The 72,089-nt window shown below is 44.9% G+C and overlaps 1 protein-coding gene across 1 annotated transcript; it reads right to left on the reverse strand.

Moving 5' to 3' along the window:
• Positions 1-15,122: 15,122 nt before the first annotated feature.
• On the reverse strand, positions 15,123-47,136 carry LOC106592862 (hyaluronan synthase 2-like). The gene is made up of 4 exons (XM_045696717.1): positions 46,564-47,136; positions 31,526-32,152; positions 19,869-19,970; positions 15,123-17,724 (listed from the first exon to the last, which is right to left on the reverse strand). The coding sequence occupies exons 2-4, from the start codon at positions 32,150-32,152 to the stop codon at positions 16,789-16,791; spliced, it is 1,665 nt and encodes a 554-aa protein (XP_045552673.1). The 5' UTR covers positions 46,564-47,136; the 3' UTR covers positions 15,123-16,788.
• Positions 47,137-72,089: the final 24,953 nt, after the last annotated feature.

The following is a 72,089-nucleotide window of genomic DNA, read 5'->3' on the forward strand; positions in this document are numbered from 1 at the left end:
AAGAAAGAAGGGATACTGGTCTGTAGTTGTTGACATCGGAGGGATCGAGTGTAGGTTTTTTCAGAAGGGGTGCAACTCTCGCTCTCTTGAAGACGGAAGGGACGTAGCCAGCGGTCAAGGATGAGTTAATGAGCGAGGTGAGGAAGGGGAGAAGGTCTCCGGAAATGGTCTGGAGAAGAGAGGAGGGGATAGGGTCAAGTGGGCAGGTTGTTGGGCGGCCGGCCGTCACAAGACGCGAGATTTCATCTGGAGAGAGAGGGGAGAAAGAGGTCAAAGCACAGGGTAGGGCAGTGTGAGCAGGACCAGCGGTGTCGTTTGACTTAGCAAACGAGGATCGGATATCGTCAACCTTCTTTTCAAAATGGTTGACGAAGTCATCCGCAGAGAGGGAGGAGGGGGGGGAGGGGGAGGAGGATTCAGGAGGGAGGAGAAGGTAGCAAAGAGCTTCCTAGGGTTAGAGGCAGATGCTTGGAATTTAGAGTGGTAGAAAGTGGCTTTAGCAGCAGAGACAGAAGAGGAGAATGTAGAGAGGAGTGAGTGAAAGGATGCCAGGTCCGCAGGGGAGGCGAGTTTTCCTCCATTTCCGCTCGGCTGCCCGGAGCCCTGTTCTGTGAGCTCGTATTGAGTCGTCGAGCCACGGAGCAGGAGGGGAGGACCGAGCCGGCCTGGAGGATAGGGGACAGAGAAAATCAAAGGATGCAGAAAGGGAGGAGAGGAGGGTTGAGGAGGCAGAATCAGGAGATAGGTTGGAGAAGGTTTGAGCAGAGGGAAGAGATGATAGGATGGAAGAGGAGAGAGTAGCGGGAGAGAGAGAGCGAAGGTTGGGACGGCGCAATACCATCCGAGTAGGGGCAGAGTGAGAAGTGTTGGATGAGAGCAAGAGGGAAAAGGATACAAGGTAGTGGTCGGAGATTTGGAGGGGAGTTGCAATGAGATTAGTGGAAGAACAGCATCTAGTAAAGATGAGGTCAAGCGTATTGCCTGCCTTGTGAGTAGGGGGAGAAGGTGAGAGGGTGAGGTCAAAAGAGGAGAGGAGTGGAAAGAAGGAGGCAGAGAGGAATGAGTCAAATGTAGACGTGGGTAGGTTAAAGTCACCCAGAACTGTGAGAGGTGAGCCATCCTCAGGAAAGGAACTTATCAAGGCGTCAAGCTCATTGATGAACTCTCCAAGGGAACCTGGAGGGCGATAAATGATAAGGATGTTAAGCTTGAAAGGGCTGGTAACTGTGACAGCATGGAATTCAAATGAGGAGATAGACAGATGGGTCAGGGGAGAAAGAGAGAATGTCCACTTGGGAGAGATGAGGATTCCAGTGCCACCACCCCGCTGGCTCGATGCTCTAGGGGTATGCGAGAACACGTGGGCAGACGAAGAGAGAGCAGTAGGAGTAGCAGTGTTATCTGTGGTAATCCATGTTTCCGTCAGCGCCAGGAAGTCTAGGGACTGGAGGGTAGCATAGGCTGAGATGAACTCAGCCTTGTTGGCTGCAGACCGGCAGTTCCAGAGGCTGCCGGAGACCTGGAACTCCACGTGGGTCGTGCGCGCTGGGACCACCAGGTTGGAGTGGCAGCGGCCACGCGGTGTGAAGCGTTTGTATGGCCTGTGCAGAGAGGAGAGAACAGGGATAGACAGACACATAGTTGACAAGCTACAGAAGTGTTGTTTCTTGTATTATTGTCTCCTGTGTCTTTAGAGAACTGTTTCACTTTGATATCCTTTTTCTTCTGTCCTGATTTTCTCTTTCTTTTCTTCTGTTAACTAGATATTCTTTGTTGTTCTTCGTTAGCTAGCTAGCTTCTTCCAAAAGAGTCCCTAGCAACTGCTTAGCAACTGGTAAACAATTCAGCTAGCTAAGATAACTACAATTTTATGAAAAATAGTTATTTTTCAAAAGCCTATCTTCTTTGTTTGTTGCTTGTTTTTTCTCCTATTCAGTCTTGCAGTTTTCTTTTGCTTTTTTCCGATGTACTTCACTCTAAAAACCATGTAAATTTCAATATTTGTAGGAGCTCATTTTTCAGCTGCTGCTGCTCAAATTGGAGTTCCGGAACACCCAACACATGGTTTATAGTGAACCCTGATAACTCCACCCAACACATGGTTTATAGTGAACCCTGATAACTCCACCCAACACATGGTTTATAGTGAACCCTGATAACTCCACCCAACACATGGTTTATAGTGAACCCTGATAACTCCACCCAACACATGGTTTATAGTGAACCCTGATAACCCCACCCAACACATGGTTTATAGTGAACCCTGATAACTCCACCCAACACATGGTTTATAGTGAACCCTGATAACTCCACCCAACACATGGTTTATAGTGAACCCTGATAACCCCACCCAACACATGGTTTATAGTGAACCCTGATAACTCCACCCAACACATGGTTTATAGTGAACCCTGATAACTCCACCCAACACATGGTTTATAGTGAACCCTGATAACTCCACCCAACACATGGTTTATAGTGAACCCTGATAACTCCACCCAACACATGGTTTATAGTGAACCCTGAAAACTCCACCCAACACATGGTTTATAGTGAACCCTGATAACTCCACCCAACACATGGTTTATAGTGAACCCTGATAACTCCACCCAACACATGGTTTATAGTGAACCCTGATAACTCCACCCAACACATGGTTTATAGTGAACCCCTGATAACTCCACCCAACACATGGTTTATAGTAAACCCTGATAACTCCACCCAACACATGGTTTATAGTGAACCCTGATAACTCCACCCAGTGTATAGGGGAACTGTTCCAAACTGACTACATACAGAGAAAGACACTAGACAACGTCTGCAGTGTTTACAGAGTTTTAAATGAGTTCTCCTTGGTGAGGTCCACAACATTTAAAACTACATTTCCTCCAATACGCCACACACAGAGATTATAGTGCAATACGTAAAGGTCCAAGCAAGGTCAAATAATAAAGGTCAATAATTGGTTCAACTCTGGCGTGGTATCTTGTAATATATCTACTACTACTATCTAGAAATCATTGGACAATCATTTAGACCCTCGGACATCATTGTGAATACATTCAGTTAATCATCTTTGACAAACTCTTGTTCCATACCCATGTTCTTCCAGACATAATGTTGGCAGCAGCACATTAATTAAAAAGCTCACAAGATGGTGTGCAATGACTTCCTGTCCTACAGCCATTCATCAACAGTCAAACACGAAATGACTTACAATGTTCATTCATTTGATTTCTGGCACAATGATCTCCAATGCCCAGTATTGGCTGTAGTAAGTAAATGCAGGTGGTGGTAGACCGTCCAGTCGAGACCTGTAGGGTTCAAGTACTACTTGAAATCTTTCAAACACTTGTAACGTTTGCTTTAGTTTGCCTGGAGTGCCAGATGGGTGAGGTTTGCAGTTTTGTGACTATTCCATTAGTCCCATTGTGCCAGGCCAGCTCAATCAAGCCCAGATAAAGTATGTGAAATGATAACAAATAGTCTTTGAACCCAGGTCTGAGTCCGATCAGCCTCTCATGCTGTGTATTTTCCTCAGTGTTATGACATAATGTTTTCTTTATAAATGTGATATCCTTTTCAATCAACAGAGCAGCTGATTGCTGGCAAACCCCAATGATCTGGACTGGGGCAATCGGATATATTTGGAAAACTATCCCAAGTGGTTTACCCAATGGGAAAAGGGAAACTGCAAATCTCATTGCCAATACACTGTACATTTTATAAATGCTGTTTTTCAGGGTTGATCCATCATGTCAGTGTCTTTACTGTCATTTATCATCCTGTAGGGAGCAGCCCTGCTAGTAATGATATATAACCACGCTAAGTGACCTGCCATTGTGGAGTCACAAATTTACTTGCCGTTGTGGAGTCACTAATTGACCTACCATTGTGGAGTCACAAATTTACCTGCCATTGTGGAGTGACAAATGTACTTGCCATTGTGGAGTCACTAATTGACCTACCATTGTGGAGTCACTAATTGACCTACCATTGTGGAGCATAAGCAAAGCGTCTTGATTCTTTCCAGACACTACTGCCCTGGGGCAGCCATGGTAAATCCCATTGACTTCTCCCTCCCAATGTTACGGGTGGTCGGGCTGATCTGGCCTGGTGCTGCACAATCAAAGTATCCGCTCTAGTGTTCTTTCCTTCCCTTCTTCAGACCCTCTCTACTTAACCACTAATAACATCATTACATCTATTCACCAGAACTTAACTACATAATTAGATGTATTCACCAGAACTTAACTACATAATTAGATGTAATCACCAGAAGGTAATGAGTTGATAACTCCCTTTTGTTGCAGCCAGCCAGGGCTTCAGTTTGACGGGGGGGCGTTGGTAAACTCCGTCTGCTGCTCTACCAGAGGTTTGTGGTTGACCACCCAGGGTTCCCCCACCGAAACACCATGTCTGCGTCTCAAATGGCACCCTATTCCCTACTATGGGCCAAAGGCCCTGGTCAAAAGTAGTGCCCTATATAGGGAATAGGGTGCCATTTGGGATGTAACACCATCGAAGTGGGGCAACCGTGGGATATACAGTTTAATCCTGTAAAAACACAATGGGTTCTTCTATGGTTGTAAACCTGATTCAGGGCAGACAAGCAGGCAGGATGGCTGAGTCAGCCATATGGGATCCAGTCAGGATGGCTGAGTCAGCTATATGGGATCCAGTCAGGATGGCTGAGTCAGCCATATGGGATCCAGTCAGGATGGCTGAGTCAGCCATATGGGATCCAGTCAGGATGGCTGAGTCAGCTATATGGGATCCAGTCAGGATGGCTGAGTCAGTCATATGGGATCCAGTCAGGATGGCTGAGTCAGCCATATGGGATCCAGTCAGGATGTCTGAGTCAGCCATATAGGATCCAGTCAGGATGACTGAGTCAGCTATATGGGATCCAGTCAGGATGGCTGAGTCAGTCATTTGGGATCCAGTCAGGATGGCTAAGTCAGCCATATGGCAAACAGTCAGGATGGCTGAGTCAGCCATATGGGAAACAGTCAGGATGGCTGAGTCAGCCATATGGGAAACAGTCAGGATGGCAGAGTCAGCCATATGGGATCCAGTCAGGATGACTGAGTCATTCATTTGGGATTCAGTCAGGATGGCTGAGTCAGCCATATGGGATCCAGTCAGGATGGCTGAGTCAGCCATATTGGATCCAGTCAGGATGGCTGAGTCAGCCATATGGGAAACAGTCAGGATGGCTGAGTCATTCATTTGGGATCCAGTCCGGATGGCAGAGTCAGCCATATGGGATCCAGTCAGGATGGCTGAGTCAGTCATATGGGATCCAGTCAGGATGGCTGAGTCAGTCATTTGGGATCCAGACAATAGCAACTGTATGAAAGAGGACAGGCGGCGTTGCCTTCAGCTGTGTGTGTGTGTGTGTGTGTGTGTGTGTCCTGTGTGTGTTTATGTGTGTGCGTGTGTTGTTCCACATACCCCATGCCCATCAGGAGAGTCCTGACTTTTCACTGTTTTCAGATGGAGCTCACAGCTGTTTTAGCAGGGAGAGAACGACAGCAGGCTGTTTTAGCAGGGAGAGAACGACAGCAGGCTGTTTTAGCAGGGAGGAGAACGACAGCAGGCTGTTTTAGCAGGGAGGGGAACGACAGCAGGCTGTTTTAGCAGGGAGGGGAACGACAGCAGGCTGTTTTAGCAGGGAGGGGAACGACAGCAGGCTGTTTTAGCAGGGAGGGGAACGACAGCAGGCTGTTTTAGCAGGGAGGGGAACGACAGCAGGCTGTTTTAGCAGGGAGAGAACGACAGCAGGCTGTTTTAGCAGGGAGAGGAACGACAGCAGGCTGTTTTAGCAGGGAGGGGAACGACAGCAGGCTGTTTTAGCAGGGAGGGGAACGACAGCAGGCTGTTTTAGCAGGGAGGGGAACGACAGCAGGCTGTTTTAGCAGGGAGGGGAACGACAGCAGGCTGTTTTAGCAGGGAGGGGAACGACAGCAGGCTGTTTTAGCAGGGAGGGGAACGACAGCAGGCTGTTTTAGCAGGGAGGAGAACGACAGCAGGCTGTTTTAGCAGGGAGGGGAACGACAGCAGGCTGTTTTAGCAGGGAGGGGAACGACAGCAGGCTGTTTTAGCAGGGAGGGGAACGACAGCAGGCTGTTTTAGCAGGGAGGGGAACGACAGCAGGCTGTTTTAGCAGGGAGGGGAACGACAGCAGGCTGTTTTAGCAGGGAGAGAACGACAGCAGGCTGTTTTAGCAGGGAGGGGAACGACAGCAGGCTGTTTTAGCAGGGAGGGGAACGACAGCAGGCTGTTTTAGCAGGGAGGAGAATGACAGCAGGCTGTTTTAGCAGGGAGGGGAACGACAGCAGGCTGTTTTAGCAGGGAGGGGAACGACAGCAGACTGTTTTAGCAGGGAGGGGAACGACAGCAGGCTGTTTTAGCAGGGAGGAGAACGACAGCAGGCTGTTTTAGCAGGGAGGGGAACGACGGCAGGCGGTGCGTTTCGTTGATTCTAGGTTCCAGTTCCATCTGTGATTTTATTAACGGCAGCAGGGTAAATATGATTTCTCTGAATGGCCTGTTGGTCAGGAAAGACTAATGACGACAGTTAGTAAATAATTGCTGTTGAGGGGAGGGAGGGTCTCTTCATGTGTCTCTGTTTGGACCTTTCCCCGCTGAGCGAAACAATGAAACAAGTGAAATAAAACACATGTTTATTGTTGGGAGGCAAGAGACAAAACCCCCTGGAGATAAGTGAACAGGACATCTTGAGAACAGACACTTGAATGGTAGATGACATTGAATGGTAGATGACATTGAATGGTAGATGATGTTGAATGGTAGATGATGTTGAATGGTAGATGACGTTGAATGGTAGATGATGTTGAATGGTAGATGACATTGAATGGTAGATGACATTGAATGGTAGATGATGTTGAATGGTAGATGATGTTGAATGGTAGATGACATTGAATGGTAGATGACATTGAATGGTAGATGATGTTGAATGGTAGATGATGTTGAATGGTAGATGATGTTGAATGGTAGATGACATTGAATGGTAGATGATGTTGAATGGTAGATGACGTTGAATGGTAGATGACATTGAATGGTAGATGACGTTGAATGGTAGATGACGTTGAATGGTAGATGACGTTGAATGGTAGTTGACGTTGAATGGTAGATGACATTGAATGGTAGATGACATTGAATGGTAGATGATGTTGAATGGTAGATGATGTTGAATGGTAGATGATGTTGAATGGTAGATGACGTTGAATGGTAGATGATGTTGAATGGTAGATGATGTTGAATGGTAGATGACGTTGAATGGTAGATGACGTTGAATGGTAGATGACGTTGAATGGTAGATGACGTTGAATGGTAGATAATGTTGAATGGTAGATAACATTGAATGGTAGTTGACGTTGAATGGTAGATGATGTTGAATGGTAGATGACATTGAATGGTAGATGATGTTGAATGGTAGATGACATTGAATGGTAGATGACATTGAATGGTAGATGACGTTGAACGGTAGATGACATTGAATGGTAGATGATGTTGAATGGTAGATGATGTTGAATGGTAGATGACATTGAATGGTAGATGACGTTGAATGGTAGATGACGTTGAATGGTAGATGACGTTGAATGGTAGATGACGTTGAATGGTAGATGACATTGAATGATAGATGACATTGAATGGTAGATGACATTGAATGGTAGATGACATTGAATGATAGATGACGTTGAATGGTAGATGACGTTGAATGGTAGATGACGTTGAATGGTAGATGACGTTGAATGGTAGATGACGTTGAATGGTAGATGACATTGAATGATAGATGACATTGAATGGTAGATGACATTGAATGGTAGATGACATTGAATGGTAGATGACATTGAATGGTGATAAAGGTTAAATAAAACATAAAAAATAATAAATGACTAAAATGTAAATATATAAGCATGGGAAGCAATAGTTCATGCTGAATCAAACACAGCTATTAAGACTCAGATCTTATGGCCTTGGATAACCTTTTCTATGTGGATAGATGTTATGTATTTATTTACATATATACCCTCATTAAGTATGTATTTTGTCCTCTCAAAACCATGGGAAACTGATAATGGTATAGTGGCCAGCCACATTTGAGTGTCTTGAGGAAAGAGGCCAAATCTATAAAATGTACTGTAATGACCTCTAGATTCCTAACAATTATTCAGTGCCTTCTTCACCGAGCCTGAGTTTTTATAGCTTACAGTAACCATGCTCAAGTATGTCCCAAATCTAATTGTCTTATTAAGGCCAACAGTTGTAAGGAACATTGAAGTCACAAGTATAAACCTAAAACAGAAATGAATTCAGTGGAAATCAAACCTTTCTGCTCTTTCTTATAACATTGCGTGCCACAGTACTGTAGATGGATGTAAGGTTGGCCTAGTGTATACTGTAGATGGATGTAAGGTTGGCCTAGTGTATACTGTAGATGGATGTAAGGTTGGCCTAGTGTATACTGTAGATTCATGTAAGGTTGGCCTAGTGTATACTGTAGATTCATGTAAGGTTGGCCTAGTGTATACTGTAGATTCATGTAAGGTTGGCCTAGTGTATACTGTAGATTCATATAAGGTTGGCCTAGTGTATACTGTAGATTCATGTAAGGTTGGCCTAGTGTATACTGTAGATTCATGTAAGGTTGGCCTAGTATAATCAAATCAAAATCAAATCAAAGTTCATTTGTCACGTGCGCCGAATACAACAGGTGAAATGCTTACTTACAGGCTCTAACCAATAGTGCGGGGGAAAAAAAGGTGTGTGTGTGTGTGTGTGTAGATAAGTAAAGAAATAGAACAACAGTAAAAATGCATTTGAAAATAACAGTAGCAAGGCTATATACAGACACCGGTTAGTCAGGCTTATTGAGGTAGTATGTACATGTAGGTATGGTTAAAGTGACTATGCATATATGATGAACAGAGAGTAGCAGTAGCGTAAAAAGAGGGGTTGGCGTGTGGTGGGACACAATGCAGATTGCCCGGTTAGCCAATGTGCGGGAGCACTGGTTGGTCGGGCCAATTGAGGTAGTATGTACATGAATGTATAGTTAAAGTGACTATGCATATAAGATAAACAGAGAGTAGCAGCAGCGTAAAAGAGGGGTGGGGGGGGGCACACAATGCAAATAGTCCGGGTAACTATTTGATTACCTGTTCAGGAGTCTTATGGCTTGGTGGTAAAAACTGTTGAGAAGCCTTTTTGACCTAGACTTGACACTCCGGTACCGCTTGCCATGTGGTAGTAGAGAGAACAGTCTATGACTGGGGTGGCTGGGGTCTTTGACAATTTTCAGGGCCTTCCTCTGACACCGCCTGGTGTAGAGGTCTTGGATGGCAGGCAGCTTTGCCCCAGTGATGTACTGGGCCGTACACACTACCCTCTGAAGTGCCTTGCGGTCGGTGGCCGGTCAGGATGCTCTCGATGTTGCAGCTGTAGAACCTTTTGAGAATCTCAGGACCCATCCCAAATCTTTTAAGTTTACTGAGGGGGAATAGGCTTTGTTGTGCCCTCTTCACGACTTTATATACTGTATATTTATGTAAGGTTGACCTAGTATATACTGTATATTTATGTAAGGTTGGCCTAGTGCATACTGTACAACGCTCCCAAAGGACCGAATAACCTTTGACCTCGTTAACAGTTAACTTTTATAACATAGCTTCAACATATACAGTTGAAGTCGGAAGTTTCCATACACTTAGGTTGGAGTCATTAAAACTCGTTTTTCAACCACTCCACAAGTTTCTTGTTAACAAACTATAGTTTTGGCAAGTCATTTAGGACATCTACTTTGTGCATGACACAAGTAATTTTTCCAACAATTGTTTACAGACAGATTATTTCACTTATAACTCAATGTATCACAATTCCAGTGGGTCAGAAGTTTACATACACTAAGTTGACTGTGCCTTTAAACAGCTTGGAAAATTTCAGAAAATGATGTCATGGCTTTAGAAGCTTCTGATAGGCTAATTGGCATAATTTGAGTCAATTGGAGGTGTACCTGTGGATGTATTTCAAGGCCTACTTTCAAGCTCAGTGGGAAAATGGGAAAATCAAAAGAAATCAGCCAAGACCTCCACAAGTCAGGTTCATCCTTGGGAGCAATTTCCAAACGCCTGAAGGTACCACGTTCATCTGTACAAACAATAGTACGCATGTATAAACACCATGGGACCACGCAGCCGTCATACCGCTCAGGAAGGAGACGTGTTCTGTCTCCTAGAGATGAACGTACTTTGGTGCGAAAAATGCAAATCAATTCCAGAACAACAGCAAAGGACCTTGTGAAGATGCTGGAGGAAACAGTACAAAAGTATCTATATCCACAGTAAAACGAGTCCTATATAGGCATAACCTGAAAGGCCGCTCAGCAAGGAAAAAGCCACTGCTCCAAAACCGCCATAAAAAAGCCAGACTACGGTTTGCAACTACACACGGGGACAAAGATCGTACTTTTTGGAGAAATGTCCTCTGGTCTGATGAAACAAATATAGAACTGTTTGGCCATAAGGACCATCGTTATGTTTGGAGGAAAAAGGGGGAGGCTTGCAAGCCGAAGAACACCATCAGGGGTGGCAGCATCATGTTGTGGGGGTGCTTTGCTGCAGGAGGGACTGGTGCACTTCACAAAATAGATGGCATCATGAGGGAGGAAAATTATGTGGATATATTGAAGCAATTTCTCAAGACATCAGTCAGGAAGTTAAAGCTTGGTCGCAAATGGGTCTTCCAAATGGACAATGACCCCAAGCATACTTCCAAAGTTGTGGCAAAATGGCTTAAGGACAACAAAGTCAAGGTATTGGAGTGGCCATCACAAAGCCCTGACCTCAGTCCTATAGAATATTTGTGGGCAGAACTAAAAAAGCGTGTGCGAGCAAGGAGGCCTACAAACCTGACTCAGTTACACCAGATCTGTCAGGAGGAATGGGCCAATATTCACCCAACTTATTGTGGGAAGCTTGTGGAAGGCTACCCGAAACGTTTGACCCAAGTTAAACAATTTAAAGGCAATGCTACCAAATACTAATTGAATGTATGTAAACTTCTGACCCACTGGGAATGTGATGAAGAAATTAAAGCTGAAATAAATCATTCTCTCTACTATTATTCACAGATATCACATTCTTAAAATAAAGTGGTGATCCTAACCTACCTAAAACATGGACATTTTACTAGGATTAAACGTCAGGAATTGTGAAAACTGAGTTTAAATGTATTTGGCTAAGGTGTATGTAAACTTCCGACTTCAACTGTATCATATAAATGAGAGACCAAACGAATACACAGCCCTCCCCTCTTGACAGCAGAACCATTTCACATTTGTTTGTTTTCATCAGAAATTAATGCTTTTGGCTACCTTTAAGTGTATAAGTGTGTATAAATATTACTGTCCTCATATTTTGGATTAACTGATGTGTATTAGATGTGTATTACAATGGGTTTAGTTGCAAAATGTTGTATATCCATTGGTTATCTGGAATCGAATGTTCCTATCCTGTATATCCATTGGTTAGCTGGAATGGATTGTTCCTATCCTGTATATCCATTGGTTAGCTGGAATGGATTGTTCCTATCCTGTATATCCATTGGTTAGCTGGAATGGAATGTTCCTATCCTGTATATCCATTGATTAGCTGGAATGGAATGTTTCAATCCTGTATATTTAACACCAATTCTAGCCTCATGCTACAGTGTTTGGTTAGAGTTAGGTCTCGTCCCAAATGGCACCCTATATAGTGCACTACTCTTGACCAGAGCCGAGATAAAAACAAATTAAATTTAAATATTGATTTCACAAATGTATCATTTGTCACATTTGACTGTGTAAAACCTTCCAGTGCTACTTTTTTTACATTTTGTTACGTTATGGTCGTTTTATAGTTTTTTCCCACTCAAATCTACACCAAATACCCCATAATGACAAAGCAAAAACTGGTTTTTAGCATTTCTTGCAAATGTATTAAATATAAAAAACGGAAATGTCACATTTACATAAGTGTTCTGACCCTTTACTCAGTACTTTGTTGAAGCACCTTTGGCAGTGATTACAGCCTCAAGTCTTCTTGGGTATGACGCTACAAGCTTGGCACACCTGCAGATCCTTTCAAGCTCTGTCAGGTTGGATGGGGAACGTCACTGCACAGCTATTTTCAGGTCTCTCCGGAGATGTTCGATCGGGTTCAAGTCTGGGCTCTGGCTGGGCTACTCAAGGACATTCAGAGACTTGTCCCGAAGCCTCTCCTGCATTGTCTTGGCTGTGTGCTTAGGGTCATTGTCCTGTTGGAAGGTGAACCTTCGCCCCAGTCTGAGGTCCTGAGCACTCTGGAGCAGGCTTTCATCCAGGATCTTTCTAAACTTTTTTCCGTTCATCTTTCCCTCAATCCTGACTAGTCTCCCAGTCCCTGGCAGGTTTCCTCCAGACGTGACGCTTGGCATTCAGGCCAAAGAGATCTTGGTTTCATTAGACCAGAAAATCTTGTTTCTCATGAGCTGAGAGTCCTTTATGTGCCTTTTGACAAACTCCAAGCGGTCTGTCATGTGTCTTTTACTGAGGAGTGGCTTCCGTCTGGCCACTCTACCATAAAGGCTTGATTGGTGGAGTGCTGCAGAGATGGTTGTCCTTCTGGAAGGTTCTCCCAACTCCACAGAGGAACTCTGGAACTCTGTCAGAGTGACCATCACCTCCGTGACCAAGGCCCTTCTCCCCCAATTGCTCAGTTTGGCTGGGCGGCCAGCTCTAGGAAGAGTCTTGGTGGTTCCAAACTTCTTACATTTAAGAATGATGGAGGCCACTGTGTTCTTGGGGTCCTTCAGTGCTGCAGGAATGTTTTGGTACCCTTCCCCAGATCTGTGCCTCGACACAATCCTGTCTTGGAGCTCTATGGACAATTCCTTCGACCTCATGGCTTGGTTTTTGCTCTGACATGCACTGTCAACAGTGGGACCTTATATAGACAGTTGTGTGCCTTTCCAAATCATGTCCATTCAATTGAATTTGCCACAGGTGGACTCCAATCAAGTTGTAGAAACATCTCAAGGATGATCAATGGAAACAGGATGCACCTGAGCTCAATTTTGGGTCTCATAGCAAAGGGTCTGAATACTTATGTAAATAAGGTATTTCTGTTTTCTATTTTTAATACATTTGCTAAAATTCTAAAAACCTGTTTTCACTTTGTCATTATGTGTATTGTGTGTAGATTGAGGAAATCGTTTTTATTTAATCCATTTTAGAATAAGGCTGTAACGTAACAAAATGTGGAAAAAGGGAAGGGGTCTGCATACTTTCCGAATGCACTGTATCTTGTTTTGCAAAAACATGTGATGGTTTGTCTCTCTGACATGAAACCACGTAGTGATAGGTGTCAAACACACCCATCTGTCATTCAACAACCCCATTCCATGATTAGATGGTGAAAACACACCCATCTGTCATTCAACAACCCCGTTCCATGATTAGATGGTGAAAACACACCCATCTCTTTCAGAAATTCTTTGAACAAAAAAAGCAAATTTACGAAAGCGAATTATGAAAATGCATATATAACGTTTTGGAATGAAACTCTTCACATCTGTTCTATATCTACAGTATGAGTAGAACATTCACAACAGCCAATGTGTTCTTTAGAGTCTCAATGGTTTCTAGAACGGTTGAGTCATTCAGTCCCACAGATCCTCATGGTATATGTATCAGCTGTACTGCTAATGATTCCACTGTGCAGAGTCTGGCAGCTCTGACCAAGAACTGGAGCTCTGCATGCAGGACAACATGACATGAGTTCCATACATTAATTCCCACAGACAGAGGGGAATAGCTGCAGCTCTGAGCGCTACTTTAACGCCTCCGGCAGAGCTGGGAATGGCGTTTCCCTGCTGACGCACTGCAGACCCTGGGTTCAAGTACTATTCCAAATCTTTTGCATACTTTCAGCATTTGCTTTAGCCTGCCTGGAGTGCCAGATTGGCGGGGTTTTACACTTTTGGAATGATTCCATTGGTTCCATTTCGCCAGGCAAGCTCAATCAAACATAGACAAAGTATGTATAATGATAGTTTTTGAACCCAGGTGTGACGCACTGGGGGACTTGGCTCCGGTGTTGCCCACATGTGCCGTTCTGGATGTATGACTGGGTCTCTCAGTCTGTTACTACAGTGAGGTAGCTAGACAGAGAAAACACAGCTGGCTTGGTGGCTGTGCAGTACTGAGAGAATTCACATTTACTTTTTCTTTCCATGACCCAACCAACCAGGAAGAAGCTGGATTTTTTTTTGACCACCTGTTGAAAGTGGTATAGTACAGTGTTGCGGTTCCAGTTTTCCCCTTATGGTCTGAGACCAGACAAGAGTTTTCATCACAAATGGAACCCTATTCCCTATATAGTGTACTCCTTTTGACTAGGGCCATTTGGGAGCCACGTTGGAGACTGGACAGAAATACAGCAGATCTCAGGAGGATTTTAACAGCAGGTGTTCAATCCAATGTTAGTCTAGGAGGACTTGAACATGTCATATTGTGTGAGTAATAACCTAGTTCTGTACTCTGGAATGGGCTGCCTTGAATAATAGAGTATTGAGTTAGAATTCTGAGGGAGAATTCTGTGAGAGAATTCTGTTCATTAAAGAAAAAGAAAAATCTTCCCTATTAATACCGTGTGATGTATCTCATTCAAAGTGAGCTTCCTGGATGATCTGGGAAGATTAGTGAGAGGATGCTTATGGAATGGCCAAGCCTAGAAGACTGATTTCACTACTCTGCTACTTTATACTAAAATGTTTGTGTGTACAATAAATAAGCTTCTCTGCCATGGCAACTCTCCACCCCCTGATTCTTGTCTGGAGAAAGGCCCTGTATCCTCCACATTCAGCTGTCTCCATTGAATCAATAAAACACAATAACAGCCAAACAGCAACATCCGCCAATGTAAACTAACACTACTACACTAGTGAGAATGTCTCATTTTATGTGCAAACAAGTGTGTTTTACTGACCATCAGTGTTATAAGACACGAGGGAGTCACACGTATTCATTATGGCATAGGTAGTATTACAGATTAATAATGACAACTTTCTAAACATAGTAAGACATTATTTTTTTTATTTTATTTTTTGGCACAACACAAAAGTGCTTCATGATAGTACTACCCATGATCCCAAAGTCACGGTTCAATATTCGGTCTGATCAATTTTAATAAGATGGACTAAAATGTGTTCTTAAACTCTCTAAAGAGTAAATACTCTGGAATAGATCATTACATCGATACATGATACATGAAAATGTATCTTTTGGGATTTTAATCTGATGTGGATTAACGCATTGTTTATACAATTTTCAGAATGCATCATGTTACGAATGTCCTCATGTGAACTCGTATGAAACCTTGAAACCTATTTCAGGAAGTCCGACAGTAAGGCAAGAGGTGGTCAAAACCGCCGCCTGAAGAGATACTGCGTGGCAGGCTTTTGCTCCAGCCCTGCCCTGCAGTAACAGTTAGCCTGGTCCCAGATCAGCTTGTGCTGATCAGTAGAATAGAGTGTGTTAGAGCTAGCCTGGTCCCAGATCTGTTTGTGCTGTCTTGCTAATTTAGATTTGAGAAAGGCTATGTTAAGATTAGGGCTGGAGCAAAATCCTGCAGAACGGCTACCTCTCCAAAACGAGTATTGGTCTCTATAAGGTCTGAAATGTATATTCAAATATATAATTATCTATAAACCACAGAATGTTCTTATAAATATTGCTGGTTATCTGTCAATGTACATAAAAAACACAGGTTAATCACCCTTCTTGTATTCAATAACTTATCCCTAGAATTGCATTTTATTGTTATCATTGCAGACAAAAACCCAGCTGTTAACTTCACATTTTTTGGTCAGATACACATCATTGTTATAACAGTTGAATGCACAATGTATTTTTTTTCTCCCCATCTTATATAAAAATGAATGAAAATAAAGAATCTTTGGTGGTTATTAAAGCAAAAATAGAATTAAAAAAGTCTATAAAAAGGCATTAAAATATAATATGTAACTTACAAAGTAACAAGTCAACAGATACAGCATGGCCAAAAGAACTGAGAAATTCCAGCTTTGACTTTCATTAAGAACTGTGTATAAAAAAAGGACAAATATGACCAAAAACATCATAAATTATGTTATGATCAAGAACGAGCCATTTTCTGGGTGCATCCCGATCACTCACTCATACAATGAAAAGCATAACCACTGAGGTATTTCATCTTCAAATGACTCTGTCAAGCATTATGCACAATGAGAGTGAGACGTAAAAGTGCATAGGACATTATGCATATCATCTCTGTGTATCTATGTGGAAAAACAGGATGTCCATTTGGTGGTTTTCCATTTGGCAAAACACATCACCAACAAGAGTTCCATTTTTTATTTCTTTTTTACCTCATCACCATAATATTTCAGAAGGAAATATCTGTAGTTTCTTGTATCAGTCAGTCACAGCAGCAATGATATCGCTCTTTTGGCATCGTCACTTCACGTCACCTGCCGAGAGTCCAACAATCAGAGCAGTTTGAGATTCTTCACTTTGTAAACGTTGAGAGGGAGAATGTCTGCATCTCAAACTGCACCCTGATCCCTAAAAAGTGTGTTACTTTTTGACCAGAGCCCTGTATGGACCCTGGTCAAAAGTAGTGCACTATACAGGAAATAGAGTGGCGTTTAAGACCCAATGGAGGAGTTTCAGGGGAGGAGGAGGAGGAGGAAAGGAGGGAGATGTCATACATCCAGCACCATATCATACTGCTGTTCTTTCTTCCTCTTGCCACATTTAGTGATCAGTACCATGTACAACGTCAAGAGCATGACCCAGTAGCTGGCGTACACTATCGCACCAACGATTAAGACTATCTTTTCAGAGTCTGGAAAAGGAAAATCTTTTCTGGTTTCCTGGACGACCGTATAGATAATGCCAAGGAAGAGGATGGTGAACCAGACCGATATGGGAACGAGCCCTACGAAGTTAGTCACGATCGTCTTCCTCCCTGACGTGCCCCAGCCAGCCTTGTTTATGGTGGCGATAGCGAACATCTTGGCCGGTAGCAGACTGGACATGTACAACACTGAGTAGAAGGACATGAAGACCATGACGATGTTGCCCCTCATGCAGGAGGCAAAGGAGGACTTGATGAGGGCGACCGCCTGGACGATCAATAGGAAGAGAAGGATATTCCAGATCCTCCCCTGGTAGAACAGCTGTATCGCCGTGGCGATGAGGAAGAAGGGGAAGAACCCAGTGATGACAGCCTCGTAGGTCATCCAGAGGTGGTGTTTGTGGAACCACATGGCGTTGTAGAGCCACTCTCTGAAATAGGACTTACTCCAGCGGGTCTGCTGGTTCAGCCAGCGTAGGTAGGTGATGGGGGTCTCGGTCAGGCACTTGGACCGGGCCGTGTACTTGGTGGCGTAGCCCAGGCTCAGCACGCGGTTGGTGAGGTGGCGGTCATCACCGAAGCTACAATGGCTGCCCATGAAGGTCTGGTTGTACCAATCCTCTATGAACTCGTGGAGCAGGTTGTTCCTGTACATTCCCAGTGGTCCGCTGATGCACTGGACGCAGCCGAAGTAGGACTGACACGCTCGCTCGATGTTGAAGGCCATCCAGTAACGGACGCTGCTAAGAAACGAGATCCAGGACTCGTATTTGTTCAGGATCTGTGGAGGAAGAAAGACACATAGGGTCAGGGTATTTAAGTTGGTTAACAACTGCTGTAAACACATTCTATAGTATTAGCATAGCAACCAAACGGCACAATCGTGGGCAATTGGTTTAAGGACCCCTAATTAGCAAAAGAAAATGCTATCAACTCTCCCAGAGCTCTTACAAATGTTCCACCCTATCAACCTGCTATTGTGTAGAATTCTCACATGAGAGTAATCAATGTAAGCCTAAGGTATAGGCTAACTCAATTTTGTCAAGGAATGTCCTGTTGTGTAGATTCATTTTTATAGTTTGTATTAGTTGGTATTCAGGGAACTTTAAATTCAATAAGGCCAGATTTGGTCCTCAACAACTGTGTAGGCTTAACCATTACTCTTTCTCTTGTCCAGAAATACTTTACAGGATCATAAAAGAAAGCACTAAAGCTTTATTTTATGTACTGAAGCTTACTTGTTGAAAAAGCTATCAAAATACTATTAAGAGGTTTGTGTTTATTTCTTTGTAACTTCTAAATGTGGGTCGTAAAGGCATCAACATCACTACATCAGTTAATAAACCACAGTGTGAGAAGATTCTCTCAGCTTAACCTGGAGCAAATCTGAAGATTCTCTCAGCTTAACCGGAGCAAATCTGAAGATTCTCTCAGTTTAACCGGAGCAAATCTGAAGATTCTCTCAGTTTAACCGGAGCAAATCTGAAGATTCTCTCAGTTTAAACCGGAGCAAATCTGAAGATTCTCTCAGCTTAACCTGGAGCAAATCTGAAGAGTCTCTCAGCTTAACCTGGAGCAAATCTGAAGATTCTCTCAGTTTAACCGGAGCAAATCTGAAGATTCTCTCAGTTTAACCTGGAGCAAATCTGAAGATTCTCTCAGTTTAACCGGAGCAAATCTGAAGATTCTCTCAGTTTAACCTGGAGCAAATCTGAAGATTCTCTCAGTTTAACTGGAGCAAATCTGAAGATTCTCTCAGTTTAACCAGAGCAAATCTGAAGATTCTCTCAGCTTAACCGGAGCAAATCTGAAGATTCTCTCAGTTTAACCCGGAGCAAATCTGAAGATTCTCTCATCTTAACCTGGAGCAAATCTGAAGATTCTCTCAGCTTAACCCGGAGCAAATCTGAAGATTCTCTCAGCTTAACCGGAGCAAATCTGAAGATTCTCTCAGTTTAACCCGGAGCAAATCTGAAGATTCTCTCATCTTAACCTGGAGCAAATCTGAAGATTCTCTCAGCTTAACCCGGAGCAAATCTGAAGATTCTCTCAGCTTAACCTGGAGCAAATCTGAAGATTCTCTCAGCTTAACCAGAGAAAATCTGAAGATTCCCACAGCCTCCCTATAGAGTCCACTACTGTTGGCCAGAGCCCAAATTGTGCTTATGGATCAAAGGGCTCTAGGTAAAAGTAGTGCATTCTATAGGGAATAGAGTTCCGTTTAGGCAGTGTAGACACGTAGACTACAGCAGTGCACTATATAAGGCAGGGGTCTCCAACCCCGAGTCCTGGAGAGCTACTGGGTGGTCAGGCTTTTTGGTCCAGCAGTAACACACCTGAATCTGCCAATCACGGTCCAGACTGAAGATCAGGATCATTTTTTACCAGCTTTGTTAGTGATGGGTCAGATCAGTGGAGGCTGCTGAGGGTAGGACGGCTCATGGTTTTCATGTGTTTGATACTATTTCATTCACTCCATTCCACTCCATTCCAGACATTATTATGAGTCATCCTTCCCTCAGCAGACTCCACTGGGTTAGATGACCCACCTGCACACCCAGTACATCTCTGAAAGCAGTTGGACAACCCTAGCTTTGTATTCATGCCGTATGTACTGTAGGTGCTGAACCACAGGAGGTTGGTGGCACCTTAATTGGGGAGGAAGGGGCTCGTGGTAATGACTGGTGCGGAATGAGTGGAAAGGTATCAAATACATGAAACACATGGTTTGCTGCCATTCCATTTACTCCATTCCAGACATTATTGTGAGCCGTTCTCCCCTCAGCAGACTCCACTGTGCTGAACGCAACACTAGTCTTCTATCAACAGAAGACTGGAGCTGGTTTCAGCACCTACAGTACGGTACCAGGCTAGGAGAACACCGTCTCAGACAAACAGACTAGTCAATAACAATGGAGACATTACCTGGACGTCTCCTCCCACTCCTCCCACCATGGGGTCTTCCTCCAGAACCTTCACCATCTCCACAGAGGACGCAGGATCCAGCATAGTGTCAGAGTCACACACCTGAAACACAAGGGGGACACACGATCCTGTTGAATCCACAAAACACTTTACCCAAAACACTTCTCACGCTCTCTCTCTCTCAGAACACAAAGTTAGAAAGTTAAACTAGGCCAGAAGATCTCGTTACACGGACAAAGAGTCCTTCATCAACTTTTTGGGCGGGATATGTTTGTTTTATATTGGCCAATTTGACCAATCAGCAGCTCATTAATTACACTGATTACTGAAGTACAGTGTTGGTACATTAATTACACTGATTACTGATGTACAGTGTTGGTACATTAATTACACTGATTACTGATGTACAGTGTTGGTACATTAATTACACTGATAACTGATGTACAGTGTTGGTACATTAATTACACTGATTATTGATGTACAGTGTTGGTACATTAATTACACTGATTACTGATGTACAGTGTTGGTACATTAATTACACTGATTACTGATGTACGGTGTTGGTACATTCATTACACTGATAACTGATGTACAGTGTTGGTACATTAATTACACTGATTACTGATGTACGGTGTTGGTACATTAATTACACTGATTACTGATGTACAGTGTTGGTACATTAATTACACTGATTACTGATGTACGGTGTTGGTACATTAATTACACTGATTACTGATGTACAGTGTTGGTGCATTAATTACACTGATTACTGATGTACGGTGTTGGTACATTAATTACACTGATTACTGATGTACAGTGTTGGTACATTAATTACACTGATTACTGATGTACAGTGTTGGTACATTAATTACACTGATTACTGATGTACAGTGTTGGTACATTAATTACACTGATAACTGATGTACGGTGTTGGTACATTAATTACACTGATTACTGATGTACAGTGTTGGTACATTAATTACACTGATTACTGATGTACAGTGTTGGTACATTAATTACACTGATTACTGATGTACAGTGTTGGTACATTAATTACACTGATTACTGATGTACAGTGTTGGTACATTAATTACACTGATTACTGATGTACAGTGTTGGTACATTAATTACACTGATTACTGATGTACAGTGTTGGTACATTAATTACACTGATTACTGATGTACAGTGTTGGTACATTAATTACACTGATTACTGATGTACAGTGTTGGTGCATTAATTACACTGATTACTGATGTACAGTGTTGGTACATTAATTACACTGATTACTGATGTACAGTGTTGGTACATTAATTACACTGATTACTGATGTACAGTGTTGGTACATTAATTACACTGATTACTGATGTACAGTGTTGGTACATTAATTACACTGATTACTGATGTACAGTGTTGGTACATTAATTACACTGATTACTGATGTACAGTGTTGCTTTGTGTTTCTTTGAAACTCTTTTGGATGTCAAGTTGAAGATTTGTTTGCAACGTGGATGTTTCCCCGGAAAGATTGTTCCAAAACAAGTTAGTGTCAAGTGGGAAGGTCCGTCAGTTGGTCAACAACCAACCGTGTGAGTAAAGTCATATTTGCAGCGATCTCTTCACAGATCAGAAAGGTTTCTTCAGTCACTCCTTAATTGGGAATGATTTCATTGGGGAAGTGAAGTCATTGGGGCCGGTGTAAGGAGGGCTGGGGTTTGGCTGGAAGGCTGGAAGGAAGGTTGATGTGCTGTTTGGGACGGCTTCCTAGACTGGAAGTGATACAGTAAGGTTGTGTTCTGACTGAGAGAGGGTTGTGATTGGTTGTGTTCTGACTGAGAGAGGGTTGTGATTGGTTGTGTTCTGACTGAGAGAGGGTTGTGATTGGTTGTGTTCTGACTGAGAGAGGGTTGTGATTGGTTGTGTTCTGACTAAGAGAGGGTTGTGATTGGTTGTGTTCTGACTGAGAGAGGGTTGTGATTGGTTGTGTTCTGACTGAGAGGGCTGGGTTGTGATTGGTTGTGTTCTGACTAAGAGAGGGATATGATTGGTTGTGTTCTGACTGAGAAAGGGTTGTGATTGGTTGTGTTCTGACTGAGAGGGCTGGGTTGTGATTGGTTGTGTTCTGACTGAGAGAGGGTTGTGTTATGATTGGTTGTGTTCTGACTGGGAGAGGGTTGTGATTGGTTGTGTTCTGACTGAGAGAGGGTTGTGATTGGTTGTGTTCTGACTGAGAGAGGGTTGTGTTATGATTGGTTGTGTTCTGACTGGGAGAGGGTTGTGATTGGTTGTGTTCTGACTGAGAGAGGGTTGTGATTGGTTGTGTTCTGACTGAGAGAGGGTTGTGTTATGATTGGTTGTGTTCTGACTGGGAGAGGGTTGTGATTGGTTGTGTTCTGACTGAGAGAGGGTTGTGTTATGACTGGTTGTGTTCTGACTGGGAGAGGGTTGTGATTGGTTGTGTTCTGACTGAGAGAGGGTTGTGATTGGTTGTGTTCTGACTGAGAGAGGGTTGTGTTGTGATTGGTTGTGTTCTGATAGAGAGAAGATGCGTTATGATTGGTTGTGTTCTGATTGAGAGAGGGTTGTGTTGTGATTGGTTGTGTTCTGATTGAGAGAAGATGCGTTATGATTGGTTGTGTTCTGATTGAGAGAGGGTTGTGTTGTGATTGGTTGTGTTCTGATGGTGACAGAGATTTTGTAGTATAGCTGTATAGCTGTTTCAAAATGGTCATATATGGAGAAAGATCAAGACAGCTGTTTGAATTGTTTGAAAAGGAATACATTTTGATCGTGTAGTGCTGTGATAATTCAATTATATCTTTCTACTGTAAGAGAAATGTATTAAAACACAAATGGCATGAAAGGAGAGTAACTAAAGAGAATGATATGGCCAGAAGATAATCAAACCACTTCAGGAATAGACTTCTGTACCCCTAACCAGTCTATTGGTTTTGATACACAGAACACCAACACACATTCTCCCTTTCCCGGTGAGAACAGATACTCATGTGTAGTTTGGCATAGCCTGTTGGCACGTCTGCTAATGTGCACAACATTCCTCATGTTATTTTCATCATCTGTAGAGTGTTTGATTAAGCGATGCTGCATCACTACCATAGAAATGGAATTCTATTTCTTTGATCACTGCCCCTTGGCAACCAGTCCCATAGCAACGTTAGCACCAAACCTGTTCTGACAGGTCCATAAATGGCATGAATATTCACAGATCACCCGCAACAAATCACTGCAAAGACTACAGATGCTGAAAATGAAGGGGGAAAGTCCCATTTAATATTTATAGTTTGACTGTAAAAGAGGTAACAGATTGCAGCTGTAACGAGCCTCAGCTTGGGGAGATGACATGAAAACCGCTAATAATGAGTTGTTCCTTCGATAAGAGGTTATGGGGAATAGGTTGTGTAAAAGGTCTCCTCAGTAAAACATGTTCAATCTGGCGTCAGTCGGTTGACCTGTACCACAAATACCACAGGGTTTTTACATCACAAAAGGCTAAGGTCGGGGGTCATAAAGACGAACAATGGATTCACTGACGTTCCATCTGGATCCATACTACACATAGGACATGTCCTCTGTCCGACAGACAGCGTTGTAGTCTTCTCCTAACGTAGGACATGTCCTCTGTCTGACAGACAGCGTTGTAGTCCTTCTCCTAACGTAGGACATGTCCTCTGTCTGACAGACAGCGTTGTAGTCTTCTCCTAACGTAGGACATGTCCTCTGTCTGACAGACAGCGTTGTAGTCCTTCTCCTAACGTAGGACATGTCCTCTGTCTGACAGACAGCGTTGTAGTCCTTCTCCTAACGTAGGACATGTCCTCTGTCTGACAGACAGCGTTGTAGTCCTTCTCCTAACGTAGGACATGTCCTCTGTCTGACAGACAGCGTTGTAGTCCTTCTCCTAACGTAGGACATGTCCTCTGTCTGACAGACAGCGTTGTAGTCTTCTCCTAACGTAGGACATGTCCTCTGTCTGACAGACAGCGTTGTAGTCTTCTCCTAACGTAGGACATGTCCTCTGTCTGACAGACAGCGTTGTAGTCCTTCTCCTAACGTAGGACATGTCCTCTGTCTGACAGACAGCGTTGTAGTCTTCTCCTAACGTAGGACATGTCCTCTGTCTGACAGACAGCGTTGTAGTCCTTCTCCTAACGTAGGACATGTCCTCTGTCTGACAGACAGCGTTGTAGTCCTTCTCCTAACGTAGGACATGTCCTCTGTCTGACAGACAGCGTTGTAGTCCTTCTCCTAACGTAGGACATGTCCTCTGTCTGACAGACAGCGTTGTAGTCCTTCTCCTAACGTAGGACATGTCCTCTGTCTGACAGACAGCGTTGTAGTCCTTCTCCTAACGTAGGACATGTCCTCTGTCTGACAGACAGCGTTGTAGTCTTCTCCTAACGTAGGACATGTCCTCTGTCTGACAGACAGCGTTGTAGTCCTTCTCCTAACGTAGGACATGTCCTCTGTCTGACAGACAGCGTTGTAGTCCTTCTCCTAACGTAGGACATGTCCTCTGTCTGACAGACAGCGTTGTAGTCTTCTCCTAACGTAGGACATGTCCTCTGTCTGACAGACAGCGTTGTAGTCTTCTCCTAACGTAGGACATGTCCTCTGTCTGACAGACAGCGTTGTAGTCCTTCTCCTAACGTAGGACATGTCCTCTGTCTGACAGACAGCGTTGTAGTCCTTCTCCTAACGTAGGACATGTCCTCTGTCTGACAGACAGCGTTGTAGTCCTTCTCCTAACGTAGGACATGTCCTCTGTCTGACAGACAGCGTTGTAGTCCTTCTCCTAACGTAGGACATGTCCTCTGTCTGACAGACAGCGTTGTAGTCTTCTCCTAACGTAGGACATGTCCTCTGTCTGACAGACAGCGTTGTAGTCCTTCTCCTAACGTAGGACATGTCCTCTGTCTGACAGACAGCGTTGTAGTCTTCTCCTAACGTAGGACATGTCCTCTGTCTGACAGACAGCGTTGTAGTCCTTCTCCTAACGTAGGACATGTCCTCTGTCTGACAGACAGCGTTGTAGTCCTTCTCCTAACGTAGGACATGTCCTCTGTCTGACAGACAGCGTTGTAGTCTTCTCCTAACGTAGGACATGTCCTCTGTCTGACAGACAGCGTTGTAGTCCTTCTCCTAACGTAGGACATGTCCTCTGTCTGACAGACAGCGTTGTAGTCCTTCTCCTAACGTAGGACATGTCCTCTGTCTGACAGACAGCGTTGTAGTCCTTCTCCTAACGTAGGACATGTCCTCTGTCTGACAGACAGCGTTGTAGTCCTTCTCCTAACGTAGGACATGTCCTCTGTCTGACAGACAGCGTTGTAGTCTTCTCCTAACGTAGGACATGTCCTCTGTCTGACAGACAGCGTTGTAGTCCTTCTCCTAACGTAGGACATGTCCTCTGTCTGACAGACAGCGTTGTAGTCCTTCTCCTAACGTAGGACATGTCCTCTGTCTGACAGACAGCGTTGTAGTCCTTCTCCTAACGTAGGACATGTCCTCTGTCTGACAGACAGCGTTGTAGTCCTTCTCCTAACGTAGGACATGTCCTCTGTCTGACAGACAGTGTTGTAGTCCTTCTCCTAACGTAGGACATGTCCTCTGTCTGACAGACAGCGTTGTTGTCCTTCTCCTAACGTAGGACATGTCCTCTGTCTGACAGACAGCGTTGTAGTCCTTCTCCTAACGTAGGACATGTCCTCTGTCTGACAGACAGCGTTGTAGTCTTCTCCTAACGTAGGACATGTCCTCTGTCTGACAGACAGCGTTGTAGTCCTTCTCCTAACGTAGGACATGTCCTCTGTCTGACAGACAGCGTTGTAGTCTTCTCCTAACGTAGGACATGTCCTCTGTCTGACAGACAGCGTTGTAGTCCTTCTCCTAACGTAGGACATGTCCTCTGTCTGACAGACAGCGTTGTAGTCCTTCTCCTAACGTAGGACATGTCCTCTGTCTGACAGACAGCGTTGTAGTCTTCTCCTAACGTAGGACATGTCCTCTGTCCGACAGACAGCGTTGTAGTCCTTCTCCTAACGTAGGACATGTCCTCTGTCTGACAGACAGCGTTGTAGTCCTTCTCCTAACGTAGGACATGTCCTCTGTCTGACAGACAGCGTTGTAGTCCTTCTCCTAACGTAGGACATGTCCTCTGTCTGACAGACAGCGTTGTAGTCCTTCTCCTAACGTAGGACATGTCCTCTGTCTGACAGACAGCGTTGTAGTCCTTCTCCTAACGTAGGACATGTCCTCTGTCTGACAGACAGCGTTGTAGTCCTTCTCCTAACGTAGGACATGTCCTCTGTCTGACAGACAGCGTTGTAGTCCTTCTCCTAACGTAGGACATGTCCTCTGTCTGACAGACAGCGTTGTAGTCCTTCTCCTAACGTAGGACATGTCCTCTGTCTGACAGACAGCGTTGTAGTCCTTCTCCTAACGTAGGACATGTCCTCTGTCTGACAGACAGCGTTGTAGTCCTTCTCCTAACGTAGGACATGTCCTCTGTCCGACAGACAGCGTTGTAGTCCTTCTCCTAACGTAGGACATGTCCTCTGTCTGACAGACAGCGTTGTAGTCCTTCTCCTAACGTAGGACATGTCCTCTGTCTGACAGACAGCGTTGTAGTCCTTCTCCTAACGTAGGACATGTCCTCTGTCTGACAGACAGCGTTGTAGTCTTCTCCTAACGTAGGACATGTCCTCTGTCTGACAGACAGCGTTGTAGTCCTTCTCCTAACGTAGGACATGTCCTCTGTCTGACAGACAGCGTTGTAGTCCTTCTCCTAACGTAGGACATGTCCTCTGTCTGACAGACAGCGTTGTAGTCCTTCTCCTAACGTAGGACATGTCCTCTGTCTGACAGACAGCGTTGTAGTCCTTCTCCTAACGTAGGACATGTCCTCTGTCTGACAGACAGCGTTGTAGTCCTTCTCCTAACGTAGGACATGTCCTCTGTCTGACAGACAGCGTTGTAGTCTTCTCCTAACGTAGGACATGTCCTCTGTCTGACAGACAGCGTTGTAGTCCTTCTCCTAACGTAGGACATGTCCTCTGTCTGACAGACAGCGTTGTAGTCTTCTCCTAACGTAGGACATGTCCTCTGTCTGACAGACAGCGTTGTAGTCCTTCTCCTAATGTAGGACATGTCCTCTGTCTGACAGACAGCGTTGTAGTCTTCTCCTAACGTAGGACATGTCCTCTGTCTGACAGACAGCGTTGTAGTCCTTCTCCTAACGTAGGACATGTCCTCTGTCTGACAGACAGCGTTGTAGTCCTTCTCCTAACGTAGGACATGTCCTCTGTCTGACAGACAGCGTTGTAGTCCTTCTCCTAACGTAGGACATGTCCTCTGTCTGACAGACAGCGTTGTAGTCTTCTCCTAACGTAGGACATGTCCTCTGTCTGACAGACAGCGTTGTAGTCCTTCTCCTAACGTAGGACATGTCCTCTGTCTGACAGACAGCGTTGTAGTCCTTCTCCTAACGCCGTAGTACGTCGGTCACATGGAGCTAGTCCTCGAACAAACAAAGGGTTGTCTGAGGACAGCTTGGGTGTCCTGGGGGGCTTTCCTCTCACAGTGTGGTGAATATTACCCATAATGTACCTGCCAACAGAATAATGACACCGCAAAGCCATGCCGGGTAACACCTTACACTAAGTTTCTCTTACGCCTGTGTAGTTAAGTGTTACCCTATGCCACAATATCAATACATTCACACACAGTTATGGTGAGAATATAAGGTTTAGTTCTTTTGACCCTATGGGCCCTGGTCAAAAGTAATGCACTATATAGGGAAAAAGGGGTGCTATTTGGGACGCATTCGGGCCATGTTAGTTTATTGTGATGATCATGCAGCAACCGGTAGCTAAATAAAGGTCACGTCAAGTTCATCCACTGATGCAACATATCTTATCCGACATAACAGGACTACTAAGAGGAATGCTTAAAGGGACAACTCAATGTCATAGCCATCATCTCCAGCACCACTCCAACGTCAACATAGTTGAAAATGGCACGTTTCTATGTTTAGTAGTAAAAAAAGATGGAGGAAGGTAGGTGTTTCCAATGACATCATAAACTAATTAGTAGACAATTAGTAGGTAATTAGTAGATAATGCCTCCTCACAATTGGTTAAAATCACATGATGCACACCGATGATGTCATTGGAAACATCTTCTTCTATCTATTTTACTACAAAACATAGAAATGTGCAATTTTCACATATGTTGACGCAGGGATGGTTCTGGAGATAATGACTATGATGTAGATATTTTTATTTTTTATTTCCATTTAAGCAATTTGGAGTAATTCAGTTTAAACTGGCTACCTTTGAAAGGACATGGCCTTAGAGAACAATCTGTCATGTCTGTGTTGAACTGTCGAGGCCCTCTGCTCCAATAGTAGCTAAAAGGAATAAAAGCGTCAGCATGCTTCAGTTCGGCTGAATCTTCACCCTGGAATTATTTTCCAACAGTCTTGAAGGAGTTCCCACTTATGCTGAGCACTTGTTGGCTGAAGCTAGTCGAACCGAACGAGTGTGCTCGCATACTCTCTTAAAAAGACCTTCACTTTAAAAATGATAAAAGAGCGGCAATAGTACTGTTTGTCCATTTTGACATTCCGTAGCCAGTATACACTTCCTCAAAATAGTCTGAATTAATCTAAGATAACTCAAGAAATCTGTTTTTTGCCGAAGTGATCTTAGTCACACAATTTTACATCTAACTAAGATGTTTGGTGCAGTGTTTTTCAATTAAAAAATGTGCATGAAAACAAGTCGTCTTATGTTGAATGACAACAAAGACTTTATTGAAGAATCCCTACCGTTGACCAATCACCGACGAAGGGGTGGAAACTTCAGACACCAAACTTAGGCTTGCCTCCAGAAAAAAAATGTGTGTGCACGAACAGCTGAAAAAACCCCTGACCGTAGTCCAAAACGAACTAAAATGTCACAAAATGTTGTTATAATACAGTATATGCACAAACTCTACCGAACTGTTTTGGCACCCTATTTCCTATATACTGCACTACTTTTGACCAGGGCCCTTAGGGTAGTGATCAAAAGTAGTGCACTATGTTTGGGAATAGGGTGCCATTTGGGACGTAACCTAAGTCAAGTCAAGTAAGTCATCTGTGTGTTGCCAAGCCAAGGCTTTAACCGTCACGATCAGGTACGTTAGACAGACGACCCCACAGTGAGAATAACCACACAGGTCTGGTAGCGAATAGCTAGCTAAAACAGATCTGTGACAAGACCAACACAGTTAGCCCTCCATAAGCTTTGGATCAGAGGTTAGAATTATAACTGAAACCAGGAGTTTACGGTGGAAAGACAGCAGTGTACTAGGCTGCGTCCCAAATGGAGCCCTAGGGGCCCTGGACAAAAGTAGTGCACTGAATAGGTCCCATACACTCCAGTATTATCCAGAGCAGTTTGATCAGACCTACACTCCAGTATTATCCAGAACAGTTTGATCAGACCTACACTCCAGTATTATCCAGAGCAGTTTGATCAGACCTACACTCCAGTATTATCCAGAGCAGTTTGATCAGACCTACACTCCAGTATTATCCAGAACAGTTTGGAGGACCTACACTCCAGTATTATCCAGAGCAGTTTGATCAGACCTACACTCCAGTATTATCCAGAGCAGTTTCATCAGACCTACACTCCAGTATTATCCAGAGCAGTTTGGAGGACCTACACTCCAGTATTATCCAGAGCAGTTTGATCAGACCTACACTCCAGTATTATCCAGAGCAGTTTGATCAGACCTACACTCCAGTATTATCCAGAGCAGTTTGATCAGACCTACACTCCAGTATTATCCAAAGCAGTTTGATCAGACCTACACTCCAGTATTATCCAGAGCAGTTTGATCAGACCTACACTCCAGTATTATCCAGAACAGTTTGGAGGACCTACACTCCAGTATTATCCAGAGCAGTTTCATCAGACCTACACTCCAGTATTATCCAGAGCAGTTTGGAGGACCTACACTCCAGTATTATCCAGAGCAGTTTGGAGGACCTACACTCCAGTATTATCCAGAACAGTTTGGAGGACCTACACTCCAGTATTATCCAGAGCAGTTTGATCAGACCTACACTCCAGTATTATCCAGAGCAGTTTGATCAGACCTACACTCCAGTATTATCCAGAGCAGTTTGATCAGAACTACACTCCAGTATTATCCAGAGCAGTTTGGAGGACCTACACTCCAGTATTATCCAGAGCAGTTTGATCAGACCTACACTCCAGTATTATCTAGAGCAGTTTGGAGGACCGACATTTCAGTATTATCCAGAGCAGTTTGGAGGACCGACATTCCAGTATTATCCAGAGCAGTTTGGAGGACCTACACTCCAGTATTATCCAGAGCAGTTTGATCAGACCTACACTCCAGTATTATCCAGAGCAGTTTGGAGGACCTACACTCCAGTATTATCCAGAGCAGTTTGATCAGACCTACACTCCAGTATTATCCAGAGCAGTTTGATCAGACCTACACTCCAGTATTATCCAGAGCAGTTTGATCAGACCTACACTCCAGTATTATCCAGAACAGTTTGGAGGACCTACACTCCAGTATTATCCAGAGCAGTTTGATCAGACCTACACTCCAGTATTATCCAGAGCAGTTTCATCAGACCTACACTCCAGTATTATCCATAGCAGTTTGGAGGACCTACACTCCAGTATTATCCAGAACAGTTTAATCAGACCTACACTCCAGTATTATCCAGAGCAGTTTGATCAGACCTACACTCCAGTATTATCCATAGCAGTTTGGAGGACCTACACTCCAGTATTATCCAGAGCAGTTTGATCAGACCTACACTCCAGTATTATCCAGAGCAGTTTCATCAGACCTACACTCCAGTATTATCCAGAGCAGTTTGATCAGACCTACACTCCAGTATTATCCAGAGCAGTTTCATCAGACCTACACTCCAGTATTATCCAGAACAGTTTGGAGGACCTACACTCCAGTATTATCCAGAGCAGTTTGATCAGACCTACACTCCAGTATTATCCAGAGCAGTTTCATCAGACCTACACTCCAGTATTATCCAGAGCAGTTTGGAGGACCTAAACTCCAGTATTATCCAGAGCAGTTTGGAGGACCGACATTCCAGTATTATCCAGAGCAGTTTGGAGGACCTACACTCCAGTATTATCCAGAGCAGTTTGGAGGACCTACTCTACAATATTATTGTATAACTATTCACAATGTAGTATATACAGCACAGTTGGTGCTGTTTACTTAGTAAATGTTAATGTAGGAAGTTAATACACACCTTGGGATAGTAGCTAATGTGGACACTGTCACTTTTAAAGTTCCTCACTGAGAATACTGTGTTTTGACACGATGCTATGCAACATGATCTGACTCCAACCTATTAGCCTACAGGTCTCCCCACTTTGTCTGAGTTGGACTGAGTGCAGAAACATATGTAAATGGGTTTCACGCTGAGCTCTAGCACTCTGTGAACAGCATTAGCCTTACAGCCGTAGGGCTACAGTACATACACAAGGCCTCCACACCATCCTTTTAAAGAAAGAAAGCACAAAAGGGTCTTTGTGTACCCCACCGCCCCCCTCCAACCCCTCCTCCCCCCAGGACTTACCTGAACATAGTCCACACTCCTCCCCAGGGCTTTGAAGGCTGTGTACATTACTTCCCTCTTGCCTCCCCACTTCTGCATGATGCAGACACATTTATTATTGAGCACAAGGCGCGAGATGGCCTGTAGGCTCTCAGCGTACATCTCGTCCGTCTCCTCAGGTCCCCGGTGGTGGTAGTTGTTTTTCCAGACGTACGTGGTGGCTTTATCCCACCCCATGATCTCCCGGAAGATCTCCATCATGTAGTTGTCGTCCTCGTTATTCCCGTCGATCACCATGATGACCTTGATGCCCGGGTAGGTCAACCTCTTGACCGATACCAAACACTTCCTCAGGTAGGCCGGGTCCTCCTGATAGGCTGCAATGCACAGGGCCAGTGATTTGGTGAGTTTGATGGGCGTCTCCAGGGATCTCCTCATGTTCCGGTGTTCTAGGACAGCAAACAGGCTCTGGATGATGAGGTGGACGACCAGGATGGCCCCGTACAGCCCGAAGGACAAGTGGTTTCGTGCCGTGGTGAAAAACTGGTAGCCCATGATGTAGGCGGTAGAGATTCCCACGAGTAGCGAGACTCCAAACATTGTCGTCCCGAAAATTCTTAGGTAGGTGAGAGCTTTGTCACATTTCATCTGGAAAAGCAAACCAGAACAGAATCATTGTCAATGTCAAATGAGATGACAGTAGAGACATACAGTGGGATCAATAATGAGATGACAGTAGAGACATACAGTGGGATCAATAATGAGATGACAGTAGGGACATACAGTGGGATCAATAATGAGATGACAGTAGAGACATACAGTGGGATCAATAATGAGATGACAGTAGGGACATACAGTGGGATCAATAATGAGATGACAGTAGGGACATACAGTGGGATCAATAATGAGATGACAGTAGAGACATACAGTGGGATCAATAATGAGATGACAGTAGAGACATACAGTGGGATCAATAATGAGATGACAGTAGAGACATACAGTGGGATCAATAATGAGATGACAGTAGGGACATACAGTGGGATCAATAATGAGATGACAGTAGAGACATACAGTGGGATCAATAATGACATGACAGTAGAGACATACAGTGGGATCAATAATGAGATGACAGTAGGGACATACAGTGGGATCAATAATGAGATGACAGTAGAGACATACAGTGGGATCAATAATGAGATGACAGTAGAGACATACAGTGGGATCAATAATGAGATGACAGTAGAGACATATAGTGGGATCAATAATGAGATGACAGTAGGGACATACAGTGGGATCAATAATGAGATGACAGTAGGGACACTGGGAGGACATTGATACGGTAATTACTAAATGAACACAGCTTCAGATATTAATTGGTCAACTTGTTAGAAATATACAGAAGACATAATGATGATAATGATGATATATGTACCTAATAATCACCATAATGATGATATTGATGGTAAATGTACCTAATAATCACCATAATGATTATAATGATGATATATGTACCTAATAATCACCATAATGATGATAATGATGATATATGTACCTAATAATCACCATAATGATGATATTGATGATAAATGTACCTAATAATCACCATAATGATGATAATGATGATAAATGTACATAATAATCACCATAATGATGATATTGATGATAAATGTACCTAATAATCACCATAATGATGATAATGATGATAAATGTACCTAATAATCACCATAATGATGATATTGATGATAAATGTACCTAATAATCACCATAATGATGATAATGATGATAAATGTACCTAATAATCATCATTACGATGTGTCACAGTAAAAGCTCTAACTCTACTCTGTCACCATAGCAACAGACTCCATGTTTTACAACAACAAAAAAACAGGACAAGACAGACTGTAAACAGACTCCTTCCATCCCTCTCTCCCTACATCCCCCTCCCCAAAATCCCCCTCTAAATGTCAGATGGTTCTCTATGGCCGATTGTTCCAAGTCTCTTTATTAATGCTGCATCCCATCTGCTGGGCAGACGTAAGAGTGGAGCGAGAGAGCGAGCACCACCCTCTGACATCATCTGTTTATATCTCCGTGGGAAGACAAGAGCAGGGGAAATGTAAAACGCTGCCTCTCCAGTAAAGACCCTTCTGCCACATTGAAGAATATGCTGCTACATTTGATCAGTTTAGGCAGTAGGAGGGTGGCACCTTTTGTTTAAGGCTTAGACATGTGATAGTTTAAGTGACACTTCAAGGTGTCTAATGCCGTTGAAAAGCAATGAAACACTATCATGTCTTGTTTTATTTAAATGCCAGTTTTTTGGGTCTCCACTAAAGACCCTTCTGTCACAGTGATGCAGGTAGTAGTGCATCTTGTTACTTTGTTTTAATTAAAGATCTTGGATCTATCATAAGTGACACTTTGATGTGTCCAATGCTGCCTGCATGGGTCTGTCCAGTAACACTAAAGACCCATCTGTCACAATGGAGCACAAAGTGGTACGCCTTGGTCAAGTAAAGGCTAAGGTCGTCTTGGTAGACTAAATTAAAGGCTGAGGTCGTCTTGGTAGACTATATTAAAGGTTGAGGTCGTCTTGGTAGACTAAATTAAAGGCTGAGGTCGTCTTGGTAGGCTATATTAAAGGCTGAGGGTGTCTTGGTAGGCTATATTAAAGGCTGAGGTCGTCTTGGTAGACTATAGTAAAGGTTGAGGTCGTCTTGGTAGGCTATATTAAAGGCTAAGGTCGTCTTGGTAGACTATATTAAAGGCTAAGGTCGTCTTGGTAGGCTATATTAAAGGCTAAGGTCGTCTTGGTAGACTATATTAAAGGTTGAGGTCGTCTTGGTAGGCTATATTAAAGGCTGAGATCGTCTTGGTAGGCTATATTAAAGGCTGAGGTCGTCTTGGTAGGCTATATTAAAGGCTGAGGTCGTCTTGGTAGGCTATATTAAAGGCTGAGGGCGTCTTGGTGGGCTATATTAAAGGCTGAGGTCGTCTTGGTAGGCTATATTAAAGGCTGAGGGCGTCTTGGTGGGCTATATTAAAGGCTGAGGTCGTCATGGTAGGCTATATTAAAGACTGAGGTCGTCATGGTAGGCTATATTAAAGGAAGAGGTCGTCTTGGTAGGCTATATTAAAGGCTTGTAGTATAAGTTGCAGTCCAAGGCTGTCCAAGGCTGTCTAAAAGCAAAGAAACCCTGACATGTCTTGTTTGACTTGAGTACTAGTTATTTGAGTTTTTAAATCAGCCGCCTCCTTGACTTGGAATAAGGACTAGATTCCCTAGATTCCCTACATACTGGTCTGAAACTAGATTCCCTACATACTAGTCTGAAACTAGATTCCCTACATACTGGTCTGAAACTAGATCCCCTACATACTGGTCTGAAACTAGATTCCCAACATACAGGTCTGAAACTAGATTCCCAACATACAGGTCTGAAACTAGATTCCCTACATACTAGTCTGAAACTAGATTCCCTACATACAGGTCTGAAACTAGATCCCCTACATACTAGTTTGAAACTAGATTCCCTACATACTGGTATGAAACTAGATCCCCTACATACTGGTCTGAAACTAGATTCCCTACAGTACATCCTGGTCTTGACGAGAAGGAAATAAACTGTCGGGGGAGGTTCTCTTCTGCACTGTTCAACCAATCCAGTAAATGTGGAGGATGAGTTAAGATGGAGTGTCTCCTTGTTAACATCCAAAAGTGGAAGTCACGCGAAGTCACAGGCTCTCTTTCCATTTCCCCTGAAAACTGGAACATCCATCTGGTTGTTAGGGACTCAGCAGAGGCTACTCTCCATGAAAGACCCCTCTATCTGTCACAGTGAAGAAGAAGGTGGTACATCGTGGTTAAAGTCTTGGATATTTGATTGCATAAGTGACACCTTGAAGTGTTTCGATGCTGTTGTGAAGCAAAGAAACCCTGATATGCCTTGTGTCTAGACTGTAGTTTGGTTTCTTTTTATAAAATCAGCCACCTTCTTGGCATGGATTAAGGCCTGGATCACTTGATACAGGATGAAAAGTGGATGTAATCAGTGTGTGAGGCGAGCTGAGTGCTGAACTGGCATGTTTCTGGACTTTAAGCGTCATCACATTTACAAGACATCTGACTCCATTCCCCTCCATATGTTCCAAGTCCCCACCACTTGGCCAACTGGTTAACCTAACGCATTGGTGTTAACGTCTGTAGTGTTAAACCAGTACAAAGAGTGTCCCAACCCTAAAATCTTTATTTTCAAGTCTCACTGTTGTAGGCTACACTTTGTGTCAACTGTGAACCTAAACCCCCCCTTCAGAGGGTGCTAAAACAGCCTAGATAGCTAAACCCTGCGGGCCAGATGCAGAAGTATTAACCACTAATGTGTGTTTGAAGTGACGTTTTGCACCCCCCCCTCTTAACACCCTTGTTGTTCCGGACCCTATGTAGATCTAAACCCTGGTTTGATGTTGATGATGATGTGTTTTTCTGTGTGCCAAACACCAGATATTGTTGTTGATGGGGGCCAGGGTGAAGTGCTCATCTTGGAAGTGGGCTGCTCATTTGACGGCTACTTGGAGCAGGCCTTTGCCGAGAAGCTGCTTAAGCACCAGTCCCTCGTGGCACGCTTGGACAGCTTCGGGTGGAGCCTCCAGATTGTGGGCCTGACAAAAACTAGGACAAAGAAATTGGCTAGGTACTGCTCTGTTTCAGCTGTAGTGGACTGTTTGGAGAAGGAGGTGCTTTCTGTACCCTTGAGTGCCATGCATACAGGGACCTTTGAAATGTTTCAATTGAATGGTGGATTGAAATAAAATGTAATTGGTGGATGTAAATAAAGTATGTCAAATGTGTGTGTGTGTGTGTGTGTGTGTGTGTGTGTGTGTGTGTGTGTGTGTGTGTGTGTGAGACATTGAGGGTGTCATCAACGTATTGAGATGATGTCACCTCACAGTTGCACAAGGCCCTGTGTGTGATGTCTAGGGCTGTTTGCTGGTGGGTTAGCTTGAACACTTCCAGACTGACAATACGTCCCAAATGGCACCCTATTCCCTGTATAGTGCACTATTTTTGACCAGAGCCATATGAGCCCTTGTTAAAAAGTAGTGCACTAAATAGTGTGCCATTTGTGATGCGGCCTGACTGACGCACTGTGTCGGCTGGGGCTGGGTCTGGGCCTGGGTCTGGGCCTGGGTCTGGGTCTGGGCGGGACACTCCCTTTGCCTGAGATAACACCGCCAATGATCTCAATTGATAGTGAGTAAGGCTGAGTAAGTGATGGGGGATGTAGGAGAGTGAAGGCTGAGTAAGTGAAGGGGGATGTAGGAGAGTGAAGGCTGAGTAAGTGATGGGGGATGTTGGAGAGTGAAGGCTGAGTAAGTGATGGGGGATGTAGGAGAGTGAAGGCTGAGTAAGTGATGGGGGATGTGGGAGAGTGAAGGCTGAGTAAGTGAAGGGGGATGTTGGAGAGTGAAGGCTGAGTAAGTGAAGAGGGATGTTGGAGAGTGAAGGCTGAGTAAGTGAAGGGGGATGTAGGAGAGTGAAGATAACCAATAAAAACCTTGTGGCTGCAGCCAACAGCAAGTCTAACACATGTCATGTTATACTGTACTGTACCTTCAGCTGAGGTAGAGTGAGTGAGTGTGTGTGTGTGTGTGTGTGTATCTGTGTTTGTGCTCGCGTGTGTGTGTGTGTGTGTGTGTGTGTATATGTGTGTGTGTATCTGTGTTTGGGCTTGCGTGTGTGTGTGTGAGCCTGTATGTGCATGTGCGCACATGTGTGTGTGTTTCTGTAGGCTATAGCGTAATGTATCTGCCATGTTGGTGAAACGGCATGGTAGCTGACATGTAAAGACTTCATATTTACACCTGTTGTCTGACTACATGTCTGAGAATCCAACATGAAGACCATTAGTTTGATTCTGCTGGACCTGGACCTGTTCCAGGAGGGGTATAAAGGCTAGGCGGACACAGGGAGGGGTTCCTGTGCTGAGCTGGATAGACTCAACGGACAGTTGAATCATGGTCAGTGGGGAAAACCTAAACTCCAAGGCTTTGACGGTTTAGATGAAATACAACACCGCGGCCAGAGCAGAACTGAGCAAAGCTGAAACTGGGCCAAGAGGACTTGAGGTCTGTTCTGTTCAACAACTGAAATATAATCGTGGCAATGACTGTGGTCAATGGACTTTACAGCTCTAAAAGGAATACCTGCTGTAGTCAAAAACACTTTATTAATGTAGTGGTCTACCGCCGTGGAGGTGCAGTTCACACCTGGTCAGTGATGTGGGCTGTGTCCCAAATGACACCAAATCCCCTATATAGTGCACTACTTTTTTTTACCAGAGCCCTGTAGGCCACAGCTGTATGAAGTGCACTAGATAGGGAATAGGGTGCCATTTCAGACACAACCACGCCCACACTTGATATAACTTTAATAACCCTTGTCTTGGTAACACTTGTCTTGCTAACAGTTGTCTTGGTAATAGTTGTCTTGGTAACACTTGTCTTGATAACAGTTGTCTTGGTACCACTAATCTTGCTAACAGTTGTCTTGGTAACACTTGTCTTTCTAACAGTTGTCTTGGTAAACACTTATCTTGCTAACCATTGTCTTGCTAACCATTATCTTGCTAACACTTGTCTTGGTAACACTTGTCTTTGTAACACTTGTCTTGCTAACAGCTGTCATGCTAAAAGTTGTCTTGCTAAAAGTTGTCTTGCTAACAGTTGTCTTGCTAATACGTGTCTTGCTAACACTTGTCTTGCTAACACTTGTCTTGCTAACACTTATCTTGCTAACAGCTGTCTTGCTAACACTTGTCTTGGTAACATTTGCTTGCTAAATGTTGTCTTAATAACCCTTGTCTTGCTAACACTTGTCTTGCTAACAGCTGTCTTGCTAACAGTTGTCTTGCTAACACTTGTCTTGCTAACACTTGTCTTGCTAACACTTGTCTTGGTAACAGTTGTCTTGGTAACAGTTGCCTTGCTAACAGTATGTGTAGAAGGAGGATGAAAGGATAGAAGAGGGTTGTTGAATTAAAAAATAAGACATTGAATTGACATACTGAGGTGTATGGTGAGGTGAAACTTCATGTGGGGAATAATCAATCAATCAATCAATCAATCAATCAAATGGTGTACCATCACCATGAATATATGGCTTCAATGGCACTTACACCTTACAGCATGTGCAGAAGGGGGAAATATATCTGGATAGAAGGGGGTTGTTGAAGGAAAAAAATCAGTTGGTGTCCTGTAATTAATAAATGTTAAAGCGATGTCCTTCTGTTGCTGGATGGGATTTAGTGTAGCACACGCTGAAGTGGAACCTCATGTGTAGTCATGAAGACCAGTAAAGTTAGATCCTCATTTCATTATTTATGGTTTCATAACGCATCTGTGTTACATGCTAATACAGTAACGGTACTATATTACAGTACTATAGTTCAAGTCTGCAGAGATTCCACTTCATGTCTAAGAGGCACAGCTGCAGTAAAATGAAGATGGCCCTCAATACTGCCATTATCAATGGCAGGAAACACATGCCTCATGACGACTATTCTATAGCAGATTAAAAGACAGGAACGCCTGGAATGACCAGGGATCCTTGTACAAGATGTTAATTATATATACAGTACTGTACTATCTTAAAGCTTGCTACTGTAGTTAGTAACTTGTAGTTCTTGCTAGGCTTGCTACTGTTGTTAGCAACTTCTAGTTCTTGCTTGCTTCTGTAGTTAGCTACTTGTAGTTCTTGCTTGCTTCTATAGTTAGCTACTTGTAGTTCTTGCTAGGCTTGCTTCTGTAGTTAGCTACTTGTAGTTCTTGCTAGGCTTGCTTCTGCAGTTAGCTACTTGTAGTTCTTGCTTGCTTCTGTAGTTATCTACTTGTAGTTCTTGCTTGCTTCTGTAGTTAGCTACTTGTAGTTCTTGCTTGCTTCTGCAGTTATCTACTTGTAGTTCTTGCTTGCTTCTGTAGTTAGCTACTTGTAGTTCTTGCTTGCTTCTGTAGTTAGCTGCTTATAGTTCTTGCTAGGCTTGCTTCTGTAGTTAGCTACTTGTAGTTCTTGCTAGGCTTGCTTCTGTAGTTAGCTACTTGTAGTTCTTGCTTGCTTTTGTAGTTAGATACTTGTAGTTCTATCTAGGCTTACTACTGTAGTTAGTTCAGATCGAAGCTTCTCTTGAACTGGACTTAAAAGCAAACTCAATGAACAAAAGTCACTGAGGTTCTGAAACGTGATTAAGAGACAACTAGTAATATGTCAAAAGGGTGTGTGTGTGTGTGTGTGTGTGGTTGTGTGTGTGTGAAGTGACGTCCTCGTCCCCCCCTCCACCCCTTAACCCTCTTGTAGTTCCGGAACCCTATGTAGATGTAAGGCCTTTCCCTGTGGCTGCAGTATTCTCAACGGTGTGGGAATCATGTTGTCATTAAGTGTTCCATCATTAAATGGAACACCCTACTCCTCTTCCTCTCCTGATTGGAATCAGCTGTAGTAGTTACCGTACAACACAGAGTCTTCCCTCATACAGCTCCCTCTCTCTTTCTGGATGGGTTGAACCTCAGGAAGAGGAGGAGACTGTGTGTGATGTTGAACTTGGGCGGTGGTGGCGCCTTGCCACCCTTGGCTCCTGGATGCTTTCCTGATTCAGCTAGCTCTCTGACTCATCCATCACATCTCTCTGTCCCTCCCTCCTTCCTATCTGGTCTGGTCAGTGATCCTCCACCACTACTACTTATTGTTGCTCCAGCTCCCTGACTTTCTGCTACTCACCTCCTCTTTATGCTTCCCTCCTTCGCTGCTTCCATCGCTCCTATCTTCCCTTCTTCCCTCCTTCCAAGCTTCCCTCCCAGCTTCCCTCCTTCCCTCCCTCCCAGCCTTCCTCCTTCCCTGCTTCCCTCTTACCCAGCTTCCTTCATTCCCTGCTTTCCTTCCTCCCAGCTTCCCTCCTACCCAGCTTCTTTCCTACCCTGCTTCCTTCCTTCCCTCCCTCCCATCTTCCTTCCTTCCCTGCCTCCCAGCTTCCCTGCCTACCTGCTTCCCAGCATGCAGTGTTTAAGCATGGCTGGCAAGGCCCTGACTGGGAGCACTAATACGGAACAGGCGTGGAATGCTTCCTGTGAAAATACACAAACTAACTCATTAGTGGATAGTGCTACAGAACTCTTCCTCTGTAAATACACAAACTAACTCATTAGTGGATAGTCCTACAGAACTCTTCCTCTGTAAATACACAAACCACCTCATTGGTGGATATTCCACAGAGCTCTTCCTCTGTAAGTACACAAACCACCTCATTGGTGGATAGTCCTAAAGAGCTCTTCCTCTGTAAATACACTAACCACCTCATTGGTGGATATTCCACAGAGCTCTTCCTCTGTAAGTACACAAACCACCTCATTGGTGGATAGTCCTAAAGAGCTCTTCCTCTGTAAATACACTAACCACCTCATTGGTGGATAGTCCTAAAGAGCTCTTCCTCTGTAAATACACAACCACCTCATTGGTGGATATTCCTACAGAGCTCTTCCTCTGTAAGAACACAAACCACCTCATTGGTAGATAGAACCTACAGAGATCTTGATTGCACACTGTATATACTGTAGGTGGGATTAGATAGAGAGTACGCCTACTAGAAATGAGATAAATGGTAGTCTGAAATGCAGACATAAACAATGCATTAGTTTGTGTGTGTTGCCATCTCTCTGTGTAAGTTGTTGAGCAATGGCCCACACGTAGCCATGGGCATGCTGAGTCATGACTTTCCTCATAGTAAGTAAGAGTAAGTAACCTTGACCGAGCCAGAACGGACAAATGACTTCCCTCATAGGCAGCAGGCTTATTGTGACAAAGTTATTGTTCAACTATAAATGTGTACTGGTCCGGTAGATCAGGGATTCCCAAACTTGGTCCAGCTTTAAGCATCTCCATATATGTTGAGTTGAGGACTACCATGTCTCAACAGGAGTCTTCATGCGGTTAAAATGAATGGCAGCATGTACTCTTGCAGTCATGTGGTTTTGTTTTCACACAGTTCAAAGCATGTATTTTATAATTTTACCATTTACAGTCATATCCCACTGGGCACACACTGGTTGAAACAACATTGTTTCCACGTCATTGTAATGAAATTAAGTTGAACCAATGTGGAAGTAAATGACGTTGAACCAACGTGGCATAGACGTTGAATTGACATCTGTGCCCAGTGGGATATTTTACTTTCAGAAATGAAAATAGTCTACTGTATACTGTAGGTGTACATCTTTGAAAAAAATTATAATCCCTACACAACAGATGAGATATGAATATCTCCAGAAAGTATAGGCTAATCATAAATGATAACAAAGAATATGGAATCAAGTCAACTCAAAACCACTAGCTAAATAAACTGCTATGGAATCAAGTCAACTCAAAACCACTAACTAAATAAACTGCTATGGAATCAAGTCAACTCAAAACCACTAACTAAATAAACTGCTATGGAATCAAGTCAACTCAAAACCACTAGCTAAATAAACTGCTATGGAATCAAGTCAACTCAAAACCACTAACTAAATAAACTGCTATGGAATCAAGTCAACTCAAAACCACTAACTAAATAAACTGCTATGGAATCAAGTCAACCCAAAACCACTAGCTAAATAAACTGTTATGGAATCAAGTCAACTCAAAACCACTAGCTAAATAAACTGCTATGGAATCAAGTCAACTCAAAACCACTAGCTAAATAAACTGCTATGGAATCAAGTCAACTCAAAACCACTAACTAAATAAACTGCTATGGAATCAAGTCAACTCAAAACCACTAGCTAAATAAACTGCTATGGAATCAAGTCAACTCAAAACCACTAGCTAAATAAACTGCTATGGAATCAAGTCAACTCAAAACCACTAGCTAAATAAACTGCTATGGAATCAAGTCAACTCAAAACCACTAACTAAATAAACTGCTATGGAATCAAGTCAACTCAAAACCACTAACTAAATAAACTGCTATGGAATCAAGTCAACTCAAAACCACTAACTAAATAAACTGCTATGGAATCAAGTCAACTCAAAACCACTAGCTAAATAAACTGCTATGGAATCAAGTCAACTCAAAACCACTAGCTAAATAAACTGCTATGGAATCAAGTCAACTCAAAACCACTAACTAAATAAACTGCTATGGAATCAAGTCAACTCAAAACCACTAACTAAATAAACTGCTATGGAATCAAGTCAACTCAAAACCACTAACTAAATAAACTGCTATGGAATCAAGTCAACTCAAAACCACTAGCTAAATAAACTGCTATGGAATCAAGTCAACTCAAAACCACTAGCTAAATAAACTGCTATGGAATCAAGTCAACTCAAAACCACTAACTAAATAAACTGCTATGGAATCAAGTCAACTCAAAACCACTAACTAAATAAACTGCTATGGAATCAAGTCAACTCAAAACCACTAACTAAATAAACTGCTATGGAATCAAGTCAACCCAAAACCACTAGCTAAATAAACTGCTATGGAATCAAGTCAACTCAAAACCACTAACTAAATAAACTGCTATGGAATCAAGTCAACTCAAAACCACTAACTAAATAAACTGCTATGGAATCAAGTCAACTCAAAACCACTAACTTAATAAACTGCTATGGAATCAAGTCAACTCAAAACCACTAACTAAATAAACTGCTATGGAATCAAGTCAACTCAAAACCACTAACTAAATAAACTGCTATGGAATCAAGTCAACTCAAAACCACTAGCTAAATAAACTGCTATGGAATCAAGTCAACTCAAAACCACTAACTAAATAAACTGCTATGGAATCAAGTCAACTCAAAACCACTAGCTAAATAAACTGCTATGGAATCAAGTCAACTCAAAACCACTAACTAAATAAACTGCTATGGAATCAAGTCAACTCAAAACCACTAACTAAATAAACTGCTATGGAATCAAGTCAACTCAAAACCACTAACTAAATAAACTGCTATGGAATCAAGTCAACTCAAAACCACTAGCTAAATAAACTGCTATGGAATCAAGTCAACTCAAAACCACTAACTAAATAAACTGCTATGGAATCAAGTCAACTCAAAACCACTAACTAAATAAACTGCTATGGAATCAAGTCAACTCAAAACCACTAGCTAAATAAACTGCTATGGAATCAAGTCAACTCAAAACCACTAGCTAAATAAACTGCTATGGAATCAAGTCAACTCAAAACCACTAGCTAAATAAACTGCTATGGAATCAAGTCAACTCAAAACCACTAGCTAAATAAACTGCTATGGAATCAAGTCAACTCAAAACCACTAACTAAATAAACTGCTATGGAATCAAGTCAACTCAAAACCACTAGCTAAATAAACTGCTATGGAATCAAGTCAACTCAAAACCACTAGCTAAATAAACTGCTATGGAATCAAGTCAACTCAAAACCACTAGCTAAATAAACTGCTATGGAATCAAGTCAACTCAAAACCACTAGCTAAATAAACTGCTATGGAATCAAGTCAACTCAAAACCACTAACTAAATAAACTGCTATGGAATCAAGTCAACTCAAAACCACTAACTAAATAAACTGCTATGGAATCAAGTCAACTCAAAACCACTAGCTAAATAAACTGCTATGGAATCAAGTCAACTCAAAACCACTAACTAAATAAACTGCTATGGAATCAAGTCAACTCAAAACCACTAACTTAATAAACTGCTATGGAATCAAGTCAACTCAAAACCACTAACTAAATAAACTGCTATGGAATCAAGTCAACTCAAAACCACTAACTAAATAAACTGCTATGGAATCAAGTCAACTCAAAACCACTAACTAAATAAACTGCTATGGAATCAAGTCAACTCAAAACCACTAGCTAAATAAACTGCTATGGAATCAAGTCAACTCAAAACCACTAACTAAATAAACTGCTATGGAATCAAGTCAACTCAAAACCACTAGCTAAATAAACTGCTATGGAATCAAGTCAACTCAAAACCACTAGCTAAATAAACTGCTATGGAATCAAGTCAACTCAAAACCACTAGCTAAATAAACTGCTATGGAATCAAGTCAACTCAAAACCACTAACTAAATAAACTGCTATGGAATCAAGTCAACTCAAAACCACTAGCTAAATAAACTGCTATGGAATCAAGTCAACTCAAAACCACTAGCTAAATAAACTGCTATGGAATCAAGTCAACTCAAAACCACTAACTAAATAAACTGCTATGGAATCAAGTCAACTCAAAACCACTAGCTAAATAAACTGCTATGGAATCAAGTCAACTCAAAACCACTAACTAAATAAACTGCTATGGAATCAAGTCAACTCAAAACCACTAACTAAATAAACTGCTATGGAATCAAGTCAACTCAAAACCACTAACTAAATAAACTGCTATGGAATCAAGTCAACTCAAAACCACTAGCTAAATAAACTGCTATGGAATCAAGTCAACTCAAAACCACTAGCTAAATAAACTGCTATGGAATCAAGTCAACTCAAAACCACTAGCTAAATAAACTGCTATGGAATCAAGTCAACTCAAAACCACTAGCTAAATAAACTGCTATGGAATCAAGTCAACTCAAAACCACTAGCTAAATAAACTGCTATGGAATCAAGTCAACTCAAAACCACTAGCTAAATAAACTGCTATGGAATCAAGTCAACTCAAAACCACTAGCTAAATAAACTGCTATGGAATCAAGTCAACTCAAAACCACTAGCTAAATAAACTGCTATGGAATCAAGTCAACTCAAAACCACTAACTTAATAAACTGCTATGGAATCAAGTCAACTCAAAACCACTAACTAAATAAACTGCTATGGAATCAAGTCAACTCAAAACCACTAACTAAATAAACTGCTATGGAATCAAGTCAACTCAAAACCACTAGCTAAATAAACTGCTATGGAATCAAGTCAACTCAAAACCACTAGCTAAATAAACTGTTATGGAATCAAGTCAACTCAAAACCACTAACTAAATAAACTGCTATGGAATCAAGTCAACTCAAAACCACTAGCTAAATAAACTGCTATGGAATCAAGTCAACTCAAAACCACTAACTAAATAAACTGCTATGGAATGAATGGCGGGCTGCTATTTCTGTGTTTCGAACAGCGCGGGCATCCACCCTGAAGGTATAAAAAACCCTGAGCGGGAAAGGCTAGGAAGTTCGAAAATCGTTGTGTCCTTCAATAAGGAGGGAACTTCACCCTAATTTGCTCCAGTACTACTGTGGCTGACCGTGTAAAACACAATATTTCACCGCATCTAACCTGTGTTTGTGACAATAAATACAAAATAAATAAAATACTGTATCCATGGAAAAAACGATATTTCTATTCTACTGAGTGTGCTCTGAAGGAAACCCAATACCTGCCTTGTCATTGGCTCAAGCACCCCTGCTATTCGAATGACGTATGAGGCCGTGACGTCAACATACATTTTATTCTAACCTTACAATAAATGATTTGGACAGTGATTATGCCCAGCCTCGACGGAGTACCGTGTGAATCCAGTTTACTCTAAAACGTTATGGTGCAGATTTTTTTTCTCCCGTAGGCAGCAGGGAATAATAAAGAACTACCTTGTTTCGACTTTATAGTTACACTATTTAATTTATCCACCGCATATTGGCTGAGATTAATGCAATACTTAAGTCTATAAAAAAAAGCCTTAACCAAACCACACATCAACATGTCTACAGGACTGTTCTGTATGGCATAGTAGCCCTACGGTCTATATCCTACCATAGTGCTTTAATATAACAAACACTACATACTTCCCACACCCTGACAGATAAAGCATCACTTCAGAAACGATTCACTGATGTGGATTAAACCATGACTTGGCAACTACCGGAAAACCATGACATGTCAGTTAACTTTAGTTGATAAGTTTCACCCAAAGCTCCATTAATTTAATTCAAATTATTCTAAATGAAAATGTCAAACAAAATAAAAATGTATGTTCTCATAACGAAATAAAACAGTTAGTTAGTTGATAACAAAGTTGACAAAGTGAATACATTTGATGTGATGGGCATACCTTGAAGCAGCTGTGTGTGGCTGTGCCGTTTCTTTAAATGGATGCAGTCAGCATAGGCTCGGTTTGCAGCGTTCAACTTGGAGAAAACTTCTCAGCAACGTCCCTTCTTGAGTCACCTTTGCAGAAACACTCATGAAGCTTCTTAAAATGTTCTTCATAAAGAAAAAAGTTTGTGCAATTTACCAAGTCTCCTTGCTTTGAACGGTTGAAAAGATTCATTCAAGTATTGTATTTTTTTTCTTCTTTTAACTTCTCTCTTTGCATACATTAATAATATAATGTATACATTTTAAGTCTATACAAATCATCTTGTTAGTCAACTTTGGCATAAGTGTAATTTATACAATGAATAAAAGAAATAAAGAAAATAAAGAAAAAAGAAAAAACTGTCATTCAACAGTAGTCAATGTTGGTGAGAAGAGCTGTAGGTAATACAGGTTAAAGTCATGAACTGCCCAACCACGCTAGTTTTACTACTTCTTCAGCGTCTAATTCCTTCCAGACGCCCCGGGTTTATGCTTCCTGCACGTAGCTCCTTACATTTCAAAAGACTCTTAACCAGGGAGAGTTTTTGGACTTGTTTTAATAAGGGGGGAAGGTTTGGGGATGAGGAGGAGCAACTTATTGAGGAGAAGAGAGAGAAAAAAAGTTGATGCCCACAAGTAAGTACCCAATTCAAACTTCTGAGACGTGGACATGGGGATGGAGACGTGCCTGAGGCTAATTAACCGGAATGTTCTTGGGGGAATACATGAAGAGAGATTGCATTCGATTTTGAATACGTGCAATATGCTTTCGAAATCTGCAAATAGTTTTTTTGCTACTTTGTGTGAGGGTTTTCCATGACAATGTCAGAGTATAGCCTACAGGTAAAACGCATCCTCCTTTAGCAAAACTAAAAAAACACACCGCATTTATTCGTTGTTATATTAGCTCGAAATAATAACTATTATTCTTGCAATATAACTTGTAATATTTTCATGCTATCTTTTCTGTTCCCGTAAAGACCGTAATTATCCATCTGGTATTTGTCTGCCATCCATCAGTAGGAGCGCAGTACAAATATTGGCCAGCAGGGAGCGCCATATAATTCTAAATCCAGTACTAGAGCCCTTGTCATGGAATAGTCTACTGCAGAGTCATGTAATAAGATCTAAATATATGACTCTGGTCTACTGTAGATGCACAGTCATTGGACAAGGCACATTCCTCTACCTTGTGATGGAATTCAAATAGGTGTAAAAATGACAATATCAGTCATTCTAAAAGCTAATCAAATGGCTAGCCAGAGTATTTGCATTGCCCCCCCCCTCCATTTTTCGCTGCTGCTATTCTCTGTTTATTATCTATGCATAGTGACCTTAACTCTACCTACATGTACATATTACCTCAATTACCTCGACTAACCGGAGCCCCCGCACATTGACTCCGTACCGGTACCCCCTGTGTATAGCCTCGCTCTTTAATGATTTGTTACTTTTATTTCTTATTTTATAATTATCTATTTTTTACTTAACACATATTTTTCTTAAAACTGCATTGTTGGTTAAGGGCTTGTAAGTAAGCATTTCACTGTAAGGTCTACACCTGTTGTATTCGGCGCATGTGACAAATACAATTTGATGTGATTCATTAGCTCATGTTTTAACAGAGAAAAAGTGGTTTTCATCTAGCGTCCCAAGAGCTTTGTACCTTATCATTATTGAATGGGACAGAAATTCCAAATTAAAAGTCACTTGGCTGAAATTCCAAACATAATATATAAGATGAAAATAATATTGGTCGCTCACATTTGTTATTATTATAATCCCTGAGTTGAACAAGAACAGTGGGATGGAATGACATGCCATTGAAATACCCCATACAGCTGTGTGTGTTTATTTGTTCTGTATAAAACATATGCCTGTCAAGCTCAAATGACTTTCTCTGCCAGGGAGGGACATTGTCACGGCCTGTTTGACAGAGGGCCAAATATGAGTACCCTTATTTCTCCTGTCTATGTTGCCCAGCCACTATATTGATTTAAACAAGGATACACAATTACTTTTACCTTCACCACACACACAAACACACACACACAGAAACACACAATCGTTTCCCATCAGTGTTTCACTGTGAGCTTTGGTGTGTGTACGCATATGCGCTTGTATGTGTGTGTGTGTGTGTGTGTGTGTGTGTGTGTGTGTGTGTGTGTGTGTGTGTGTGTGTGTGTGTGTGTGTGTGTGTGTGTGTGTGTGTATTGCTTCTGGGAAATGGCAGGCAGCTCCAGCTCAGTTGTAGAGCTGCATTCAGAACAACCACCCTGGGAGGAAGAGAGAGAGAGAGAGAGAGAGAGAGAGAGAGAGAGAGAGAGAGAGAGAGAGAGAGAGAGAGAGAGAGAGACAGAGAGACAGAGAGACAGAGAGACAGAGAGACAGAGAGACAGAGAGACAGAGAGACAGAGACAGAGAGACAGAGAGAGAGAGACAGAGAGAGAGACAGAGAACATGAAGGGTTCTATGCTATTCCATCAGCCCAGAGAGGTGCTGAGGGCTGGGGAGTGATGAGTTCAGGCCTTCACTGGTTCTCTTAGGATTCGTCCCAAATGGCACCCCATTCCCTATATAGTGCACTACTTTTGATCAGAGCCCTATGGGATTCCCTATGGGCTATGGTCAAAAGTAGTTCACTAAATAGGTAATAGGGTGTCATTTGGGACGCTGGCTCTCCCTGACTTTGATGAACAGCAACCATATGTTTCCCAACTGAGGATGCCCAGAGCAGAAGCAATGGCAACAGGCTAGGACACAAACTATGTATTGTTTTAAGGCCTAGTCCGTCTCGCCATCCAAGCACCAATCTAAACATCACGCTGGCTTCCTCGCTGGTGATAAAACAATTATGACATCACATTAAATGTCTCTGTCCTTCCAAACAGTAGACTGTTGAGGTGTGCACTTTTGGTACTGTTCCATTGGTTAATTTGGTTCCAAATTGGTTAAAGGTGAAAAAAAGGCTTCTTGACAGGTTGTACTGATATATACAGTACTTTAGAATCATGGAATTGAGGCTTTGATTTGTTCTCTTCTCTCAAGGCCCCTCTAAAGTAATGCAGTGATCTCAAGGCCCCTCTAAAGTAATGCAGTGATCTCCAGGACCCTCTAAAGTAATGCAGTGATCTCCAGGCCCCTCTAAAGTAATGCAGTGATCTCCAGGCTCCTCTAAAGTAATGCAGTGATCTCAAGGCCCCTCTAAAGTAATGCAGTGATCTCCAGGCCCCTCTAAAGTAATGTAGTGATCTCCAGGCCCCTCTAAAGTAATGCAGTGATCTCAAGGACCCTCTAAAGTAATGCAGTGATCTCCAGGCCCCTCTAAAGTAATGCAGTGATCTCCAGGACCCTCTAAAGTAATGCAGTGATCTCCAGGACCCTCTAAAGTAATGCAGTGATCTCAAGGACCCTCTAAAGTAATGCAGTGATCTCCAGGCTCCTCTAAAGTAATGCAGTGATCTCCAGGCTCCTCTAAAGTAATGCAGTGATGTCCAGGACCCTCTAAAGTAATGCAGTGATCTCCAGGACCCTCTAAAGTAGTGCAGTGATCTCAAGGCTCCTCTAAAGTAATGCAGTGATCTCCAGGCCCCTCTAAAGTAATGTAGTGATCTCCAGGCTCCTCTAAAGTAATGCAGTGATCTCCAGGCCCCTCTAAAGTAATGTAGTGATCTCCAGGCCCCTCTAAAGTAATGCAGTGATGTCCAGGACCCTCTAAAGTAATGCAGTGATCTCCAGGCTCCTCTAAAGTAATGCAGTGATCTCCAGGCTCCTCTAAAGTAATGCAGTGATCTCCAGGCTCCTCTAAAGTAATGCAGTGATCTCCAGGACCCTCTAAAGTAATGCAGTGATCTCCAGGCCCCTCTAAAGTAATGCAGTGATCTCCAGGACCCTCTAAAGTAATGCAGTGATCTCCAGGCTCCTCTAAAGTAATGCAGTGATCTCCAGGCCCCTCTAAAGTAATGCAGCGATCTCCAGGCTCCTCTAAAGTAATGCAGCGATCTCCAGGACCCTCTAAAGTAATGTAGTGATCTCCAGGCTCCTCTAAAGTAATGCAGTGATCTCCAGGCCCCTCTAAAGTAATGTAGTGATCTCCAGGCTCCTCTAAAGTAATGCAGTGATCTCCAGGCTCCTCTAAAGTAATGCAGCGATCTCCAGGACCCTCTAAAGTAATGCAGTGATCTCCAGGCTCCTCTAAAGTAATGCAGTGATCTCCAGGCTCCTCTAAAGTAATGCAGCGATCTCCAGGACCCTCTAAAGTAATGCAGTGATCTCCAGGACCCTCTAAAGTAATGCAGTGATCTCCAGGACCCTCTAAAGTAATGTAGTGATCTCCAGGCCCCTCTTAAGTAATGCAGTGATCTCCAGGCTCCTCTAAAGTAATGCAGTGATCTCATGGACCCTCTAAAGTAATGCAGTGATCTCCAGGCCCCTCTAAAGTAATGTAGTGATCTCCAGGCTCCTCTAAAGTAATGCAGTGATCTCCAGGCCCCTCTAAAGTAATGTAGTGATCTCCAGGCTCCTCTAAAGTAATGCAGTGATCTCCAGGCTCCTCTAAAGTAATGCAGTGATCTCCAGGCCCCTCTAAAGTAATGCAGTGATCTCCAGGCTCCTCTAAAGTAATGCAGTGATCTCCAGGCCCCTCTAAAGTAATGTAGTGATCTCCAGGCTCCTCTAAAGTAATGCAGTGATATCCAGGCTCCTCTAAAGTAATGTAGTGATCTCCAGGACCCTCTAAAGTAATGCAGTGATCTCCAGGCCCCTCTAAAGTAATGCAGTGATCTCCAGGCTCCTCTAAAGTAATGCAGTGATCTCCAGGCTCCTCTAAAGTAATGCAGTGATCTCCAGGCCCCTCTAAAGTAATGTAGTGATCTCCAGGACCCTCTAAAGTAATGTAGTGATCTCCAGGCCCCTCTAAAGTAATGTAGTGATCTCCAGGCTCCTCTAAAGTAATGCAGTGATCTCCAGGCTCCTCTAAAGTAATGTAGTGATCTCCAGGCTCCTCTAAAGTAATGCAGTGATCTCCAGGCCCCTCTAAAGTAATGCAGTGATGTCCAGGACCCTCTAAAGTAATGCAGTGATCTCCAGGCCCCTCTAAAGTAATGTAGTGATCTCCAGGCTCCTTTAAAGTAATGCAGTGATCTCCAGGCTCCTCTAAAGTAATGCAGTGATCTCCAGGCTCCTCTAAAGTAATGCAGTGATCTCCAGGCCCCTCTAAAGTAATGTAGTGATCTCCAGGACCCTCTAAAGTAATGTAGTGATCTCCAGGCCCCTCTAAAGTAATGCAGTGATCTCCAGGCTCCTCTAAAGTAATGCAGTGATCTCCAGGCCCCTCTAAAGTAATGTAGTGATCTCCAGGACCCTCTAAAGTAATGTAGTGATCTCCAGGCTCCTCTAAAGTAATGCAGTGATCTCCAGGCCCCTCTAAAGTAATGTAGTGATCTCCAGGCTCCTCTAAAGTAATGCAGTGATCTCCAGGCCCCTCTAAAGTAATGCAGTGATCTCCAGGCCCCTCTAAAGTAATGCAGTGATCTCCAGGCTCCTCTAAAGTAATGTAGTGATCTCCAGGCTCCTCTAAAGTAATGCAGTGATATCCAGGCTCCTCTAAAGTAATGTAGTGATCTCCAGGCTCCTCTAAAGTAATGCAATGATCTCCAGGACCCTCTAAAGTAATGCAGTGATCTCCGGGCCCCTCTAAAGTAATGCAGTGATCTCCAGGCTCCTCTAAAGTAATGCAGTGTTTTTTTTTATTATAGAAAAAAAGGCTCTCCTCACCAAAACACAATCAGTCAGAGAAAAATCATATTTGGCATGGAGTCCTAAGGTAAACATTACTCCCTCTCATTAACATACAGTAAATACATAGATTTAAATCAATAACACTCCATTATACTATAGAACGACGTCATCACATATTGTCATGCCTCCTCCCGCTCTCCCTCTCTGGCGCTCGAGTGCGCCAGACCTCCCTTCATTCTGCACACCTGTCACCATCATTATGCACATCAGCGCTCATTGGACTCACCCCTGGACTCCCTCACCTTGTTGATTGCCCCGTCTATATCTGTCTGTTTCTCTATTGGTTCCCCATGTCAACATTAATGTCGTTATGTTTTCCTTGTCCAGACACTGTCCGTATTCTGTTCCTGTCTGTGTTTCATTAAATGTTCACTCATTGTACTTGCTTCTCGTCCTTACACATACTGTACATAACCAATACATAGACTTATTTAACCTTTATTTATAGGCTTAAAATAATCTCAATTCAGACCTGGGTCTCTTTTTCACTGGTGTCCAGTGTTACAACTATCAACAATCCAAACAGATTAAACAGAAACAAACTACAGACTTAAATGTTAACGAATGGTAAAGAAAGCCGTACTCATACAGTTAACACATAATGAATGTCCCTTTCATGTATTACCATTTGTCCTAATGAACATTGAGAGCCAAACTCCTTATCCCACAGTTGGATAAGCATATCATTTGTTTAAAGCATGAGCCTGCTGAAAAGAGCACAATTGAGAGTAATAACATGTCTTGATATTTAGCTTCCCCGGGTCCTGTTGCTAAGAAGATGATGTGGCTTAGGGATTATTTAGACAGGTTGCACTGAATCAGTCCCTTCCAATGTCTTGTAGGATTACTACTGTACTGTATCGCCCCAGACCGGAGACAGTGGGAGTGGATCGTGAGTAATGGGTACTAATGCCCTTTGAACTCTTTAAGGAAAGCACCTTACTATGCTTTGAGGTGGCCGGGCTGGTCTCTCACCATCACATTTTCCACAGTTATATCCCTGGCTAGCTCCTCTCCTCCTCCACTAGAGTCACGTTCTGGTCAGGGGCTTCCTTTCAGCTATAATCACTCTTTTCACTGAGACTCCATTATCGCTGACTAATCAGAGACGTGGGAGAGCTGCATGCAGCAGGCTGCAGAGAGAATGGATCCATTGACTAAAGGGCAGTTAGTTCATGTAAGACGTTGTGTTGTTGAGTTGAGGTTCCGACTGTTTTTGCGTGTCTGCTACGTCCCCGAAGAGTTATCTTCTCCAACCGAAACATGTGTTCTTTAGTGTGGGAAGATTAAGATGACGATAGACTACACCCCTACTCTTCCTCCGCCTCCTCCTCCTCCTCTGCCCTCTCCTCATCGCTTGTTTTTAGCGTTTCCCAGGCGACGGCTCAGAGAACAGCTCACCATAGTGCAGAATAGCAAAAGACAGATCACTGTGATGGGAAGGGAGTGAGTTGGCAGGGACACAACACAACTTGAATAATAATGTAAAGATGAAAGTCAAAGGATCAGGTCTGTAATAACTGTAGTCAAGCCCCCTCAACACAGCAACATTCTTCTGATTTATCAGTGTCCATTGGCAAGTATTTTGATCGTGTTGTAAACAATGTTTTGAATGGCCGTGTATATCATTCCACCATATTTTCATACTGATTTAATGTCATTTTAGAATGATTTGCAATCCAAAAACTCCACAAATCACAATGTTGTTGTTCCTAAAGTCGCAAATCCAAGTCAGTTGTCACCAATGACTTACATAAACCCTGGATGCTGATGCTTTGTATTGGCCAATGAGAGGCTTTGAAACCACTGGTCGACCATATTGGCACTCCCCAGAAGAAGCAGTCCTCCATAAGAATGAATGGAATTCTACAGTATTTCAATTAAGTGTTTCAATGACAAATTTACATGTATTTAAGTATTATGTTGTTGTAGTGCGCTCAGTAACATTAAAACTTTTTTTTTTAAATATACTTTTGCGAAGATGGACGTGCGGTGGCTTCAAACAGCTCCTCCTGTCAGTTATCTAGTGTACATATAAATCACTGGTTGACATCACGCAATACGACTTGGTTTACTTTTGTAGTCCTGCCTCGAAGGTTTCCTTTGAAGTGACTGGAGCCATTTGAGCCATGATAGAGTCACGGTCGCATTGCGTCAGTATTGCTTCATTACTGTATGGAAGCCCCTGAGAGGTCACAGAGTTAATCAATGCCCCTACGACAGACAGGAAGTCACAATACTGCTCTTTACTGCTTCGCTTCCACCCCGAGTCACTCTCCTCAGCTTCAAAGAGAAGCTTTATTACTACTACAGCAATAAGGGCACTCTACAGACTGATTGTTCATGACTGTGGTTGTCTGTCATTGGCAGGACAGGACACAGTGATATGCAACTAAACAACAGATTAAAGGGATGTATCAAGCAACGTTCCCACAAAAATGTTTTGGCACTAAGAAAAGGACTTGAGAGAGGAAAAGTTCATTTTGTCAGCATTCTGTGTAACTTCTGGCGTGTGTTAACTGTGAACACTGAGGCTGTACCTGCTTGAAGTTACAGTTTCAGACAGTGGCCAATAGGCTATTGTAGCTATCAGAGCAGGTAGGGCTATCAGAGTGGAGCAAATGCCATAACATTTCCACATGGATATAGCTATTGACTTTTGTGATATTGTCTACAATAGCCAATATGTGGTGTTCAATGAAGGCCTTTTTAAAACCTTATGCATGGCTTAACCATTTCATGACTGATGTTTACGTTGTAAGACATTATCTAAAACAATTGGCCAAATAGATGACTGACAAATGGAATTATATTATGTTACATGATGCAAGAAACCACTTTACAAAAAATGCAATTCATTGTCATCATTATTATTACTACTGTATTTAAGCGTCTCAAAATAGGACACTGCCCCTTTAAGACAAAAAAATTATCTGATTCTGATCACAGGAGGCATGTTGTCTCCAGTGATTATACACAGCGCTCCACACGTTTCCCACATTTACATTTGATAGTGAAAAAGGAAGAGAGAGCGTGACGTGTTGACTTCATTATCACTCCCCTGACCTGCAACTCTCTCTAGAAGCCTTCCTAGAACAACCAGACAGTCAAAGGGTCGCCTTTCCACCCTCAGGGGCTCTCAGCCTCTCGTCTCAGAGCCAGCTGGACATGGGATCAAATAGTAAACATTTTCCTTCAAATTGAGTGTTTGCTACGAGTCTTCCTGGAGTGCCAGATTGGGTGGGGTTTTGACTTTCGACCAGATTCTACTTGACTTTAGGTTCAGCATGTTCAACAGGCTAAAGGGGCCAAAGCCTTTGAAGAACAGGCAGGCGAGTCGTGGAACACCTCTATTAAACGAACATCGGTCACCATCGGCATCGGTTTGAATTGTAACTGACAGCTGTGGCATCGAGTGGTGACTCCTGGGTGAAATAAACCTGCTCACACTGGCCTCTTCTCACCTTACTGGTTCACATCTTCTCACCTTACTGGTTCACATCTTCTCACCTTACTGGTTCACATCTTCTCACCTTACTGGTTCACATCTTCTCACCTTACTGGTTCACATCTCACTAGAGACCCTGACGTGTCTGAGAGGGATGAAACAACCACACATCATGAAGTTCGTATCTACTCTGTTAGGGGGAAAAAAGGTGCTATCTAGAACCTTTTGGTTCCAGGTCAAACCTTTTTGAGTTATATGTAGGACCCTTTACACAGAAAAGGTTCTAACAGGAACCAAAAAGGGTTCTCCTATGGGGACAGCCGAAGAACCTTTTGGAACTCTTTTTTCTAAGAGTGTGACATCCTTAGCTGAGTGGACGGCTAAAAGACCCTTTTAAGAGGCCATGATGTTTGAAAGCCCAGTATTAGAGGTCATGATGTTAGAAACCCCAGTATTAGAGGTCATGATGTTAGAAACCCCAGTATTAGAGGACATGATGTTTGGTACCCCAGTATTAGAGGACATGATGTTTGGTACCCCAGTATTAGAGGCCAAGATGTAAAGAAACCCCAGTATTAGAGGTCATGATGTTAGAAACCCCAGTATTAGAGGCCATGATGTTAGAAACCCCAGTATTAGAGGCCATGATGTTAGAAACCCCAGTATTAGAGACCTCACGTCACCCCGCTCCTCCGCTCTCTCCACTGGCTTCCAGTTGAAGCTCACATCCGCTACAAGACTTCCGTACCTTCAGGCTCTGATCAGGCCCTACACCCAACCAAGTGCACTGCGTTCATCCACCTCTGGCCTGCTGGCCCCCCTACCTCTGAGGAAGCACAGTTCCCGCTCAGCCCAGTCAAAACTGTTCGCTGCTCTGGCACCCCTATGGTGGAACAAGCTCCCTCACGACGCCAGGACAGCGGAGTCAATCACCACCTTCCGGAGACACCTGAAACCCCACCTCTTTAAGGAATACATGGGATATGATTAAGTAATCCTTCTAACCCCCCCCCTACCCTCCCCCCCCCAAAAAGATATAGATGTACTATTGTAAAGTGGTTGTTCCACTGGATATCATAAGGTGAATGCACCAATTTGTAAGTCGCTCTGGATAAGAGCGTCTGCTAAATGACTTAAATGTAAAAATGTAAATGGTAAATGATGTTAGAAACCCCAGTATTAGAGCCCATGATGTTGGAAACCCCAGTATTAGAGGCCATGATGTTTGGTACCCCAGTATTAGAGGCCATGATGTTAGAAACCCCAGTATTAGGGACCCATGATGTTAGAAACCCCAGTATTAGAGGTCATGATGTTAGAAACCCCAGTATTAGAGGCCATGATGTTTGGTACCCCAGTATTAGAGGCCAAGATGTTAGAAACCCCAGTATTAGAGGCCATGATGTTAGAAACCCCAGTATTAGAGGCCAAGATGTTTGAAACCCCAGTATTAGAGGCCAATATGTTTGAAACCCCAGTATTAGAGCCATCATGTTTGGTACCCCAGTATTAGAGCCCAAGATGTTTGAAACACCAGTATTAGAGATCATGATGTTTGAAACCCCAGTATTAGAGATCATGATGTTTGAAACCCCAGTATTAGAGCCCATAATGTTTGAAACCCCAGTATTAGAGGCCATGATGTTTGAAACCCCATTATTAGAGGCCATGATGTTTGAAACCCCAGTATTAGAGCCAATGATGTTTGAAATACCAGTATTAGAGGCCATGATGTTTGAAACCCCAGTATTAGAGCCAATGATGTTTGAAACCCCAGTATTAGAGGCCATGATGTTTGAAACCCCAGTATTAGAGAACATGATGTTTGAAACCCCAATATTAGAGGAAATTATGTTTGAAACACCAATATTAGAGGCCATGATGTTTGAAACCCCATTATTAGAGGCCATGATGTTTGAAACCCCAGTATTAGAGCCCATGATGTTTGAAACCCCAGTATTAGAGGACATGACACAGCAAAGGAGTGACAATATAACCACACCTCCTGATTAGGGCATTGCTCCTCTAAGGGATTTCCAGTGTGATTTAGGTACAGTACTTCTAGAGGTCAAGCTAGATCACATGAGAGCATGTCCATATTTTTAAGCTGTCAGATTCAATTGATATCAGTGACTTTTTAACACTACTACTGTATGTAATGTGGCCACAGCCAGGGCCTGATGCCTCATAGTGGATGTCAGTATGTAATGTGATGACAGCCAGGGCCTGATGCCTCATAGTGGATGTCAGTATGTAATGTGATGACAGCCAGGGCCTGATGCCTCATAGTGGATGTCAGTATGTAATGTGATGACAGCCAGGGCCTGATGCCTCATAGTGGATGTCAGTATGTAATGTGATGACAGCCAGGGCCTGATGCCTCATAGTGGATGTCAGTATGTAATGTGATGACAGCCAGGGCCTGATGCCTCATAGTGGATGTCAGTATGTAATGTGATGACAGCCAGGGCCTGATGCCTCATAGTGGATGTCAGTATGTAATGTGATGACAGCCAGGGCCTGATGCCTCATAGTGGATGTCAGTATGTAATGTGATGACAGCCAGGGCCTGATGCCTCATAGTGGATGTCAGGGAGACAGCTGACCAGTATGGGGCGGGGGGAGAGAGAGAGAGAGACCCCTACTATCCTAACCCTAACCTTCCCACCACCCATCCCACCACCCATCCTTACCCTCAACCCTTAAAATCCTAGCCTTAACCTTCCCACCACCCATCCTTACCCTCAACCCCTACTATCCTAACCCTAACCTTCCCACCACCCATCCTTACCCTCAACCCCTACTATCCTAACCCTAACCTTCCCACCACCCATCCTTACCCTCAACCCCTACTATCCTAACCCTAACCTTCCCACCACCTATCCTTACCCTCAACCCCTACTCCCTGATCCCTAACCTTCCCACCACCCATCCTTACCCTCAACCCCTACTCCCTGATCCCTAACCTTCCCACCACCCATCCTTTCCCTCAACCCCTACTATCCTAACCCTAACCTTCCCACGACCCATCCTTACCCTCAACCCCTACTATCCTAACCCTAACCTTCCAACCACCCATCCTTACCCTCAACCCCTACTATCCTAACCCTAACCTTCCCACCACCCATCCTTACCCTCAACCCCTACTATCCTAACCCTAACCTTCCCACCACCCATCCTTACCCTCAACCCCTACTCCCTGATCCCTAACCTTCCCACCGCCCATCTTTACCCTCAACCCTTAATATCCTAACCCTAACCTTCCCACCACCTATCCTTACCCTCAACCCCTACTCCCTGATCCCTAACCTTCCCACCACCCATCCTTACCCTCAACCCCTACTATCCTAACCCTAACCTTCCCACCACCCATCCTTACCCTCAACCCCTACTCCCTGATCCCTAACCTTCCCACCACCCATCCTTACCCTCAACCCCTACTATCCAACCCTAACCTTCCCACCAGCCATCCTTACCCTCAACCCCTACTATCCTAACCCTAACCTTCCCACCAGCCACCCTTACCCTCAACCCCTAATATCCTAACCCTAACCTTCCCACCACCCATCCTTACCCTCAAGCCCTACTATCCTAACCCTAACCTTCCCACCACCCATCCTTTCCCTCAACCCCTACTATCCTAACCCTAACCTTCCCACCACCTATCCTTACCCTCAACCCCTACTCCCTGATCCCTAACCTTCCCACCACCCATCCTTACCCTCAACCCCTACTATCCTAACCCTAACCTTCCCACCACCCATCTTTACCCTCAACCCCTACTATCCTAACCCTAACCTTCCCACCACCCATCCTTACCCTCAACCCCTACTCCCTGATCCCTAACCTTCCCACCACCCATCCTTACCCTCAACCCCTACTATCCTAACCCTAACCTTCCCACCACCCATCCTTACCCTCAACCCCTGCTCCCTGATCCCTAACCTTCCCACCACCCATCCTTTCCCTCAACCCCTACTCCCTGATCCCTAACCTTCCCACCACCCATCCTTTCCCTCAACTCTTAAAATCCTAGCCCTAACCTTCCCACCACCCATCCTTACCCTCAACCCCTACTATCCTAACCCTAACCTTCCCACCACCCATCCTTACCCTCAACCCCTACTATCCTAACCCTAACCTTCCAACCACCCATCCTTACCCTCAACCCCTACTATCCTAACCCTAACCTTCCCACCACCCATCCTTACCCTCAACCCCTACTATCCTAACCCTAACCTTCCCACCACCCATCCTTACCCTCAACCCCTACTCCCTGATCCCTAACCTTGCCACCACCCATCCTTACCCTCAACCCTTAATATCCTAACCCTAACCTTCCCACCACCTATCCTTACCCTCAACCCCTACTCCCTGATCCCTAACCTTCCCACCACCCATCCTTACCCTCAACCCCTACTATCCAACCCTAACCTTCCCACCAGCCATCCTTACCCTCAACCCCTACTATCCTAACCCTAACCTTCCCACAATCCACCCTTACCCTCAACCCCTAATATCCTAACCCTAACCTTCCCACCACCCATCCTTACCCTCAAGCCCTACTATCCTAACCCTAACCTTCCCACCACCCATCCTTTCCCTCAACCCCTACTATCCTAACCCTAACCTTCCCACCACCCATCCTTACCCTCAACCCCTACTCCCTGATCCCTAACCTTCCCACCACCCATCCTTACCCTCAACCCCTACTATCCTAACCCTAACCTTCCCACCACCCATCCTTACCCTCAACCCCTACTATCCTAACCCTAACCTTCCCACCACCCATCATTACCCTCAACCCCTACTATCCTAACCCTAACCTTCCCACCACCCATCCTTACCCTCAACCCCTACTCCCTGATCCCTAACCTTCCCACCACCCATCCTTACCCTCAACCCCTACTATCCTAACCCTAACCTTCCCACCACCCATCCTTACCCTCAACCCCTACTATCCTAACCCTAACCTTCCCACCACCCATCCTTACCCTCAACCCCTACTCCCCTGATCCCTAACCTTCCCACCACCCATCCTTACCCTCAACCCCTTCTATCCTAACCCTAACCTTCCCACCACTTATCCTTACCCTCAACCCCTACTATCCTAACCCTAACCTTCCCACCAGCCATCCTTACCCTCAACCCCTAATATCCTAACCCTAACCTTCCCACCACCCATCCTTACCCTCAACCCCTACTATCCTAACCCTAACCTTTCCACCACCCATCCTTACCCTCAACCCCTACTCCCTGATCCCTAACCTTCCCACCACCCATCCTTACCCTCAACCCCTACTCCCTGATCCCTAACCTTCCTACCACCCATCCTTACCCTCAACCCCTACTATCCTAACCCTAACCTTCCCACCACCCATCCTTTCCCTCAACCCCTAGTATCCTAACCCTAACCTTCCCACCACCTATCCTTACCCTCAAACCCTACTCCCTGATCCCTAACCTTCCCACCACCCATCCTTTCCCTCAACCCCTACTATCCTACCCTAACCTTCCCACCACGTATCTTTACCCTCAACCCCTACTCCCTGATCCCTAACCTTCCCACCACCCATCCTTTCCCTCAACCCTTAAAATCCTAGCCCTAACCTTCCCACCACCCATCCTTACCCTCAACCCCTACTATCCTAACCCTAACCTTCCCACCACCCATCCTTACCCTCAACCCCTACTATCCTAACCCTAACCTTCCAACCACCCATCCTTACCCTCAACCCCTACTATCCTAACCCTAACCTTCCCACCACCCATCCTTACCCTCAACCCCTACTATCCTAACCCTAACCTTCCCACCACCCATCCTTACCCTCAACCCTTACTCCCTGATCCCTAACCTTCCCAAAACCCATCCTTAGCCTCAACACTTAATATCCTAACCCTAACCTTCCCACCACCTATCCTTACCCTCAACCCCTACTCCCTGATCCCTAACCTTCCCACCACCCATCCTTACCCTCAACCCCTACTATCCAACCCTAGCCTTCCCACCAGCCATCCTTACCCTCAACCCCTACTATCCTAACCCTAACCTTCCCACCAGCCACCCTTACCCTCAACCCCTAATATCCTAACCCTAACCTTCCCACCACCCATCCTTACCCTCAAGCCCTACTATCCTAACCCTAACCTTCCCACCACCCATCCTTTCCCTCAACCCCTACTATCCTAACCCTAACCTTCCCACCACCTATCCTTACCCTCAACCCCTACTCCCTGATCCCTAACCTTCCCACCACCCATCCTTACCCTCAACCCCTACTATCCTAACCCTAACCTTCCCACCACCCATCCTTTCCCTCAACCCCTACTATCCTAACCCTAACCTTCCAACCACCCATCCTTACCCTCAACCCCTACTATCCTAACCCTAACCTTCCCACCACCCATCCTTACCCTCAACCCCTACTATCCTAACCCTAACCTTCCCACCACCCATCCTTTCCCTCAACCCCTACTATCCTAACCCTAACCTTCCCACCACCCATCCTTACCCTCAACCCCTACTCCCTGATCCCTAACCTTCCCACCACCCATCCTTACCCTCAACCCCTACTATCCTAACCCTAACCTTCCCACCACCCATCCTTACCCTCAACCCTTACTATCCTAACCCTAACCTTCCCACCACCCATCCTTACCCTCAACCCCTACTCCCTGATCCCTAACCTTCCCACCACCCATCCTTACCCTCAACCCCTTCTATCCTAACCCTAACCTTCCCACCACCTATCCTTACCCTCAACCCCTACTATCCTAACCCTAACCTTCCCACCAGCCATCCTTACCCTCAACCCCTAATATCCTAACCCTAACCTTCCCACCACCCATCCTTACCCTCAACCCCTACTCCCTGATCCCTAACCTTCCCACCACCCATCCTTACCCTCAACCCCTACTCCCTGATCCCTAACCTTCCTACCACCCATCCTTACCCTCAAGCCCTACTATCCTAACCCTAACCTACCCACCACCCATCCTTTCCCTCAACCCCTACTATCCTAACCCTAACCTTCCCACCACCTATCCTTACCCTCAAACCCTACTCCCTGATCCCTAACCTTCCCACCAGCCATCCTTTCCCTCAACCCCTACTATCCTAACCCTAACCTTCCCACCACCTATCCTTACCCTCAACCCCTACTCCCTGATCCCTAACCTTCCCACCACCCATCCTTTCCCTCAACCCTTAAAACCCTAACCCTAACCTTCCCACCACCCATCCTTACCCTCAACCCCTACTATCCTAACCCTAACCTTCCAACCACCCATCCTTACCCTCAACCCCTACTATCCTAACCCTATCCTTCCCACCTCCCATCCTTACCCTCAACCCCTACTATCCTAACCCTAACCTTCCCACCACCCATCCTTACCCTCAACCCCTACTCCCTGATCCCTAACCTTCCCACCACCCATCCTTACCCTCAACCCCTTCTATCCTAACCCTAACCTTCCCACCACTTATCCTTACCCTCAACCCCTACTATCCTAACCCTAACCTTCCCACCAGCCATCCTTACCCTCAACCCCTAATATCCTAACCCTAACCTTCCCACCACCCATCCTTACCCTCAACCCCTACTATCCTAACCCTAACCTTTCCACCACCCATCCTTACCCTCAACCCCTACTCCCTGATCCCTAACCTTCCCACCACCCATCCTTACCCTCAACCCCTACTCCCTGATCCCTAACCTTCCCACCACCCATCCTTACCCTCAACCCCTACTATCCTAACCCTAACCTTCCAACCACCCATCCTTACCCTCAACCCCTACTATCCTAACCCTATCCTTCCCACCTCCCATCCTTACCCTCAACCCCTACTATCCTAACCCTAACCTTCCCACCACCCATCCTTACCCTCAACCCCTACTCCCTGATCCCTAACCTTCCCACCACCCATCCTTACCCTCAACCCCTTCTATCCTAACCCTAACCTTCCCACCACTTATCCTTACCCTCAACCCCTACTATCCTAACCCTAACCTTCCCACCAGCCATCCTTACCCTCAACCCCTAATATCCTAACCCTAACCTTCCCACCACCCATCCTTACCCTCAACCCCTACTATCCTAACCCTAACCTTTCCACCACCCATCCTTACCCTCAACCCCTACTCCCTGATCCCTAACCTTCCCACCACCCATCCTTACCCTCAACCCCTACTCCCTGATCCCTAACCTTCCTACCACCCATCCTTACCCTCAAGCCCTACTATCCTAACCCTAACCTTCCCACCACCCATCCTTTCCCTCAACCCCTAGTATCCTAACCCTAACCTTCCCACCACCTATCCTTACCCTCAAACCCTACTCCCTGATCCCTAACCTTCCCACCACCCATCCTTTCCCTCAACCCCTACTATCCTACCCTAACCTTCCCACCACGTATCTTTACCCTCAACCCCTACTCCCTGATCCCTAACCTTCCCACCACCCATCCTTTCCCTCAACCCTTAAAATCCTAGCCCTAACCTTCCCACCACCCATCCTTACCCTCAACCCCTACTATCCTAACCCTAACCTTCCCACCACCCATCCTTACCCTCAACCCCTACTATCCTAACCCTAACCTTCCAACCACCCATCCTTACCCTCAACCCCTACTATCCTAACCCTAACCTTCCCACCACCCATCCTTACCCTCAACCCCTACTATCCTAACCCTAACCTTCCCACCACCCATCCTTACCCTCAACCCCTACTCCCTGATCCCTAACCTTCCCAAAACCCATCCTTAGCCTCAACCCTTAATATCCTAACCCTAACCTTCCCACCACCTATCCTTACCCTCAACCCCTACTCCCTGATCCCTAACCTTCCCACCACCCATCCTTACCCTCAACCCCTACTATCCTAACCCTAGCCTTCCCACCAGCCATCCTTACCCTCAACCCCTACTATCCTAACCCTAACCTTCCCACCAGCCACCCTTACCCTCAACCCCTAATATCCTAACCCTAACCTTCCCACCACCCATCCTTACCCTCAAGCCCTACTATCCTAACCCTAACCTTCCCACCACCCATCCTTTCCCTCAACCCCTACTATCCTAACCCTAACCTTCCCACCACCTATCCTTACCCTCAACCCCTACTCCCTGATCCCTAACCTTCCCACCACCCATCCTTACCCTCAACCCCTACTATCCTAACCCTAACCTTCCCACCACCCATCCTTTCCCTCAACCCCTACTATCCTAACCCTAACCTTCCAACCACCCATCCTTACCCTCAACCCCTACTATCCTAACCCTAACCTTCCCACCACCCATCCTTACCCTCAACCCCTACTATCCTAACCCTAACCTTCCCACCACCCATCCTTTCCCTCAACCCCTACTATCCTAACCCTAACCTTCCCACCACCCATCCTTACCCTCAACCCCTACTCCCTGATCCCTAACCTTCCCACCACCCATCCTTACCATCAACCCCTACTATCCTAACCCTAACCTTCCCACCACCCATCCTTACCCTCAACCCTTACTATCCTAACCCTAACCTTCCCACCACCCATCCTTACCCTCAACCCCTACTCCCTGATCCCTAACCTTCCAACCACCCATCCTTACCCTCAACCCCTACTATCCTAACCCTAACCTTCCCACCACCCATCCTTACCCTCAACCCCTACTATCCTAACCCTAACCTTCCCACCACCCATCCTTTCCCTCAACCCCTACTATCCTAACCCTAACCTTCCCACCACCCATCCTTACCCTCAACCCCTACTCCCTGATCCCTAACCTTCCCACCACCCATCCTTACCATCAACCCCTACTATCCTAACCCTAACCTTCCCACCACCCATCCTTACCCTCAACCCTTACTATCCTAACCCTAACCTTCCCACCACCCATCCTTACCCTCAACCCCTACTCCCTGATCCCTAACCTTCCCACCACCCATCCTTACCCTCAACCCCTTCTATCCTAACCCTAACCTTCCCACCACCTATCCTTACCCTCAACCCCTACTATCCTAACCCTAACCTTCCCACCAGCCATCCTTACCCTCAACCCCTAATATCCTAACCCTAACCTTCCCACCACCCATCCTTACCCTCAACCCCTACTCCCTGATCCCTAACCTTCCCACCACCCATCCTTACCCTCAACCCCTACTCCCTGATCCCTAACCTTCCTACCACCCATCCTTACCCTCAAGCCCTACTATCCTAACCCTAACCTACCCACCACCCATCCTTTCCCTCAACCCCTACTATCCTAACCCTAACCTTCCCACCACCTATCCTTACCCTCAACCCCTACTATCCTAACCCTAACCTTCCCACCACCCATCCTTACCCTCAACCCCTACTATCCTAACCCTAACCTTCCCACCACCTATCCTTACCCTCAACCCCTACTCCCTGATCCCTAACCTTCCCACCACCCATCCTTTCCCTCAACCCTTAAAATCCTAACCCTAACCTTCCCACCACCCATCCTTACCCTCAACCCCTACTATCCTAACCCTAACCTTCCAACCACCCATCCTTACCCTCAACCCCTACTATCCTAACCCTATCCTTCCCACCTCCCATCCTTACCCTCAACCCCTACTATCCTAACCCTAACCTTCCCACCACCCATCCTTACCCTCAACCCCAACTCCCTGATCCCTAACCTTCCCAAAACCCATCCTTACCCTCAACCCTTAATATCCTAACCCTAACCTTCCCACCACCTATCCTTACCCTCAACCCCTACTCCCTGATCCCTAACCTTCCCACCACCCATCCTTACCCTCAACCCCTACTATCCAACCCTAACCTTCCCACCAGCCATCCTTACCCTCAACCCCTGCTATCCTAACCCTAACCTTCCCACCAGCCACCCTTACCCTCAACCCCTAATATCCTAACCCTAACCTTCCCACCACCCATCCTTACCCTCAAGCCCTACTATCCTAACCCTAACCTTCCCACCACCCATCCTTTCCCTCAACCCCTACTATCCTAACCCTAACCTTCCCACCACCTATCCTTACCCTCAACCCCTACTCCCTGATCCCTAACATTCCCACCACCCATCCTTACCCTCAACCCCTACTATCCTAACCCTAACCTTCCCACCACCCATCCTTACCCTCAACCCCTACTCTCCTAACCCTAACCTTCCCACCACCCATCCTTACCCTCAACCCCTACTATCCTAACCCTAACCTTCCCACCACCCATCCTTACCCTCAACCCCTACTCCCTGATCCCTAACCTTTCCACCACCCATCCTTACCCTCAACCCCTACTATCCTAACCCTAACCTTCCCACCACCCATCCTTACCCTCAACCCCTACTATCCTAACCCTAACCTTCCCACCACCTATCCTTACCCTCAACCCCTACTCCCTGATCCCTAACCTTCCCTCCACCCATCCTTACCCACACCCTAACCTTCCCACCACCCATCCTTACCCTCAACCCCTACTATCCTAACCCTAACCTTCCCACCAGCCATCCTTACCCTCAACCCTTAATATCCTAACCCTAACCTTCCCACCACCTATCCTTACCCTCAACCCCTACTCCCTGATCCCTAACCTTCCCTCCACCCATCCTTACCCTCAACCCCTAATATCCTAACCCTAACCTTCCCACCACCCATCCTTACCCTCAAGCCCTACTATCCTAACCCTAACCTTCCCACCACCCATCCTTTCCCTCAACCCCTACTATCTTAACCCTAACCTTCCCACCACCCATCCTTACCCTCAACCCCTACTATCCTAACCCTAACCTTCCCACCACCCATCCTTTCCCTCAACCCCTACTATCCTAACCCTAACCTTCCCACCAGCCATCCTTACCCTCAACCCCTACTATCCTAACCCTAACCTTCCCACCACCCATCCTTACCGTCAACCCCTACTATCCTAACCCTAACCTTCCCACCACCCATCCTTACCCTCAACCCCTACTCCCTGATCCCTAACCTTCCCACCACCCATCCTTACCCTCAACCCCTACTATCCTAACCCTAACCTTCCCACCACCCATCCTTACCCTCAACCCCTACTATCCTAACCCTAACCTTCCCACCACCCATCCTTACCCTCAACCCCTACTCCCTGATCCCTAACCTTCCCACCACCCATCCTTACCCTCAACCCCTTCTATCCTAACCCTAACCTTCCCACCACTTATCCTTACCCTCAACCCCTACTATCCTAACCCTAACCTTCCCACCAGCCATCCTTACCCTCAACCCCTAATATCCTAACCCTAACCTTCCCACCACCCATCCTTACCCTCAACCCCTACTATCCTAACCCTAACCTTTCCACCACCCATCCTTACCCTCAACCCCTACTCCCTGATCCCTAACCTTCCCACCACCCATCCTTACCCTCAACCCCTACTCCCTGATCCCTAACCTTCCTACCACCCATCCTTACCCTCAAGCCCTACTATCCTAACCCTAACCTTCCCACCACCCATCCTTTCCCTCAACCCCTAGTATCCTAACCCTAACCTTCCCACCACCTATCCTTACCCTCAAACCCTACTCCCTGATCCCTAACCTTCCCACCACCCATCCTTTCCCTCAACCCCTACTATCCTACCCTAACCTTCCCACCACGTATCTTTACCCTCAACCCCTACTCCCTGATCCCTAACCTTCCCACCACCCATCCTTTCCCTCAACCCTTAAAATCCTAGCCCTAACCTTCCCACCACCCATCCTTACCCTCAACCCCTACTATCCTAACCCTAACCTTCCCACCACCCATCCTTACCCTCAACCCCTACTATCCTAACCCTAACCTTCCAACCACCCATCCTTACCCTCAACCCCTACTATCCTAACCCTAACCTTCCCACCACCCATCCTTACCCTCAACCCCTACTATCCTAACCCTAACCTTCCCACCACCCATCCTTACCCTCAACCCCTACTCCCTGATCCCTAACCTTCCCAAAACCCATCCTTAGCCTCAACCCTTAATATCCTAACCCTAACCTTCCCACCACCTATCCTTACCCTCAACCCCTACTCCCTGATCCCTAACCTTCCCACCACCCATCCTTACCCTCAACCCCTACTATCCAACCCTAGCCTTCCCACCAGCCATCCTTACCCTCAACCCCTACTATCCTAACCCTAACCTTCCCACCAGCCACCCTTACCCTCAACCCCTAATATCCTAACCCTAACCTTCCCACCACCCATCCTTACCCTCAAGCCCTACTATCCTAACCCTAACCTTTCCACCACCCATCCTTTCCCTCAACCCCTACTATCCTAACCCTAACCTTCCCACCACCTATCCTTACCCTCAACCCCTACTCCCTGATCCCTAACCTTCCCACCACCCATCCTTACCCTCAACCCCTACTATCCTAACCCTAACCTTCCCACCACCCATCCTTTCCCTCAACCCCTACTATCCTAACCCTAACCTTCCAACCACCCATCCTTACCCTCAACCCCTACTATCCTAACCCTAACCTTCCCACCACCCATCCTTACCCTCAACCCCTACTATCCTAACCCTAACCTTCCCACCACCCATCCTTTCCCTCAACCCCTACTATCCTAACCCTAACCTTCCCACCACCCATCCTTACCCTCAACCCCTACTCCCTGATCCCTAACCTTCCCACCACCCATCCTTACCCTCAACCCCTACTATCCTAACCCTAACCTTCCCACCACCCATCCTTACCCTCAACCCTTACTATCCTAACCCTAACCTTCCCACCACCCATCCTTACCCTCAACCCCTACTCCCTGATCCCTAACCTTCCCACCACCCATCCTTACCCTCAACCCCTTCTATCCTAACCCTAACCTTCCCACCACCTATCCTTACCCTCAACCCCTGCTATCCTAACCCTAACCTTCCCACCAGCCACCCTTACCCTCAACCCCCTAATATCCTAACCCTAACTTCCCACCACCCATCCTTACCCTCAACCCCTACTATCCTAACCCTAACCTTCCCACCACCCATCCTTTCCCTCAACCCCTACTATCCTAACCCTAACCTTCCCACCACCTATCCTTACCCTCAACCCCTACTCCCTGATCCCTAACATTCCCACCACCCATCCTTACCCTCAACCCCTACTATCCTAACCCTAACCTTCCCACCACCCATCCTTACCCTCAACCCCTACTCTCCTAACCCTAACCTTCCCACCACCCATCCTTACCCTCAACCCCTTACTATCCTAACCCTAACCTTCCCACCACCCATCCTTACCCTCAACCCCTACTCCCTGATCCCTAACCTTCCCACCACCCATCCTTACCCTCAACCCCTACTATCCTAACCCTAACCTTCCCACCACCCATCCTTACCCTCAACCCCTACTATCCTAACCCTAACCTTCCCACCACCTATCCTTACCCTCAACCCCTACTCTCCCTAACCCTAACCTTCCCACCACCCATCCTTACCCTCAACCCCTACTATCCTAACCCTAACCTTCCCACCAGCCATCCTTACCCTCAACCCTTAATATCCTAACCCTAACCTTCCCACCACCTATCCTTACCCTCAACCCCTACTCCCTGATCCCTAACCTTCCCTCCACCCATCCTTACCCTCAACCCCTAATATCCTAACCCTAACCTTCCCACCACCCATCCTTACCCTCAAGCCCTACTATCCTAACCCTAACCTTCCCACCACCCATCCTTTCCCTCAACCCCTACTATCTTAACCCTAACCTTCCCACCACCCATCCGTACCCTCAACCCCTACTATCCTAACCCTAACCTTCACACCACCCATCCTTTCCCTCAACCCCTACTATCCTAACCCTAACCTTCCCACCAGCCATCCTTACCCTCAACCCCTACTATCCTAACCCTAACCTTCCCACCACCCATCCTTACCGTCAACCCCTACTATCCTAACCCTAACCTTCCCACCACCCATCCTTACCCTCAACCCCTACTCCCTGATCCCTAACCTTCCCACCACCCATCCTTACCCTCAACCCCTACTATCCTAACCCTAACCTTCCCACCACCCATCCTTACCCTCAACCCCTACTATCCTAACCCTAACCTTCCCACCACCCATCCTTACCCTCAACCCCTACTCCCTGATCCCTAACCTTCCCACCACCCATCCTTACCCTCAACCCCTTCTATCCTAACCCTAACCTTCCCACCACTTATCCTTACCCTCAACCCCTACTATCCTAACCCTAACCTTCCCACCAGCCATCCTTACCCTCAACCCCTAATATCCTAACCCTAACCTTCCCACCACCCATCCTTACCCTCAACCCCTACTATCCTAACCCTAACCTTTCCACCACCCATCCTTACCCTCAACCCCTACTCCCTGATCCCTAACCTTCCCACCACCCATCCTTACCCTCAACCCCTACTCCCTGATCCCTAACCTTCCTACCACCCATCCTTACCCTCAAGCCCTACTATCCTAACCCTAACCTTCCCACCACCCATCCTTTCCCTCAACCCCTAGTATCCTAACCCTAACCTTCCCACCACCTATCCTTACCCTCAAACCCTACTCCCTGATCCCTAACCTTCCCACCACCCATCCTTTCCCTCAACCCCTACTATCCTACCCTAACCTTCCCACCACGTATCTTTACCCTCAACCCCTACTCCCTGATCCCTAACCTTCCCACCACCCATCCTTTCCCTCAACCCTTAAAATCCTAGCCCTAACCTTCCCACCACCCATCCTTACCCTCAACCCCTACTATCCTAACCCTAACCTTCCCACCACCCATCCTTACCCTCAACCCCTACTATCCTAACCCTAACCTTCCAACCACCCATCCTTACCCTCAACCCCTACTATCCTAACCCTAACCTTCCCACCACCCATCCTTACCCTCAACCCCTACTATCCTAACCCTAACCTTCCCACCACCCATCCTTACCCTCAACCCCTACTCCCTGATCCCTAACCTTCCCAAAACCCATCCTTAGCCTCAACCCTTAATATCCTAACCCTAACCTTCCCACCACCTATCCTTACCCTCAACCCCTACTCCCTGATCCCTAACCTTCCCACCACCCATCCTTACCCTCAACCCCTACTATCCAACCCTAGCCTTCCCACCAGCCATCCTTACCCTCAACCCCTACTATCCTAACCCTAACCTTCCCACCAGCCACCCTTACCCTCAACCCCTAATATCCTAACCCTAACCTTCCCACCACCCATCCTTACCCTCAAGCCCTACTATCCTAACCCTAACCTTCCCACCACCCATCCTTTCCCTCAACCCC

This window comes from Salmo salar, chromosome ssa02, assembly GCF_905237065.1.
Source record: "Salmo salar chromosome ssa02, Ssal_v3.1, whole genome shotgun sequence".
NCBI classification, from domain to species: Eukaryota; Metazoa; Chordata; class Actinopteri; order Salmoniformes; family Salmonidae; genus Salmo; species Salmo salar.

Bases quoted from the DNA above. Each gene is read 5' to 3' on its own strand.
- LOC106592862 (XM_045696717.1), bottom strand. From the start codon at position 32,152: ATGAAATGTGACAAAGCTCTCACCTACCTAAGAATTTTCGGGACGACA. The intron at 19,971-31,525 runs GTAAGTCCTGGG...CTTGTGTTTCAG, and splicing joins GGAGTGTGGACTATGTTCAG to GTGTGTGACTCTGACACTAT. The intron at 17,725-19,868 runs GTAATGTCTCCA...CTTCCTCCACAG, and splicing joins GAGTGGGAGGAGACGTCCAG to ATCCTGAACAAATACGAGTC.